At 36.6% G+C, this 72,089-nt stretch overlaps 3 protein-coding genes and 1 pseudogene across 3 annotated transcripts; all 4 read left to right on the forward strand.

The window, feature by feature from the left end:
- Positions 1-1,668: 1,668 nt before the first annotated feature.
- On the forward strand, positions 1,669-2,193 carry LOC112909499 (keratin-associated protein 13-3-like; annotated as a pseudogene).
- Positions 2,194-9,399: 7,206 nt separating this feature from the next.
- Positions 9,400-10,017, forward strand: KRTAP27-1 (keratin associated protein 27-1). Its single transcript, XM_025985434.2, has one exon. The coding sequence runs from the start codon at positions 9,400-9,402 to the stop codon at positions 10,015-10,017; it is 618 nt and encodes a 205-aa protein (XP_025841219.2).
- A 19,809-nt stretch (positions 10,018-29,826) lies between these two features.
- On the forward strand, positions 29,827-30,378 carry KRTAP26-1 (keratin associated protein 26-1). The gene has a single exon (XM_025985450.2). The coding sequence runs from the start codon at positions 29,827-29,829 to the stop codon at positions 30,376-30,378; it is 552 nt and encodes a 183-aa protein (XP_025841235.1).
- Positions 30,379-66,072: 35,694 nt separating this feature from the next.
- On the forward strand, positions 66,073-67,002 carry KRTAP25-1 (keratin associated protein 25-1). The gene has a single exon (XM_025985449.2). The coding sequence runs from the start codon at positions 66,119-66,121 to the stop codon at positions 66,749-66,751; it is 633 nt and encodes a 210-aa protein (XP_025841234.2). The 5' UTR covers positions 66,073-66,118; the 3' UTR covers positions 66,752-67,002.
- The last annotated feature ends 5,087 nt before the right edge of the window (positions 67,003-72,089 follow it).

Here is a 72,089-nt window from a genome sequence, read left to right on the forward strand (position 1 = left end):
AAAAAAAGGCTGAAGCCTTATCCATTCTGCATGACCCATATCAAAAGACATCCCTTGCAATTTCTCCTCTGTATGTGTGTGGGCACCAAACCAATAGCTTAAAACATACTAAAATTCCTGTGTCAGAAGAGTCAAAGCTTAGCTGAGCTGAACATCTGTCAAGATAGTAGGAATTTGATTGAGCTTTAAGGGATGAAAAGGACCTGGAGAAGTGAGCAAAACATTTGGTCAAAAGTTGTAAGCAAAACAATGGGCAGACTATTCTACTGGTGCCAGATAAGCAAATACTATAGGAGATTAGAAAAAAAGCAATCAGCTGGGAAACAAATAGGAAAGATCAAGTTACATAAATAGCTTTTTGTTTCCAAATTCTAAAAGCTGCTTTAAGGCAGAAGTTGGATATTATAATAAGTGAAAAAAAAAAAAGACATCTCTAATTCCAGGACTTTTCTTTATATCATTGATTTTTTTATATAGTGATAGGGATGATTTTAACTACTTATTATGAAGGTAAGTTTTATGCTTCTTTGTCTTCCTAGAATGCTGAGCAAAAAGAGAAGCTCAGCAGGGAGTGAAATGAATCACTCTCTGAGGTGTCTCATTTCTCACTCCCAACTGAGTTGGCAAAGGTTAGCATACTATTAAAATTCAAGTTTTTGCAAATATATTTCATTGGTAGTCAACTCACTCGAAAGGTATATCAGTTTTTAGCAATTATTCTCAGTGATAGTCTAAGTGTTTGCCAAAGAATTCTCTGCCTCACCTGGAAAAAGAATCCAATAACTCCATACTAGATAAAGCATGAGTTGCTTGTTGATGATAAGCTAAATGAGAGGACAAATCGAAGATAGTTTGAAACAACCATCTCCATGGTAACTTGGCATACTAAAAAATATTAACTAAAAGAATTAAGAAATTGTTTCTTCAATGACTACATTTCAGAATTTCATAAGAGGTAGAACTTCATAGGCGGGCACCTCAGATAAAATGCACATGTTATCACACCGAAATGTTGTTTTCCCACCTGGCCATTCACCGTTCATGTGAGTCTGGGAGTGGAAAGGATAAGCTTCTCAAGTTGTTGGCATACCTAGGTGGTTCCTATTGGCTTTGAGGACAGGCATGCATAGGTTACTAAATTAGTGATAATCCCTATCTCATAGGATTGTTGCAAGGATTAAATGATACCATAATTTTCAATGTTTCACACATTGTAAGTTCTCAATAAAACAGACACAAATATTTGGGAGGCAGGTGCTGATGACTGTTAGGAGTACATTGCTGGCTGGCCACAATTTATACGTTCATGCTCGAAAATCCCCAGAGTCAAGCTCGTGAAGAAGGGAGGGCATTATGTGCATCATGACAAATGTCTTTTGAAGACAAACCACATCTTATTTCCAGAAGAAAAAAAAAAAAAAATAGGTGAGGCGTGCCTTCTATAAACCAGAATAATTAAACAGCAGTTAAGAACACATGAATGTGTTCAGTTATAATTATAGCCTAGGTTAATTAGTCATTTTCATGACGAGACATGTATAAGAATGGGGAGGGTCTGAATCACATCTACTCCGGTTAGGGTACATATATAAACACGCCTGGGTAAAAAGAGAGGATATAAGAACATCTTCTCACTGTCACTCAGCTGAACTCACATCTCCTGCCAACATGTCTTATAGCTGCTGTTCTGAAAACTTCTCCATCCGCTCCCTTGGGGGCTACCTGCACCCCCTAAGTTCACCTTGTGGCTCAATCTACCCCAGCAATCCAGTCTAAGGCACTGACCTCTGCTCTCCCAGCACCTGCCAGCTGGGATCCTCCCTCTACAGTGGCTCTCAGGAGACCTGCTCTGAGCCCACCAGTTGCTAGACATTTTGTGTGGTGTTCAGCCCTTGCTAGACATCCCACTACTGGCCAAGGACCTCCATGCTCTGCGATCCTTGCCAGTCAACTTATACCCCCAGCTGTTGATCCAGCAGAAGTTACTGCCTGGGTTATGAACTAAGAAGCTCCTATACCCTAGACTGTGGACCAAGTGGCTTTAGACCCCTGGGTTATGGAGTCCACAGCTTCCCTTTTCTGGTCTATGAATCCAGATTCCACTGCCCAACCTACTTGGCTTCTAGGAGCTATCAAACTTCTTGATGCCAGCCAAACTGCAAATCTGGCTTCTCCCACAAACCAACTTGTTAAGGATTCTAGACCTGGACTTCACAGTTCCTCAAAGTCAATCTCGGTTATTGTCTGGCTAGAGACTATATTCTGCTACCTAGAAAAGTATGATTAAATAAAAATCCTATTAATATGAAATCATTTATCTCTTAGATACCTATTCTGTTTTCCTTCTATTTTCTTCTATTTTCCTTCTTACTTCTTTAGTTAAAAATAAACCAAGAGGTCTTTTTTTTTTTTTTTTGCCTTCAAATAAAATCATGTAATTTGATATTGCCACAGGTCAATATTAATTTAAAGAAAAAAGGTATCCATTGGGAATTTCAAACTCACTGTTCTCTGTCTAAAAAGAAACATTGCAGAAGTAGGTTCCCTGGTAGGCAAAATTCTCTGACAACACAGAATTAGTTCCCTGAAATTTTTGGCAAGTGGAATCACAGCTTGGGCAGGGAGTTATTCTAAGCACTTCTCTGTATAATCATTTCAACCTTATTAGGTACCTTGCTTTGGTTAAACTACTAATAAATCTAATCCAAGAAGAAAAGTTTCAGAGACAGCAGCGGTGCTTCAAGGGCACTATCCTGGCTACTTTAGATGAGGAAATGTCAAAATAGTTGTCATGAGTCCCTTTTGCAGACTTAAGCAAGTGGTAATGGAATATTAACTAACAGTAGTAACTGGTATGATGAAACAAACATCCAAAATAAGGATAAAATTAAACATTTGTGGACTTTATCATAATACAATTAATTCAATTTCTAAGACTTATTTCTCATCTCGGTGCTTAACTCTCTCCTTCCTCAGTTTAGTCACTCTTTACCTGAGAAGGAGGACTTCACCTCTTGATATCTTGGGCTTAGATCTGGATGTGATAACTAGATAGTCTACTAAATTCTTTTTTGGGAAATACAGTCATCAACATTTGAAAATACGTTAAGTGTGAAGAAAATATCTAAGTAGATACAGATACTCATTGTTCATTGCCCTCACAAAGTATTTCTCTCCCGTCTTCTCAAAAGAATTGGGTTTTGTTTCTGTACCTCCTCTAACCTACACATGGTCTTATAAAAGAATGTGACTATGCTCCAGGTTTCAGGATGGAATCTGCCTAGTTCTGGGGGACACCCCGAATCTTCCCTGAAAGTGATTGGTTCCGGATGGAGCATGTGATCTGACTTAAACCAATGTGAAACAAGGAGTGATGTAAACAGGTGCTTCTGGTAAAGTTCTTGTGCAGTTTTTTTGAGCAACCATCTCTTCCTCTGGATTTTGTCATATCATTTTTTTTCATTTTTTTTAAGATTTTATTTATTCACTTGAGAGAGAGAGAGAGCATGAGTGGGAGAGGAGAGGCATAGGAAGAGGAAAAAGCAGACTCCCCACTGAGCCAAGAGCCCTGCTTGGGGCTCGTTCCCAGGACCCTAGAGATCTTGACTTGAGCCGAAGGCAGATGCTTAACCATTTGAGCCACCTAGATGCCCCTGGACTTTGTTGTATCATGTGTGGAATGCTATATCCATCTTGTATAAGACCTAAAAATTAAACCATTACGTGAAAAACAGCAAAGCCAAGAGAAATGCAAGGAGCAGAGCCCAGACCGTCTCGTTTCTGGATTTTAGTAAATATGAGCCAATAAATTTTTCTTATTACTTAAACCATTTTGAAAAGCAATGCTTTCCTAAATGAGACACTCATTTAAAAGGTGAAACAACACTCTTTCCCAATAAAGGCCCTATGTAATGTTAAAGGTTGTTTGCAACCCACCTTTTCCCCTTCTTAATTCCTCTCCACACTACTCCCCACATGCATTCACTCCACCAATGTGCACTCCACTAATGCTATCTACTCCTGTTTCCTGAAACACATTGTGGAGAACTGAGCTCTTATACAGTCTTATACCTTTTAGAAGGAGTGTTATGTCTTTCTAACCCTTCAAAACCCACAGAAATATTATCTCTTCTCTCACTCCTTTTTGGTAGACTCCACAATCAATAGAGTTGATTATTTCCTACACAATGTTAGCACTAAATTGCTTATATTTTTGTTAATTACAAATTCACTATTTTATATTTTATTTAAAGATTATTTTGTTTGATCAGTACTGTTTATTTTTGTTATTACCTTGATGGAATCTTAGCTAATGGGTTCTAAATAGTAGTAAATACTCAATAAATATTAATAAAATAGATGAATGAATGAAATAGATCTAGAGTGATAGTCTCCAGGATGTATTATGTCAACAGAAACAAGCATTCATTCATTTTTGCTAGTTAAACTCAATTTGGATAAGCTAGTTGTCAGTAATGTAATTAATATCCTAATCAGCACATTATAAAAAATGATATAGTACCATCTAATGCTATTATCACAACAGTGGTAGCTATAGGATAAGTTGGAGAACTCAAAACAAACAAATTCCCATTTCTGGATCCCACAAAGGCAGAAAAACAAGTTCACCAAAAGCTAACCTCAAAAAAAAAAAAAAAAAAAAAAAGCTAACCTCAGAGACAGGCCAGAGTAAATGCATCTGGGGAAAGGAACAAAAGTAACTGCATAATTACTATAATAAACCATGACACTTTCACATCCAAGACATAATGGAACAAAGGATTCAAAAAGATGGGAGTTAATGTTCAAATGGCCAAGATAGTATGATCCATTCTTTCTTTCCAATGACTCTTTGTTAAGGGCTACATAGACAGTGAGTAGTACTCTAACTTTCTCTTTCCTTCCTCCCTTCCTCCCTCCCTCCCTTCCTTTCCTTTCTTGGCTATTTGAATCAAGTCTGATGTCATAGCTTTGTAAAATATCAAGAATTATCCCAAGAAGCAAAATTATATAGAGATAGTTTCATAGAAAATAAAATGATATTGCATGTGAATACTTTTATTACAGTGTTTTATAAGAATCTATTTATCATTAGAAACAGATAAGGCTGGCAAGAGAGCATTTCCATATTCCATATAGTATCATTATAATGGATATAATGGATATCTAATTCTGAGTATTTCGGAGGCTAAAATTTTTTTTCAGTATTCATTACAGTGTCTGAGAGGGGTTATATGGGACTTGACTTATTTTACAAAATTTTATATTTAAAGGAAGTTGGTCATTCCCCTTGGCACACTCTTTTGAGGTGGACCAACGAGAAACATACTTTTTCTTTATTCTCAGAGTTACCCTCAAATACAATCAGACTATTCATTTTAAGTGATGGATTTCTACCAGCATGCATGACAACTAATAGCTTACTGACTTCAGTCTTTGTTCTGTCCTGTTAAAATTTTTATAAGTAATCTTAATAAAAATTAAATGGCTTAAAGGAAAGCACAGATTTCATTCAGTAGGTAGATTTGACAAGATGCCATTTCATGTCCTTTTCAACTCTAGGATATTAAGATTCTGATAGAAAATCATAGAATGTGACACCTAGAAAGGACCTTTGAGATCTTCTCATCTAAAGTCATTATCTTAGGAGATATCCAAAGAGGCAGAGTGACTTGCCCAAATTCATGCAGTGAATTAATAGGAGCAGGGCTAAAAGCCAGATCTCTTCACTCTTGGTCTAGTATTCTTTCATCGCTATGCAATCTATCTATATGAGTGACTTTCTGGTTAGAGAAGAAGAATAGATTTAAATTAACTTCAGTCATTTGGTTTGTAAAATAAAACTAAGGCAAGGATAGAGGAAATAAATTGTGGGAGAACTGAATTGAATTCTAATTTTTTAATTTATTTATGTTTTACTTTAATACAGCTGAATAAGTGATTAGGAGTCCAACATAGTAACCTAATCAAATATAAAAGTAATATACACTGTTCAACCTTATCATCATCAAGTTCTAAGCCCTTGAGAGATAGAAACAGGATGACTAGACATTTAATGGGTACGATGAATACAATCCAACCCTTAGAAGAATGGAATGTACAACATTTACGGACACAAGAAACCATAATCTCAAACATACAGAAAAGATACTGTTTATTTTACCTTATAGTTTTATATCAATCCAAGATTGATGGTGCCATCAGAACATTTTTGTTTTCACAAAGATCCTTAACCTGATCTGAAATAATTGCTACTTTTATTCATTTACCATTCCAAATGTGGCAGGCAATCAGGTATCATATATATCATCTCATTTCATCTATAAAACCATTTTATGAGGCTGATGCTCTTACAACTTTCATTTTAAAGATGAAGGATCCAAGGCATAGACATTTAAGGGAAATGTTCAAGGTTTGTTATTATAGATCTTGGCTTAGAATCCTAACTGGAGAACTCTTTCTCGTATTTGATTTCTTTTTCATGCAATTTTTGATATTCCACCCTCTGGTGGCACTGAAGTACTACTGCAGCTACAATCATTTTTATATTGTTAAGACTTGGAATTGTTCAACCATTTAGCCCAAAGTATCCAGTCACCATAAGCAATCAGCTGACTATTTCTACCTATTTGGCAAGAAAACTAGAAGATAGTCTACATAATTATCATTGTTCAAGTGCCTATAGAGTGAACACTTAGTTTTTAGTAGGTTGCTTGAAAACAATCTGAAGGTGATGGGTTGTCCCAGCAGATGTCATTCCACAGTAATAAACCTAGTAACTCTTTCTATAAATCCAGCACCAGCTAAAAATCTGTGTTTACTCATTGAACCAAAATTGCATGCTGAAGCACCTATTAATTCAGCACTCACTTAAATAGCATGTGCAAGTTAATGCTTCAACCCAAAGAGAAAAGAATTCATGTGGTGGCCTTATTCACAAATGACAGACCTAGCATCACTATTTGACATTTGGAGATTGGAAACTGCACAGGTATTCATTAATTTGCTATACATTGTGAGATTAATAAGAAAGCAGTCTGTTGGAGACAATTATGTCAATGCTGGCCTGGACGATGTCCTGCCTCTGTTCCCCCACCCCTGAATCTGGCAACAGGGCTCTGTTGTGCTGACTGTGAAAAGTGGTACCCTTTTTTTCATGGGAAGGCTTTTTAATACATGCTTCCATATAATCAAACATTATTTTGAAATAATTGACTCAGTTTGTGCCATGCTAATAAGTGGTTCCTTAATGATTTTGCTCTTATTTCATAAAGGAGTAGCTGAAAGGTAGGTACAGGTTTTTTTTGTTTTTTTTTGGTTTTTTTCCTTTAAACTCTGTACCCTGGCCAATTCTTGAAAATCTTGGGTATGTCAAGTTTTCAGAACTCTATCCATTCAGACATTAACTATAATTTGAATACATTTAGCAACTTCCATTTATTTAGCAGCTTCTGTTCATTAATTTTTCAAACTACATTTTTGGAACTCTCATTATATGCCAGCCAGGCCCTGTGCTCAGTGCTGGAGATACAATAGCAAGGGAAATATACATACTTTTTGCCTTCATGAAACTCAGAGTGCAGTGGCAAAGGTATAGTGGAGAAACAAATAAAATCATTATAAACTGAGATAAGTTCTTTGAAGGATGAAAAACAGACTCTGAGATGGAATTTTCTTTCAAACAGGGTGATGAAGGAAAGCCACTATTCAAGGTTGCTCTTATGCTGAGACACAAAAGATGAAGAGAGGAGCTGCATGTGGAGGAGACGGCAGTGAAGGGATGAGACAGACAGGCAGCTGCACACACAAAGTAATGAGGCAAAGAGAGGCTTGACATGCTCAGGAGCACAGTAGAGGCCTGTATGAATGGAGGATGTGGAGCAGAGGGAAAACACAAGATTTGGAGTTAGAAAAATAGGCAGCACCCAGGTTTTGCAAGCACTGGGTAAGCCAGGCTAAGGACCAGGGATCTTATTTTCAGGGTAGTGAAAATCCATTTAATACTTCTAAGCAGGAGAGTTACAAGCGACAGTGGAAGCCTCTATGATGATAAATACAAATATGCATATGATTTAAATGGAGTGTTGTTAGGGTCATGTGGAGGGCATACTTGGTATTCCTTTTAAACACACAGGAGTGGTCATTCAACATTGTAAGTAACTTGCACGTGTGGTAAAGGCATCATAGACAGGTTGGGTGTGCAGCTTGTCAGGTTGAATATATTCTGATGTGTCCTTTGAAATATATGATATCCCCAGTCTATCACATGTTAAGGAGGAGTTTGTATCAGAGTTGTTCTGGGTTCCTGAATGTTCTTGATTTTCTTCAGATCTGAGAAAGGGGCCAGAGCATTTTGCTAAAAATGTGCTTCTGTTGTTTCACTGCCATGAGCTAAGCTAGGTGAATTATAGAATGTGCTATCGAAAATCGTGCTGCCAGGTCCTGTGTTATAAGGATGAACCTAAGCTGATACAGCTGCAAATGTGATAAATGCAGCTGCCTGTCATCATTCTGCAGTCAAAAAACAAAACACAATAAACAAAAATGAAAAGTGCATCTGAAACAGGTTTGTTACAAAAGCAAATCATCAAAGTTGAGAAGCACAAATAGAAATACATACACTAGTTGGTATAAATACAGACATAATAAAGAATATGTCAAAGTCCATTGGTAATTCAGAGGAAGAAGTAGTAACCTGTAAATAGGAAGATCAGGAAAAAGCTTCATAAAGAGGCAACATTTATATTTGACCTTCAATAAGACAGAGGAAACAAAATGTTAGACAAAGGGAAAGATGTTTATAAGGCAATGGCCACTTTCAGTACCTTGGGTGAGCAATAAAAAGAGATTTCATTGTTGAGTCCTTCACACATCCTGATCAATTGAACAGACCAAGATCTAAGTAGAATGAGCTTAATTGGATTGGCTTCTGACTGAAAATGTCTTGATCTTATTATTCTATTCTGCCAAAAGAGCATCTTTCCAAACTCTAGTGCTGAATATTGATCAGTTGTTTCCACATCCATTTGTTTTGTCCATTTACCAATATGGAGAGTCACGGCAACTAAGAAAAAAAAAAAATGTTAGCTTGGGTGGCATGTTGGGACTCATATTTGAGAAACTCTGCCCTGATGAGTCAGCTTTGGGCCTAACATGAAAGCCATTTTGAAGATTCAAAATGGACTGGCTTCTTTGTTAATAGGATGTCATCTTCATATGTTACTAAACAAAGTGCTAATGAGATGTTATCCTTCAAATTAGCTTAGGCAATGAGGTGGAAAGGAGTCTTGAGAAGAAGCCAACACCCAGTTTTCTGAGTATATAATCTAGCCAAAAAAGAATCTTCAAACCTGGCATGCTGAGTCCTTATGACCAACTTCAATCAAGGGTTTCAACAGTATGCCCCAGAGCCAAGGCCGCTCACTCAGGAGCTCCTACAATGTCCCACCACTCTCTGCCATCGTACATGAGTCTAAACTTATAAACTTTGAAGATGGATTTTTTTTACCCAGCAGCTGCCATGGCAGGACCTGGCTCCTGGACAACTTTCAAGAAACCTGCAGTGAGACTACCGGCTGCAAAGTGCCCAACTGTAAACAGGAACTGTGCACAGAGCCTAGCTGTATGCAAAGTGCCGGCCTCCCCAGAGTTGTCCAAACAACTAGTTCCAATTCCAGGCCCTGTGAAAAGACAATATGCCAATCAGGACGTTCCTCAGCAGTGTCGGAGTGTGTTTCTGAGCCTTGCCAGTCAGGAAGCAACCAGCAAGTGGGTGTTGTAGTCCAGAACTGCCAGCCTGGGAGCTACGTGGCAAAGAGTTGTCCACCAAAGGCGTATGTGTCTAAGAGTTGTCAGACTCTAGAACGTGAACCTGGCCAATGTCAATCTCAGAGCTCCAAATCCAGTTCCTGTAGGCTTCCAGTCTCTGTTGCACCAAGGTCACAACTCCTGGAAACTTCTAACACTTATGAGCCAACTTGCTGTGTTACTGGTGGTTTGCAACTACCTTGTAAGTGAAGAATGAATAGAGTACGTAGATAGGAGATAACATATTCTAATAGAGGTAAATTGATTTCTTAAGATATCTAGGAAATTCTGTTTCTCTAAATGCATATTATTGTGCATGGGTTTGTGAGTGAATAGACATGTCTTCCACTGTCTTCAAAGAGAAAAATTTTCTTTTTTGCTCTTTGGGGCATTTCTCGTAGTAAGCTGGGATTGGAAAGCATGTTAAATATTTTAGGTCACACTATTTGTTACAGAGCACTGAGAGTTGCATCCAAGAACTCATGTGAGTACTCAAGTCAACATGACATTTTGGCCACTGGTTATTATCAGTGGAAAGACTTAGCATTGAATCTGGCCTATTATACAAATATCATGTGCTACCAATATCAGAAATCCATATAATATTGAAGATTAAAGGGACCCTGAACCCTGTCTAGTCGCATGAATTCTGATGGATTCAACTCTAATTTATCTGCTGCATCACAGCACTCTTGTAATCAACTATGAAGTTGAATCTATTGCTGGAAAAGCACAAGTATATTTTTAATTTCACTTCCACAGACTTCATAACCACATAGTAGCCAGAGACCTTTGAATATAATGAGTTCAAGCTTACTATACCCACTATATTTCTCCTATTCTTCTTCCTCTTTTCACTATTTCTTAAGTGCTTTAGGAGTTGGGAAAATACTCTTTGTAGTAAATAAACTTACTTCATTTAAAATTACAAACTTAATTGTCACGCCATTATTTTTGATCAACACTTTTGTGGGTTTTGTGTTATTGATTTTTCACCAGATAAAAATTGAATAAATATTTGGAAGAAAAAAGGATACTATGTTTCCTTACAATTGTTTGTACAGTATGAACCAGAATAAGAGAGTACAGTTGTGCTAGTCAGCAGAATATGGGGAACATGCTCAATATGAAGATCATAAAACCATGGCACCAGAAGGTGTGAAGATACATGAATTTTATTTAGAATAGCTTGGCTATTGTGAAGCTGTGGGTGTGCTCTTAAATGGAGCTCTCATTGCACAAGACGACATAAGGTAATGGCAAAGAGCATGAACCCTAAAGTAAGATGTTCCGGGGTCTGAATCTTCACTGTTCTGGGTGAAGGCTGTTTGAATTGCAACTGTGTGGTTATGCACAAATTATTTAACCACTCTCACCTCAGTTTCCTTAACTCCAAAACCAAAATAATAATGATGGTTCCACTGTGAGACTTAATAAGTTAATTTGAAAGTGCTCAGCACGTGACCTTGTATATAGGAAACAGTAAGATATAGAAACATGATTAGCTAGCTCAGAGACTCAATATGAAGAGCAGAGGCAGTGATTTATAGATAAACCCTAGAATCTATGACAGATTAGGAAAGCTAGTCCTCTCAAAAATGAAAGACTAGCTGCTTTGTATCTTGAACAATGCAAGTAGCACTTTTTACCAAGAGAAATGCTTAGGAAACATTCCATGCCTTGCTGAGCTGGGCTGGCAAATAGCTGAGTTTATGACAAAGTTAATGTTGATTTACCTGTCAGTTACGAGGGTGCGTTAGACATAGGTCATCCTAAAAATAAAGATTTAAGTCTAAAATCTAGAAACTACAACTTGCACAGATGCTTCCATAGAGGGGTGGAGTTGAGATGTGGCTGATGCAGGTCTGAAAGAGACTGAATGAACACTGTTTGATCCCATCAATAGTAACAGAACATATGGCAGCCACAACAGCAGAGCCTTCCTACAGCAAGAGACATTGACATTAAGCTTCTGGGCACAGCAGTGACAGAGCATTGGCAATGACAAGGAGAGACTTCATCTGCGTGGCAGCTTCTCAGTATTCCTATCACAGCCAATCATGCAAACACAGTTGAAAATCATGCACAGTGAAAATGTTACTAATGCAACTCAAATAGGAGGGTCTGGGAAGAGTATAATGCATTTTGGCCACTGTTTCTGAAGACTAGAGGAAAACAGCCATTTCATTTGTCTCCCAAGAATACTTTCCGTTAAGAGGTGTGGCTTGCTGGGACACAGGGTGTTGGTGACAAGTGGCTAAGCATAGGGTGTATGTGTGGTGCTGGTGGGCAGGGAGAAGCAGGAAAGAGGAACAGCAGCATTAAATGAAGTTTTCATTTTTCCAGTTACTCTGTTTATCATCCTAGACCTTAATTCATTCTTTCCAGACCAAGTGTAATCATCCCCTGAGGAGGAGTTAGCTGAAGAAGATGTCAGTATCTATCTAATCTAACCCACCATGGAGCACATAGGAATTCTTTATAGAGAGAAGTTGTGTGGATTCAGGAACTGAAGATTCTTGGTATTGGAATAGGTAATGGTGTGGTGATGTGAAGAGATGTTTTGTAGGCTATTTATGTAAGGGGGAGAGAACTGGCTTTGAATTGTACTGGACCTTGTTCAAATCCAAATTCTGTCCCTTACTAGCTATGTGCCCTGCGACAAGCATTAGCATTTCTGAGGCTCAGTTTCTCTATTAGAAAATGGAGATAATGCCTAAATTCATTGGATGATTGTGGCAACAAAATGCCATCATGGCCATTAAATGCTTAATGAAGTGTTTGTGTCAATATATGTAAAATATTGTTTGACACTTTAGCTGATATTCCTTCTTGGGGCTCAGCCTCAGTTTATTCTCATGACTTCTCTATACTAGACTTAAAATTTCAAGACAGAGACCAAGAAAAGCCCTTCCATTATAGATGCAAAGGGCATAAGTAGTATGGAACGTAACCTAGATAGTGTATGCAGTACTCTCAAAAATTATAGAAATGACTCAATGGGTACATGCTACAGAATATGCTTCATAGATCAAGGAGTTTCTTCCTGTTTGAACAGAAAGGCTATAGTAGGATTTTTGCATTGGTATCACTTACCCGACTCTTAAAGACATGGATATTTTAATAGCATGCTATTCTCCTTAAACCAAACATAATGAATCTCAAGAACGTTTTCTTGTCTATGTAATACTGTGCCAAAGGCAATGATGGTTCTTAGTAACTTGGTCCTAATTATTTACCAGCCACTGTGTATATATACATTTTTAACTTGAAACCCAAACAATACAATCAGATGAGTACAATTTTTTAATCCTCACTTTTTTTCAATGAGAATGAAGACACAGATAAATTAAGTAGGTTGTCTAAGGCAGATAGTAAATGGTGGATCTAGGATTTTAATCCAGTGAGTTGGATTTGGGAGCTTGAGCTAAATCCTGACTACCTGATAACATTACATGCTTTGTCACTAGAGCAGCCAAAATATGTGGAAAATCTGTGTCCTATGAAGTGTCTGTACAATTTGAAAATTATTGGCCCAGCCAAATTGTATTGTTGTGAGAGTATAGAGGAAACAACTAGAAAAGTCTAGTTGATTGGATGGTTTAATCCCAAAACAGGAATAAGTGCTACAAAGTAATTAAGCATATTACACTGGAATTTGTGGAATATAGATTTCCAGTGCCTTAGAAAAGAACATGAACTTCACATCATGTGAAATGACATAATCTAAGTGCCAGAGAAGGTGTTTAGATAGCATGGAGTCAGATTTTTCTACACTAAGCTTGACTGTCTTGATGCTGTTAGTAATTGTTTTTCATACTGTTAGTCCCTACGTCCTTCTGGTTAAATATGTTCCTTTTGAAAACGTTGATTCTGGGCAGCCCTGGTGGCTCAGCGGTTTAGTGCCACCTGCAGCCCAGGGCGTGATCCTGGAGACCCGGGATCGAGTCCCACATCGGGCTCCCTGCATGGAGCCTGTTTCTCCCTCTGCCTGTGTCTCTGCCTCTCTCTCTCCTGCTCTGTATCTCTCATGGTTAAATAAAATCTTAAAAAAAAAAAAAAGAAAAAAAAGAAAACATTGATCCTGTTTTAGGCATTAATGGGATACGAGGACAGTATTTTGTTCCATGTAGCACCAGATTCTTTGACACCTTTCTTGAACCCAGAGTATCTTTCTCCAGTTCTGCTTCCCATTTCTCCCTTTGGAGAGTTCCTGTTCTTCCCTCAGTTCAAAATTCTTTCACTTCAGGAACTGTTACATATTCTCCCCTTGAAGCCCAAGTGGAAATAATGATAATCAATTCCAAAAACAGCTAAAAAAAAAAAGGAACGACGAACACAGAACAAGAATACTTTTTTTAGGCAATTGATAACTCGCTAATACTGGATCAGAGCTACGGCTTGGGTTAGCAATAACATACACCACAGGGAGAGAGGTACAAATAGAGTAAAGATCTAAAAGTTAAATGAAATTTTGAATTCAGAAACCCCACAATTTTTTAAAAGATTTTATTTATTCATGAGAGACAGACAGAGAGAGAGAGAGGCATAGGCAGAGGGAGAAGCAGACTCCATGCAGGAAGCCCAATGTGGGACTTGATCCTGGGTCTCTGGGATCACCCCTGAGCCAGGTTTCAGGTGTCCTGAAACCCCACATTTTTTATTAAGAATTTACCAACTTTTTGTATAACTTTCTCTGTATTTATGGAAACAAAGGTGCTAATGGGATTCAAAGAGAGTTATTCCTTGGAGCCCAGAGGCAAAACCAATGTGGCTATACCCAGACACAAGAACATAGAAATCTCAAAAGTCAATACAGGAAATGGTTAAGCCCATTGCTCTTCTCTTATTACTCAATATGGCGTTGCTTCAAGTGTAAGGCCAGTGCTCCTGCAGGAGTTCAATAACTACTGATTGACAAAGATAATGACAAATGGATACTGAAAACTGAAGACAAGGCTCAGTATAACACCTCCCTTATCAGGACACTGCCTTGTCATGAGTGCTTTGTGGACAGTGGCAGGCTGCTTATTTAAATTGAATGAGCAGAGTGGGACACCTCGATTAAAAAGCCCTCTCCACCATAAACCCTGTCAACCTTTACAGTAGGGTTATTAACTGTTGTTCGTGTTTCTCCTTGAAATGAGCTACATTCACTCTGACACTTTCTGTGTTGGGAAATGGATGTAATATTGCATGTTGAAAGTCTCAAGAACAAAGTACCTTCCTCTAGACTTCATATTTTATTAAGTTGCAAGAGAGTGAATCAAATAAAATGTAAATATTAGCCATATTGATATTCACAAGTGCTATAATGTATTTATCTAATGACCAGATTTACAGTAAATCAGTCAAGGTTTGTAATGATCACAGATGTACTTACCAGATTAAAGAACATCCATTACTACTGAGAGAAACGTTTTTCAAAAAATTTTCTCAGGAAACAAAAACAGCCATCAGTGCCATTCTATCATGTTTTAAGTCTAGATTTGTTCACCAGGTTGCTCAAAGTGGGTTTGCTCCCAGTTTCTTGTGTCCTGTCTCCCCAGGGCTGTGGCTGATTGTGGCTTGGTCCCCAGTAGTCTGGTTTAATTTCCTGTAGTAAATGAGTCTAGCAATCAAAGAATTGATCTTGAGGTGGTCCTGGAGGGGCTCCTAATGCAAGGCCAGTGGTTGGGGGGCCCTTGGGCTACAAATGGAACACTAGGCAATCAAAAAAAACATGTGCTACATTCTAGGCTGTTGAGCTTTCCTCTGGAGGACAAATATCATCCCAAACTATGTTTGTTCTGAAAGATGTCCAATCAGAGTTACGTGTTTCCCATATATCCATCAAGTAGCTTACTTAGCAAAATGCAGATGGCCTATGTATTTGTGGTAAAGACCAGCTGACCATTTTTACACGGATTTTCTTAGGCACTCTCATTTCTATCATAGTTACATCTTCATAGAATCATAATTATTTCTCAACGTGTAAGAGATCTTTGGTGAGCTTCACTCATTATACAGTTGAGCAAATATACTTGCCAAGGTTATATGATTTACTCAAGCAGAGTCAGGGCTAGAAATCAAGCCTAGTGATTACCATTTCAGTGCCCCACTGACCATACTCCGAAGTGTCCCTCATGAGAAGTTTATTAAAAATATTTAAATGTACTAAGCACAATAATTTTCATGGGCCCTGTATGTGCATTAAAGGCTACCCATAACACATAAAAACTTTTATTGGATCATAAACATGACCTATCTTAAATTAATATGCCAGCTATAATAAACATTAATCTATCTACAGAATTTCAAATATCTTTTCATGAAGATTAGAATATTATTTTTCTAAATGCATGGTTTGTTGAATGGTAAATAAGACAATAGGTCCCTTGTTTTGGAGATTCAGTTGTAAATAGCTATCTTCCCTGACATTTATGAAACCATGAGTCAGAATAAAGCCTGCAATGGATGCCAATACTCATTACTAAAAAGTTTTAGAAGCCACAACACAAAAGGGGGAATAGCACAAAGTGTGGGTACTTTGCCTAGAATCTGCACTTAGGTCATCCTGTCTTTTTTTAATAATTGCTCAGCTACAAACTACAACTGTGATTCCCTCAGGGGTTATTGCTATATTTCTGTCTTCTCCTCAAATAACTCTTTCCTCCACGTGAGCCTTGGAGGTGACCTCTGCTTAGCCAGTAGCAGTTGTGACAGAACCCAGCTCCTGAAGGACTGCCAGGAAACCAGAAGGGAACCATCAGCTGCCAACCAGCATGCCTGTGCCCAGCTTCCATGAACCATTCCCTACACTTCTCTGCTTTTGGTATGTCCAGAGCCTGTCACATAATCATCACCTACCTTTTTCTCCTGAAGTCTTTAGGTCCCTACGACCCAACAACCTGCACTCAAAACTTTGAGCTATATAGGCAATAATTACTGTCCTAGGGTTCACAGGTCTCATGCTTCAGCATGATTGGATATAGCAGCCACTGACCCCTAGTGGAGTGCTTTTCTTATTAACAAATAAGCTACAAATTCAATAGCTTTTGTCCCTGAGTTCCATATCTTATAACTTGAGGTATTTTGAGTAATCTCTCATAGTTGCTGATTCCTAAATAAAGTACCTACATGTTTCTACCTAGCCTAGTTGGAAGAGGTGGACAATCTCTTAGAAGACCATGTTATATGTCCGTATTATTGTTGTTGCTTAAGATTTATTTATTTATTTGAGAGGGAAAGAGAGAGAGAGTGAGCAAACAGGGAAGAGGGGCAGAGGGAGAGAGAGAGAATCTCCAGAAGACTCCCCAATAAGTGTAGAGCCTGATGTGAGGCTCGATCTCACAACACTGAATCATGACGTGAGCCAAAACCAAGAGTCAGATGCTTAATCCACTGGGCCATCCAGGCTCTCCTTGGCTGCATTGTCTTAAAGAAAAATCTAACCTACCCATCTATTGCTTTACTATTTGGATTTAAGATTATTTATTAACTAAGCCATGGCTCATATTTATTATTTTTGTCAATTTTCTTCTTCTTTTAATGCCCTTTAAGGATTTGAAATATGTTTTCAATGTGGCATCAAGTTGTTTTATCTTCTAATAAATTTGATTAATCTATGCTAGTGACTGCTGCATAAATGCCTAATTTTTCATCATCATTTCAATAGTACTATAATTACTGTACTTATACTAAAATTTCTGTCTTATTAAATGATTGTTAAAACAAATAGAGTTAGTTATGACATTGCAGAGCCACAATTTCAACTAGAAAACAGAAATTTTTGGAAGGGGACAATGAGAACCATGCACAGTCTGAGATTTTACTTGCAAACTGACAAGTTAGCCTAGCACAGATTCATGGATGCTGGCAGAAGACATGACACCTGTGGGTCAGAGACAAAGGCTTTATTATTCATGGCATTCATGGCAATAGCAGAAGCCAGAGTATTAGCATTTGCACCAATTCCCTGACTCTCAATTCCCTCAGCATAACAGGAAGCCACATGATACTTGCAGTTGCAGTGAGTTGTTTTATAGGAGAGAAGTCTTGAGATCAGGAAGCTGGATCATGGATACGATAATGGACATGAAGCATACACCTTTTTTGTCTCAGTGAGAAATGGTATTTATTTTCCAAAATTATTTACTATGCAAACATGACTGAAAAGATAATTTAGAGAAGAAGGAATCAGTGAGTCTATTCTCAAGACACATAGAAATGCTAAAGTCCTACAGGTACCATTCCCCCCACCCAATATCTAACTCTTTTTTCTACACTGCACTGCTTCTGATGAATTTTCCTGTGAGGGTGGCACTCCACTCCACTGGCTACTCAGATCAGTCTGAGTAGTCTGAAGTTGCAACAAAATCTAAGTCTTCAAGCAGCAATCAGTGGGTAGAGGCTGTCTCCCTTTGCCAAAGTCTACAGCCAGCAAAATCATCAATCATAGAGACTTGTAGCTCAAACTGGGTTCCAGTTATAGACAATTATATAAACATACCTCTTCACAATCAGGAGAATCCCCTTTGGAATTTATGGAATGGGGATGTATAGGTCCATGATACTTGTAACAACAAAAGTTCATTGAATTGGCCCCAAAGACCCCCACCCACAAGACCACCTTACCTATTCTTCTCTACTGTGATATCTTTCAAAATCTGATTGGCTGAATCCAAGCATTCCCCTCTTGTCCACTGAACTGGGTAGAAAGGTGACTTGGGCATCTGTCCCAAAAGGAGCTATAAAAGTGTGAATCCCTCTTTCCCAGAAGTTTCACAGCATATTGAAAGGAACTCACATGGGCCTCTGTCTTCCTTGGGGAAAGAGAGACATAATTCCTATGGGTCATACCCTGAATTGTCTCTCTCTTTAAAGTGACTGATGTCAGGATATGGGAGACAGAGAGAGAGGAGAAAGTCAGTCTTTCATTATATAGTAAGTCACCTTTTATCAGCATTATAAACCCAAATCAAGGCACTCAATACCTCATCTGTGGTGTCCCACAGGAGTCTATTTGGAAATTTCCTTGAGAAAACAAAAGCCTCCTTCCAGTGAACAGAACCCACTGAAAAAACTCTTTGACTTTTTACCATCACCTCCAAGTAGTCAGGCTGCAGGAGGGGCTGAGCTAGGAGATGGCCTAACTATTCACTCTTGCCTCACAGGAAGGAGCATATTATCCCTTAATCCCCCAAGAGAACCAGCTCAGGTTCTAACAATGTAGCTAGTTTCTGGTCATAGCATTAGTGAATTTTCTTCATTTTAAGCTCAGTGTCGGTGCATATCTCTATAACTGTCATCTGAAAGAGGATGGAAATTTTTGCCCACTCAGATGAATCTTTGTACTAGTGATTTTATTAGGGAGAACTTGGGATGGACTGTCAGAGTAGAGAAAACTTCATCCTGCTCAAGCCAGGCATTGTTGGTCAGCTCTTTGTGAATCTGTTTCCCAGGAGGTGGCCTGTAATTGCTTGCCCAATTCCTCCTTATTAACAAACAATAAAGTGTTAATTAATAGACAATTAACAGACAATAAAATATCACCCTATTAACCATACAAGTTGGTCTACATGTTCATTTGATTCGAATAGACGGCCTTCAAATTCATCAACCTATGAGGTCTTCTTCCCTCTTCCAGAAAGTGATGTCTCTCTTAACACCCCATCTTTATTGCCATGGGGAAAGTGAGGATGTAGGTAAATGTGGGGAAGGGAACAGATGAATTTGATGTGAAATGTTGGGGTCTGGGAGCAAATGGTCAAGAAATAATTCCCGAAACATCTTTGGTGCAAAAAGGGTGGTTTTATGAAAGCACAGGGACAGGACCTGTGGGCAGAGAGCTGCACTGGGGTTGTGAGGAGTTACTGATTATATACTTTCATGTTGGGAGGGGGTTAGGGATAGTGTAAGTTTCTAAGGAATTTGGAAGCAAGGTTTCCAGGACCTACCTTGAGGGGCTAGCTGTTGTTAGGAAAAGGTCAGTTACTACTATCTAGTGAAACCTTAGTCATGAGGCCCCTCAGATGTATATCAGTGGGCCATATGCTTGGAAAATGATTGCTAACATATATCTTAAGGAGGGTACAGATAACAGAACTTTCCAAAAGGATTTTTATAAGATCCTGGAAGTTGGGATAAGGTTTCCTTTTGCCTCTAGCAAAGTATTCACATTGAGATAGCTAAACGCCTTGAGGAAGGCACTCTGCCTGTTTCAAGTACTTGTCAATGGGGTGTGAGTTATAAAGAGGTTTATTTTTCTTCTATGTTTCTTTGCCTTTGTTCCCCAAGTCAAATGGGTAAGTGATCCAGAGTAGTCCCAACATTCTTCTGACTGCTTAACACATCCAACTCACTTCCACTTCTTGTTTTTGTTTTGCGATTGTTTGGCTGAAAAATCTTTAAACTTCTCATAGAATAACCCAACCCCTTGCTTCTGGTTTAGATATTACATTTGACAATACTTTATTTTCTCAATATTCTGATTTTGAAGTCCATACCTCCAAAGAAGGTCACCACTAGGCAAGCAAAGTAGTCAACAAATGCTCTGAAAGACCTGTGGTCACTCCAGCTTGAGCTCCTTCAGTTTCTGGATTATTTCAGTTTTATGATTGATCGTTAAAGTCTAAAGTCAGTTTACTCATTCTCATGCTAAAATGCTAAAATGCTAGGCAATGGATGATTATTACGAAAGGAATTTTTTCAATCATAAAATTAAGCATTCTGTAGTCTTTGTGATACTTCACATCACTTTCAAGATACCTGCTGGTTTAAGGGTTTAAGATTTTTTTAAACTAAAGGACCATTTGCTAAGTAATCCAATCTATATGCATTTCAGATAAGAGAGTGTTCTCCATTCTTTTCAGAATGGCCCTACATTCCGCCAGAAGATTCTTGGTGAGATAAGGTAGATCAGAATATAACAGTCCTCCTTTCTTTAATATGAAAAACAGATAGTTGTCATTTGTGGTAACCAACTCCTGTGTTTTCAGAGTATTTCGCCATTGATTAATTTGCCTAAATACAAAATAAGACCACCTCAAGAGATACTGGTCAAGAAAAGAGATGAAAGGTTTTCAAATATTATGAGAAAACTTTTAGAAAAAACAAAATCTCCCCCACTTGGAAAAAAACAAAACAAAACAATTCTATCAAAACCTAGGAGTAGCCTGTGCTAAAGATCAAGATAAAGACTTGAATCACTTAAATGTCTTTCAACTGAAGAAGAGTGTTTCTTGATCTTTTATGAAGTGTTCTAAAATAATACTTCAGAGGAAACAAATGTTTTAGGCAAGTCAGAGTCTTCATTTGGCCCTAAGTTCTGTTCTATGTGGCAGGATAAAGGTTTGTTAGTGCCAAACTCCCAAAAAGCACCTTCTGATTTCAGTGGGACTGTTTGAGTTGCTGACAAGTCATAATATTGACATTTTGATCTCATATTCTATTAAAAAAAAAAACACAAAAAAAAACTAGAAAATCTTTGTATTCTAAAATGATATTTCTTATCATAAAGTCTTTCCCCAGAGTTCTAGTGTGCCCACAGAGTCTAGAGTAAGAAGGAGCCAGGAGAGGTGCTTTTGCTATGCAAAGAAATAACTGAACAAGGATCCTCTGTGACCTAGAGGTGAACTGCAGTCTTCCCCTGGCTGTAAAGTGTGTTATGTGAAAAATCCAGGACAAGCACTATAATGACCTAGACCTTCCTTTTCTTTAGGAGGTTTATAGTAAATCTTTGCCTTGGCTGTGAAAAGCTCTCAAAGAACCAAAGACAAATTGTTTCTAGTTTCTAAAACTAAGGGCCAAAGGGATTGCAGATATACATGCACATCCAAGTGAATAAGTTAGGAACTATCAGACAGAATGACTGAAATTAAGGCAGACTCTGCCAATCTCTAATGAATTCTTTTTTTTTTTTTTTAAGGATTTTATTTATTTATTCATGAGAGACACAAAGAGAGAGGCAGAGACATAGGCAGAGGGAGAAGCAGGCCCCTCACAGGGAGCCTGATATAAGACTCGATCCCAGGACGCTGGGATCATGCTCTGAGCCGAAGGTAGATGGTCAACCACTGAGCCACCCAGACGTCCCTCTAATCAAATTCTTCTCAGCAGCCATTTACCATCACATACATTGATCTTCATTCTGGTATGAGAAATATTTGAGATAAAAGAAAACTAAATGCATGAACTAAATAGAGGAAAACAGTGAGTAAAACATTTTTATTTATTGTTTGAATAAATATTTACAAAAACAAAATATTGGGCATTTTTAGCAATACACACAGAAATAAGGCTATAATGTCTTTAATATAATTGTGATCAAGCAGCAAAAATAAGAGGTGAACTAAATAAATATAAAGTATGAAATGATCAGTACAATAGGAGATAGGTAAAGTAGAAACAAATTCCAAGGAAAAGAAGTGGCTTCTGGTTGGGCAGAAATGAAAGCTTCCTGGTAGGGATTATATTTGACTTGAGCTGTAAAGAGTAAGTAGGATATGGTTAATTAGAGAGGGTAGAAAAGCATTAAAGACAGCAAAGGAGAAATGAGCAATATAAGTAAGACACTCACAGAGAATGGCAAATAGGGTCATCTGTAGTTCCAGATAAACACCTGAAGGACTCAGGCCTGGCAATGTATGTGGGATCCATATTCTGAATAGCTTTGAGTGAGAATTTAAGGACCTTTGATTTTATTCTGTGGACAAAGGGGAGGTACTCAAGATAACTGCAACTGAGGGAAAGATATTACTTGAGCTATATTTTATTACTAATCTGTCCTTGGGAATATGATAAAGATAGAAGTTTTTATGAGAATAGTTTTATAATATTTTAAGCCCATGTGGCTGAGAGAATATGGTACCATAAGTACAAATCAAGTGTGTGGAAGGAGAAACCAACTTTAGAGAAAGCACTATTTATATATAAATATTTAATTTGAAAGGTAAGTTGTCCCAATGGGATGATCTAGCAGACAACTACAAATGCAGGAACACAGATCAAGAGAATAAGCCTGTAATTTAAAAAACTGTGTAATTTATGTAGAGCTGTTAATTGAATGCTTATGATTGATGAAATACAGAATAAGGAAAATGCAGAAGAGGATTGAGAAAAATCTATTTGGAGAATAGAAGGAAAAAAGGGATGTAGATATGAAGACAGAGCAGGTGGTCTGTGTTATAGAAACAGAACGATGGAATCAGAGCATTGCTGAATAAAAGTAGGACATGGTATCAAAAGACAGAGTCACCTGCCATGGATCTAAGACTGAGGGGAAATTTGCCATTGCATGCAGGGAATTCATCATGGGTGATCTTGAAGATCACAGCCAAAAATATTGGTAAGGATAAAATTTAGATTTCAAAAATATGGATGGAGAAACATAGGGAAAATATATTGAGATTAGGTAAAGGTTTTTTTAGCTATAAAACACAATCTGTAACAAAAATTAATAACTTGAACTTCATCACAATTAAAAATATCTACTCTTCAAAAAGTCACTATTATAAGGTAAAGACAAACCACAGACTGGTAGGAAATATTTATAAGTTTTATATCTAATTAAAAAGTTGTATCTAAAATATTTAAAGAATCCCTCAAATTGAACAATAAAAAGCAGACAACCCAATTAAAAAAAAAAAAAAAAAAGGAAAAAACATTGAGCAGTGTCCTTACTAAAGAAGATATACAGATGGAAAATAAGAAATGAATATGCTCAGCATCATCAACTACTAACACATTTTAAAGCCAGAATGAAATGCTACCATATACTTAGTAGAAGAGCAATCTGACTCTACCACGTGTCTGAATATACCAATGTTGAAAGGCATGAAGTAGCTTGTACTCTTGTACACTTCTGGTGGGAATATAAAATGTTGTAGTTAGTTTAAATAACAATTTGACAACTCCTTAAGAGTTAAACATTGACCTATCATGTGATCAAATAATTCCATTCATAGGTTTTTACCCAACAGAGATGAATTTATATATGCATTCAAAAACTTGTACGTGAAAACTGCCTGGATGGCACAGTCGGTTAAGTTATCTGACTCTTTGGTTTCAGCTCAGGTCGTGATCTCAGGACCCTGATCTCAGTGTCATATTTTCAGGGTCATGAGATTGACAACCCCCACCCCCAATGTGGGGCTTTGTGCTAAGTAAGGAGTCCGCTTGAGATTCTCTCTCACTCTTCTGCCCCTCCTACTCGTGCTCTCTTTCTCTATATATATAAAAATAAATAAAATGTCTAAAAAAACTTATACAAAAATGTTCATAGCATTTTTGTGTTTGTAATTCTCAAAACCTATACATAGCTCAATTGCTCATAAATATATGAATGGATAAACAAATTATGGTATATGCATACAATAGAACACTGTGCAGAAATACAAAGAATGAACAATTGATACATGCTACAACTTGGATGAATCTCAAAATAGATATACTTGAGTAAAAGAAGGGAGAAAAAATAGAATGTATGCTGTATCATTTCATTTAATTTAGCAAAATTTTAGAAAATGCAAACTAATCCAAAATGTCAGAAAGAAGATCAGAGGTATTTGGGGGATGAAAGGTAAGAGTGAGGTGAGGTGGAGAAAAGTAGGAAGGAAGGACTACGAACAGTCATGAGGAGATTTGGGGAGGTAATGAATGTTATTATTATCTTGATTTTTAATATGTACAAATGCCAAAACATAACAAATTGTACTCTTAAATTTGTCAGCTTATTGTATCAATTATACCTCACTAAAGTTATAAAATATATGGACAAAGGGAGCAAGTTGAAAAAGACCTTGTAGGGATCCCTGGGTGGCGCAGTGGTTTAGCACCTGCCTTTGGCCCAGGGCGCGATCCTGGAGACCCGGGATTGGATCCCACGTCAGGCTCCTGGTGCATGGAGCCTGCTTCTCCCTCTGCCTATGTCTCTCTCTCTCTCTCTCTCTCTCTCTCTATGTGACTATCATAAATAAATTTTTAAAAAATTAAAAAAAAAGACCTTGTAAAGGTGAACAGGACACAATTCAAGGGCTTAACTATGAATAGCAGAAGGGATACCTCCACCTACACTGTCTTTAATACAGATATGAAAGGATGCACTAATAAAAAAGAGTTTTCTGACATCATCTATGGCAAGTTCTTTTATATAAATGAAGTGAGAATGAGTGAAGCAAATTTTGTTCAAATGATGTGTAAACCATAGTTTCCACACTCAAGAATGTTATAATATATGAAAATTCAGTTGAAAGTAGACTACTGCCTTATTAGTTATCCAAAACTCTGCATTGCTGATCATTGAATTAGTACTTCCAATTGATTATGATTTAATGATTTTACACATGGCATCCAACAGGGGATGGTATATAATTAGGCCACTTCATTATGTTGTAGGTTGAAGTGGACTGACTCCAGATAATGGGTTGTCTTTTTCAAGCCAAGTTGAGTATTAACCAGGGATTGCAGAATGGTCAGGAGAGAAACTTGATGAAGTATTTCCCATCCCCCTGAACCTCTATGTTCATATTCTTTTATATATCTTGAAATTTGACTTTCCCTGGTGAAAATAGACAGATGGTAAGAAAAGTATATAAAAGAGATTATTGAGTGGACTAAGAAAAGGTCAACTTTTATTTTATTTTATTTTATTTTATTTCATTTCACTTATTTATTTATTTTTTTAGACAACTTTTATTTATTTTTTTTTAATTTTTTTTTTTTACAACTTTTATTTAATAAAGAAAACCTAAGTTATATTTTGTGAATGCTATGATATTAGTCAGCAAATATTTATTATGGATTGACTGTTTCCACACTTATATTAATAATAATGATCACACCTACTCGCATAGGAATGTTGTGAGGATTAAATCGGTAAATATGCAAAAAACACATGGAATCATGTCTGATATATAATAAGAACTCAATAAATAGTAGCTAATAAGGGTTCTCTAATGTAGTCAAAATATAAGACACTACAGCACATACAGAAAGAATGTTTTGCTTGCAATGCAAAGGAATGTGTGTGTGTGTGTGTCTGTGTGTGTATATGAGTACACACGTGTGCATTAAATAATGCTAGCCATACAGATTGAAGGCTGGAGAGATTTATGTTGATAGGAAGATATTTACGAAGAAGGAGCTAATTTAACTGTGGTGTGAATGATGGATAAAATCAAAGAATCAGCAAAGGAGAGGAAGGGTAGCATGGATGAGGAGGGGATGTGAAATGAGGAAGAATGTGCAGTAACATGAACAGACAATCCCAAAATACAGAGGAGAATCCCTACTGGGAAGCAGAGGAAGGCTCATTAAGGGTTGGGACAATTCTCTATGGACAAAAAGAAGTCATTGATGTTTTCGAGTAAGAGTCATATGATGAAATTAATTCAGGGGCTATTAATTTGAATACAATATTCAAGCTAAAGAGAAGATGATAGTGATTATGAGACAAGATGGCAGTAAGAAATGTTCATATTCACTGAAGGGGAACAAAACCCAACTTGAGGGATGGCAGTGATAACAGGAAGGGAAATGGATGAAAGGACATACTATTAGTGGAACAAGGGAGAAAACCATTACAGTAGGTTTTCCCTATTTCCAATATTTAATCATAGCACTCTCTTCTTGAAATCAGGTACTACAGCACCATTCCTGTAGAACAAAATCTTAACTGCTTCTTTGATGATTAAATTAGATTCAGCATGTGAATCTAAGTTTAGTTGCTACAATTTGTCTCTAAGAATCCTCCACTGAAAGCACTACGTGGTCATTTTTTTTCTGCGTTTATGCCATTTGCCACCATATAGCCTGAAGCATCTTCCCCTTGCCAAGCCCACTGACATCTCCTTCTATGCTCCAAAATTTTTTTTTTTTTTTATGCTCCAAAATTAATATCGAATCCAAACTCTATGTAAAGTCAGTGAGCAATGTTTACCCTTCTCTATCTAACATTTATAGAACTTCGTAAACACTGACATGGATTGAGGCCTGTCTTATCACATCTACAAGACTGGGTGTATTTGAAAGTAAAAATCAGTAGTATCTTGGTATTATTGGCAGCATCTATCATAATGTTTAGCTCAGACAAAATGCTCAATAACTATTTGTTGACTAAATGAACACAAAAATATATCATTTACTGTCTTAACTATATTGTTGCAATGGCTGAGGATCCTTTGTGTTAGAGAGAGAGAGGAAGAGAGAGAGGGAGAGATATTCAGAGATGTTCCTATAGAGTAAGAAGGGTAAGAACCTCTGGTTCATTGAAGAAAAAGCAGAAAAGTGGGTAAATCTGGGGGAGCACAAAGGATGCCTTGTTCCTCAGTCTACCCCTGAACTTCTGCGTCAGAAGAGTGTGAAACCTGCTTATAGCTTATAGGAGCCTGATAATAAGATATCTATTATGCCACTTGAACTCTACAGTCACTACCAAACAGCATTATTTCAACATTTGCTATATTAAGGTGCAACTTACATTTGGGGAATCCTATCTTCTAAGATATCATGAATATTTTTGCAATGTTACCTACACATAACAGGAAAAAAATGAGAGTCTTCAGTAGTGCTCTAAACTAATTAGACTCAAGGTGATACTTTTTGGAATGGGATAAGAAGGCTAAAGCAAGAAAATAAATTATTCTACTATACTGTCTTTCAGTTTACCATTTCAGTTTTTCTTATATCTCAATGAGTTCTAAAAATGAAACTGAAAAATAGATTATTATTAATATTCCAATAATGCCATGGAATGGTACCAATAGGGACTGGGAATCAGAGCAATTATGCTAATTGAAAATGATTAATAAATGATACTATAAAAATATTTCTAAATAATGCCATGTCAGATAATGATACCAAAAACACTTTGGGGGCCAAGGACCCCAAAACAAATGTTCAAATGTTTGAACCCCCTTTGTTCAAATATTTTTTTGTATCAGTGTAATTTTCTACGTTTCAAATTTTCTCATATGAATACTTAAAATAGTAAAATTGACTGTAAAGCATAGTGAAGATAAAGTGATGTGACGTGTGGATTTCCATACTATCAGGCTTGCACAACGTAGACACTAAAGGAATGCTAGTTTCCTCTTATTCCACACCCGTTTTCATGGAAAAACATTCATATATACATACAACACAAACGATACATATACATGCATAAACAGAAATATATCGATGTACTAATGATACTGATCTTGGGCTCTTGCTTACTTTAGAGAAGAACAGGCTTAAAGAACACCAACATATAAAGGAGATAAGTATTCAGTTAAATATAGTGGCTGCACCTATTACTAACGCCATTCAGTTGATGCATCCAGGATTTCACAAGAAGACTCTAGCAATGTGTACAGAGTATCAGGTGACTAAGACGGAGGGGTGGAGATTGAGTTTGGAGGAACTCCTCAAGCTCCTCAGGTACAAATCATCAAAGGGTAATGTTCTCTGACCTAAAATACTAAGATAATTTAAACGTATTAGTACAAGACCTCAGAGACTATATCATTTTCTTTTCATATTTCTATCCCTGGTAGCAAACATAGTCCTATATTGGCTCATAGAGAAACCAATCTTCTGTTTCAGAGATTTGGCTCCTCTTGGATGGAGGGAGACTTATTAAGTGTGGGTGTATCCGATGAACATTAAAATGAAAGAAATTGTTGTGATTTACATTGAATTTTTAGCTAAAGGGAATTGGAAAGTAGATCAAGCAAGGCAATTAAAATTCCTGTTAAAGTAGTCACTAGAGCCACTAGATATGTTGATATATAAAAATACAGTGGAATGGATGAAGCTAAACACAATAAAGCATTTTTAAACCAATTTTTACAGGAAAATATATTCCATTTTGGGAATAGCCTTGAAAGCACTAATGCTTAGAAAAGTGTATATATATATATATATCATATATATACATATATATATATATGATGATTTCATATATATAATGTTATTTCCCATGTAAAGCAGTTTAGAAGCTATTTTTTTTTTTTTTTTGGAAATTGACATCAGAACCAATGTAAGAAGCAAAACCAAACCCATTTCCAGGTCCTAATCATTATTTCTTTCTTCTTTTTTTATTCTACCAAGAACATTAGTTTTTGGTAGGAACATGAGTAAGCATGAAATAGATAAACCTATACTAACTATTAAAAAAAATGTCATGCTGCTCAACTTTCTTGGAGGGGTGTTGTTTATTTGCTGTTGTTCACAGTAGTATTTATATTTTCAACTGAAATCATCTTATTTTTCTATAGTAAGAATACTTTAAACATAAACCAAGCTTTTCAGCATGACTCTGTTTATTGAAATGCATAAAATGAGTATCGCTTTTTAAAATAAAAATATTTTGGTAGGAAGCCATTTCCACCAGGATTCTAAAAATAAAGCAAAGCATAAATTTAGGCACATTGACATTTTCTGTATTATACTGCTTTTAAACTTTTTCTGCCCCAAATCATTTAGGTTATAGATTTTCCACATCTTTAGGTTATAGATTTTCCACCTCCTTTTACAAAATACTTGTATTCAAGTTTCTTACTATTGGCAATTTCCAAAAAGAATAGAATTCCCCTCAAAGAGAGATAATTTGCCACTGTTTCAAAGAATTTTGCTACACTTTTTTTTTTTTTTTTTCTTTTCTTTTTCTCCCGGAGAGTTTTGCTACAACTTTTAAAGAGAATTCCAAGAGAGGAATTCTAAGAATGTTTACATAGTGGTGGTTATACTTGGATTACATGAATGACCTTTGGACATACCTGTTTTGATTGGATATTTTAAGGAGAGATCCTATTAAAATTCAGTCACACATCTTTATAGATATACTTAATCCATGGAAGGAACATCCAGGTTTATGGGAGGTGGGAGCTCCCCTTTCAGGGCTATAATAGAGAGTGCTGATGCAGCTTCCTACAGGAAGGAGGAAGAGAGCCGGCGTACCCAATCACCACCTTCCAGGGATATATAAGGGATCAAGTTAAATGAGGGGGGACACTCACTTCTTTCCATTCGACGAGAGCCTGCTTTTGAAACCTCACTATGTCTTGCCACAACTGCTCTGCCAACTACAGCTTGGGATCTCTCAGAAATCCCTGCCATATTCCTCTCACCCCCTCCATGGCCTTCTGCTCTACCGGTGTGAGCTGTGGTGATGTCGTCTGCTTGCCTACTAACTGTCAAGACCATCCCCAGCCTCTGGACAACTGCCAGGAGACCTGCAGTGAATCAACCAGCTGCCAGCCAGGCCACTGTGAGCCCAACAACTGTGAAACATCTTGCTACCCTTCTACTACTTACTACGTGTCCAGACCCTGCCAAGGAACCACTTTTCTTCCTGCTGCTTCCTATGTCTCTGGCTCCTGCCTCCCCGTATCCTTTAGACCTCTGACCTATGTGTCCAACAGTGGCCGACCCCTGAGCCTCTTCACTTATGGATGCCGCCCATTGGGGTCTTTGCCTTGTGGTCCTCAAACACTGAGCATTGTACCCAGCAGCCTCAGACCTCTGCGTCCTGTCTTCAGTGGATCCCAACCTCTGAACCATGTGTACAGCACTTGCCGTCCATCTTGCTCTGCTCTGGGAGGGCAGTAGCTTCCTTGTTCCAGTTAATAATCATGCTAAGGATCCAGGACAAAAATTCAAACTGTAGACTTTTGCTTCTTTCCTAGTAGTGCCTTTGTTGCTTTTTACTCTGCCTGACGTAATTTGTGCTCCTCCTTTCATATTTTTATCTTTTCTTTTTATCGCTCTTTGGCATAAAATTATTTGATTTACAATGCTGTTCATTGTCACTCAGGTGTGGGAAGAATTTATTTGATTCATGTTGCAATAAATGAGATTAAGTCAGAACTAAGAATCTGGTTCTTCAGTTTGTCTTTCATTATTTCATTTGAACACAGAAATGACCAACCTCAACTGTGCTCATGAATAGGACATGGGATATGCAACCATATGTTCTTGTCTGACAGTAGGGGAATGGCTTAGTGGTTTATTCCTCAAACTTCTTTCTAGATCTCTGATCCTGCATACTTAAGACACCCCAAAAGCCCTTGGTGGAAGTGACTTTAAGAAGGCAAGATTAGGAACATTTTCCTTTTCTCTCCCATCCAATAAACATACTTCCACCAAAATGTCCTTTCTCATTGCAAACTGAACTCTGTCCCCCTGCTACGAAAGCCTTTGATGGGTTCCTATGCTCTATTCCCACGTAATAAAATTGCAAACCCCTGACCATGACATCGTTTTCCCTCATTGTGTCCCTCCATGCCATCTCTCTGGCTTCATCCCTTTCTCAATGTTGCCAAACTAAACTCCTGCAATTCTGACTTATGCGTAGGTCCTCAAACATGCAGCATTTTACAATTATCTACCATTCTGCATATGTCATCATCAAGGCCAGGATGCACTTCTAATCAATCTACCTTGAAAACTTGTCCTCAGTTGTAAAAACAGAAACCAATGTCATTTAGTAATTGTTGGTTTATTCAGCACAATTTTATGGCCTACCTACTATATCTTAAACCATCCTGCACCAGAGAGAAAGAGCTGGGCAGGGGAACCCAGGTGGCTCAGCAGTTTAGCACCGCCTTTGGCCCAGGGCCTGATCCCGGAGACCTGGGATCAAGTCCCATGTCAGGCTCTCTGCATGGAGCCTGCTTCTCCCTCTGCTTCTGTCTCTGCCTCTCTCTCTCTCTCTCTCTCTCTCTCTCAATCTGTGTCTTTCATGAATAAATAAATAAAATCTTAAAAAAAAAAAAAAGAAAAAAAAGAAAGAGCTGGACAAGATCAACCTGAACTATCTCAGTTTTTGCCAGAAGTCTATATTCTGGGACATATCTATATTAAAGCTACATTTTTCCCTCACTCAATGTAAAATGTGTAGGGTATATATTTTCCAAATTAAAAAACACTAAATTGTAAAGGCATGATGTTAACATTTCTGGAGAACTAAAATATCTGGAAACTATCAGCATGCAAGAAAGACAATGATCTTCATGGGCTGATAAGTAGCTGTTTCCTTTAGAGAAGGCATATGCACCTGGTTCTCAGACTCCATCTTCCCCTGTAGACTTTCTGACACTGGAGTGGAATGCCAGTTCCTCACATATTCATGTTCATGCAACTGTTGTGAAATCCATTCTAGTTCATTCTTCTGCCTTACCAGCCTCTCTCCTAGATGTTTCAAGTTTGTGACAGCTGCACTCTTTAATTTTGAAGCCTTTCTCAACCTTTTCCTTGCCCTTTACCCTGAAGAGTAAATCGTGACTTAGCCTGTTTTTATCTCAGACGTACTTCTATTGTTGACATTGTTGGACTGCTTATCTTAAAAACAATTTTAAGTGATATTGTACTGGAAATTAAACACACTAATTTGTGCTTAAATCATTATTCCACAGAAGAAGCCATTCTGATTTCTGACCCAAGTGTTAGTTTTGCCTATCCTTGAACTTTAAAATGAAATTATACAGTATCTACCCATTTTTTTCTGACTTATTTTACTAAATACTGTGTTTGTGAGATTTGTCCATGTTTTGTAAATATCAGTAGTCTAGTTTCTTTTTTTTTTTGATACATATAATACCCAAGGTAGTAAAACACCAACATTTATTTAACCATTCTGCTGTTGACGATCATAACAAGTTGGTTCCAGTCTAGGTTAGGAATAATGTATAGAATACTCTTTTATTCATGTACCTATCTTTTGCTATACATATGGAGGTATTTCTATTGGGTAATATACTTAGGAGTGAATTAATAAATTGCATGGGATGTGCCTGTTCAGCTTTATTCTGTGTCACGACAAGGTAATGCCCGACAGTTATACCAATATTAATTTCTACTATCTGAGCATGAGCATTTCATGGCTCTGAATCCTCATCAATATTTGTAATTGTCAGTATTTTTACATTTGGCTATTCCAGTGAGTATGTTGTTATGAAAAAATGTTGGTTTTATTTTGATTCCCCTAATGACTCATTAGATCAGGAATATTTTTTAATGCTTCTTTGTCACTTGCCTTTTTTATTTTATTTTTTGTAAAGTGTCCATTCATGTCCTTTGTGGATGTTTTTAATTGATATGTCTGTGTTCAGAATGAAGAATTTCTTTACATAGTGTCTACAGTCTTTGTGGGGTAGATGTAGTTTGAATACCTTCCTCCACATCCTTGCTTATCTTTTTCTTACTGGTGTCTTTAGATTAATAGAAGTTCCTTATTTCAAGTTAATCCAATATATCGATATTTTATTTATGGTTAGTACTTCTTAGTTTCCTATTTAGGAAATCTCTGTTTGCCCCAAATTAGTGAAGATACTATACTATGTGGTTACTTTAGAAACTTTTGTTTTGCCTTCAGCACTTGTATATAACATCAATGTAAAGTTGATGTGTGTATGTTACACAGAGGAGGCCAAAAGTCCAGTTGAACCACCACCTTCTCCTAAAAGACTCTCCTTTTCCTACTGCCTTTTTTTTCATAAATCAAATATCTATATATGGATGTGTCTATATCTAGATTCTATTCTGTTCTATTCACTATTTGTTCTTACATCAAAATCATGCTTAATTTTTCCTTGTTTTATTTATATTTCTGAACTCTTCTCTAGACTTTGAGGTCTTCAAAGTCTGCCTTTGTATCAATAATGACTAAGCTCACTGAAAATGTTTGTTGATTTGAACTTAAATAAGTTATATTTTGGTTAGATAGTTGTGGAAGCTAGGGAAAGAGGTATTTAGATTTAAAAGAGTACTGACGAGAAATTGCACATGTTCAGTTTTGTTCCAGAGGAGTCTTATTCTGTGTTATTTTTGTGAAGTTTGGCTGGAACCAGGTATACACTTCTCATCTCTCCCTAGTTTAGAACTCAGACAGGAGGATTTTAAGGGAAATTCTATACCCAATATCTCATGACTACATAGAACCTGCTAATATTTATGCATTAGCTTGCAAGTGATGATTTTGTATTGCTAGCCCAGGATCATGTTTCTTATTTAATTAATTTAATTACTTTAACATGCAGTAGGTCATTATAATTGTTCCTAATTTAGACAAAATCATACAGATTGTAAATTACTGATCTGGGATTTATTTCCAAGTTTTCTCAAAATGCATGTTTCTCTAGTAAACTACATTATGATTATAATACAAAAATGTGTTTGTTTAAGCCAATTTCAGGTCAGTAAATAAGTTGATAGGAAGCTAGATGCTTTCTAGCTTCATGGATATATTTCCTATGGCTAATGTAAGGGGAGAATAGGTGCTTAAGATTTTTCTTCCACATAAAAATATATTCTTTATTAGTATCCAAGCACCAATGTGTTGATTGCAATTAACCCTCTGGGTATTGTCATCTTCAAACTGGCTGTCACAAGAACAAACTTACTTTTGCTAAACCATGAACTCAAATACTGCTTTGCCCTTCCTATATGAACTCTAACCAAGAATACATGTTAGGTCTCCAGCATAACTAACTACGAAACATTGTCCCTGAAGTTCAAAATCAGAGAGAATCATCTTGTTCTTTATCTTGCCTGAAGTAAATTGAGGAAAAATAAATATTTAAACTTGAGTAATGATGAGCTAAGTCTTTAAATCAGGCATCCAAAAAGAAAAAATGCAGTGTTAGTCTAACAGATTGTTCAGATATTTTGAGGATAGAATTTGGAATCTGAGTTTTTCCTCAAGGCTTAATTCTGTATAATCACTTCTCAATATAAACAGTAGTTTCTTCCTTCTCCACTGAGACATAATTTCTCACAGGGAAATTTTCTAGAAATTGAAAAAGGTGACGCCACTGGAGTAACTCTTAAGGAACATGTGGACTTCCAGTTTTAGCTCCAACATGTAAAGAATGTAGAGATCATCACTTCTGTCTTACAACAAGAAAAATTTGGACTACTTGAAAATCAATGACTTTTCTTGGACCCATCAGAGAGATGAATATACACAGTAAGTTGCCATCTCAAAATTTGGAGAATCAAGTGAATCCAGAGAATCACAGCTGAAGCTTGTTTACATGGAGCAGAAAGTCATGCTGAAACCATAACCCAGTTGGAATACTTAATAATTTTGAGTCACTAGGAGGCTGAGTATGAACCAGCATGAGGATAAGTATATCCTAGGGACCACAGTTTTAGGGATGTCTGATATTTCATGTGTTTTACCTCCAGGAACCCCATCAGTTTCTCATAATGAAGAATCCAGGAAGATGCTCTTACAGCCATATCCAAGGAAGGGGCAGAGTAATCTTAGTGCAGCATACCCAGAGCCACTTCCTCCATAACAATCCCCACTCTCCAAGAAGAAAAACTTTGCTAGAGCTTTTCCCAACCTGAGGAAAAGACATTTCTCTCTTTTTAGTTCCCCAGAGCTTTTCTCTTTCACCTAAGTGGCAGGGAGGAGGTGCAAAAACTAAGAAACATGTGTGAAGGTCAAACTCAGGAACAGGTCCTCTACAAGGTTGAGTTTTAATTATAATAGAAGATGCCCACTCTCCCCTACCTTATCACCATGCCAACAGCCCTGCAGCCTAATAATAGTGGATTGCAGTCAAAAGAGCTACATGATGCAGCTTCTGTCTGAGAAGCATATGTAGGAAAGCCCAAAGCCAAAAGGAGAGATTAAAAAAGAAAATGAAAAAAAGAATACTAGAGAAATCTGAAGCCTCAGGCACCTACAGCTACGGAAAATATCTAACACAGCCAAAATCTTAGGCAGATTAATTGGAAGCCTCACACTAAAGGCCTATTTACCTCAGTTTCTAACATCCTATGCATCTTGTCTGACTTTCAACAAACTTTTAAGGCACACCAAAAGACAATAAAATCCACTGTCTCCAGAGAAAAAATAAGCATCAAACTCAGTTCAGATGTAATGTAGTTGTTGGAATTATCGGACAAGGAATTAAAGTAATTCTCATTACTATGTTCAGAGCTCCTGTGGAAAAAGTAGGCAATATACAAGAACATATATATGGCTAATGTGAGTGGAGATAAAATATGAAGAAAAGATAAAAAAAATGCAAGAAATCAAAAATACCATACAAAAATGAAGAATGCCTTTGATCATCTCATTAGTAGACTGGACATGGCCAAGGAAAGAATCAGTGAGCTTGAAGATAGATCAATAGAAACTTCCCAAACTGAAATACACTGAGAAAAGAGAATAGAGAAAACATATAACAGAGCTTCTAAGAATTGTGGGACAATTTTGGAATGATGGTATACTTTTGGCATAATTGGCATAATTAGAATACCAAAAGGAGAAGAAAGAAAGGAAAAGAAAACATTAATTGAGGTAATAATGTCTGAGAACTTTCAAACTTTAATGAAAAGCCTCAACCCCTGATTTATAAAACTCAAAGAACATCAAGAAGCATCAAAACCAAACCAAAGCCAAAACCAAACAAAAAGAATGTTTATACCTCTCATGTCATAGTTAAGTCACAGAAAAACAAAGTGAAATCTTGAAAAACAAAACAAAACAAAAAAGCCAGAGATAAAATAACTTATTGAGAGGAAATAAGATAAGAACTATAGTGTACTTTTTGTCAGAAAGCATGGAGGCAAGAATGGAGTGAAATATTTAAAATATTGAAAGAAAAAAACAAACACTAATCTAGAATCCTATATCCAATAAAATTATCCTTTAAAAGTAAGAAAATATTAAGGTTTTTCTCAGACAAACAAATTTTGGGGAATTCATCAGCAGTAGACCTCCCCTGCAAAAATTTGTTAAAAGTTCTTTGGGGAGAAGAAAATTATGTTTGTAAGAAACTCTGCTTCACATAAAGAAAAGAAGAGTGGAGAAGAAATAAAGATATAAAATAAACTTTTTCATATTTCCATCCTTAGTTAATCTAAAAAGAATGTATACAGTGGTAGGGCTGCTTAGCTAAAATTCCTTTCATCATTTGAATCAAACCAGTCTTTTGCTAACTTTTTTTCTTTTTTCTTTTTTTTTTTTGGTGGAAGAGTGGTGGATATTACCCCTGAAATGGTTGAGAAAGTCTACTTAAATATAAGAATTACTTCAGATTTACAACTCTGTCAATATTTCATTGTATCAGTTGACTAATACATTTGCAGCATTTGGTGTACATTATTGTTCAGTACATAATAAAGAATTCTTATTATGTGCCAAGTTCTCTTCTGGGCACTGCGGCAACCGTGATAAACAAAACAGATGCAGGGATGACTGGGTGGCTCAGTGGTTGGCCATCTGCCTTTGACTCAGAGTATGATACCAGGGTTCTGGGATGGAGTCCCACATCAGGTTCCCTGTAGGGTGCCTGCTTCTCCCTCTGCCTGTGTCTCTGCCTCTTTCTTTATATCTCTTATGAATAAATAAATAAAATATTAAAAAAGAAAAACAAAAAAACCAAGACAGATGCTATCCCTTCTCTTCTGGAGCTTACACTCAATCTGGGGGAGAGACAGAAATAGATAGTAAATAGTGATCAAGAATATGAGAACATTAGAGTGGATAAAGTAGTATAAAAGGAATGAAAATAGTACTATAAACAGGAGGAGATAGCTACTTTCAACAAGGTCAGAAGCATTTTGTCTTTTAAAAAGTGACATATGCATTGTAACTAGTAGGATTAGAAGAAGAGCATCCTGTGATGAACTGAGGGAGATGTTTGGAGCATGGAGGACAAAATCCAAGACACATACTTGGGAAGGATCTAGAACAGAATGAGATTAGTGTGGCTTCTGGACAGCGAGTGAAATTGCCAATATATTTGCCAGTCTATTAGACACTCTTGCCAACAATACGATCATCAACTCTATCGGGTATACCTACACTGTGTTTAACAAGCATTGGTTATTTTCCAAAAGTATAGTAAACACAACTGGATGGGTGTCCAATTAGAGACAGGTATTTCACCTATACTTACAATGACTCATAGCATCTTACTGGGACAGTAAGACTCAGAGTGGTTCCTATTACATAAAAATGACTGATTATCTTACAAGAAGATCTTTTAAGAATAATCTTCAGCTATATTTTTTAGTATTTGTTAAACAGTGACTAATCTCATGTTTTACTAGAGTAACACTAGGTTCTGACCTAAGATTTCATAAGATAAAATACTCTTTTTTAAAAAAAAATTTTGGTAAAGGTTTTATTTATTTACTCATGACAGACACAAAGAGAGAGAGGCAGAGATACAGGCAGAGGGAGAAGCAGGCTCCATGCATGAAGCCCAATGTGGGACTCGATCCCAGGTCTCCAGGATCCCACCCTGGGCCGAAGGCAGGAGCTAAACTGCTGAGCCACCCAGGGATCCCAAGGTAGAAGCTTCAGCGGAAGAGGAGCTGGAGGAGCAAAACACAGAATTTTGCTGTGTGGAATGTGTCAGTGGCCATTCAGGAATAAACAATTATATTCTCCTCCAGATGTTTTAACATCATCTCTGCCTGTTATTTATACATTTATTGAATAAGCTGAATAAAAATAGCAATAACAGGGCTTGAACTTTCAGATAGATCCTTTGGAGTTATTATGTGATAGAACAATACATCATGTGGGTAACTCTCAAACCAACAGATATGAGAAACATAGCTTGAAATCACAGGGACATGGTATGGAAGTGCCTTTTTTAGCTGGTAAGAATATGTAATTATCTCTCCCTTACAATGTCCAATACCTTCTGATACCTTTGGCTATTGTGGTTCAAGCCAAATGTACTCGAGCAATGCTTATGAATGTCTTGCTCACTTTTGAAGGTTAACATTCACAGAAAAAAAAAGAAAAGAAGAGAAAAATATATATATAGAGAGAGAGATGTCAGAGTAACCCTGATTGTCAACTTCAAAAAATATTTAAAGGAAAACATTCTTAATTCTGCACTTTTTCTGACATATTTACCGTGACAGTACTTAAATATTTTCATAAGCTTGTTTAAAGTCCAACTTTTTTCCCTCTCCATTATTTTGATATTTCTGCTCCTTTTTACTGATTGCATTACTTTTTCTGTATGGGAAATTGCTCAGCATATGTTAATGTACTTTCTTGGTCAAACAAACATATGTCGTTAATAGATATTCATTACTTCTAATATGTTTGCCATAATAATTTTTCTATTTTTTTAAAAAAGATTTATGTGTTTATTTTAGAGAGAGAGAGTGCATAGGAGAGAGAGGCATAGGAAGAATCTCAAGCAGACTCCACACTGAGCACAGAGCCTGAAGCAAGGATTGTTCTCACCACCTTTAGATCACAACCTAAGCTGAAACCAAGTTTGATGTTTAACCACCTACATGACCTAGGTGCCCCATTTTTCTATTTTTTTGGGGGGCATACAGATGTTAAAAGTTTGGGTTGTACATTGAAATGAAAGCAGGTGGGCAGCCTGGGTGGCTCAGTGGTTTAGCGCCTGCCTTCAGCCCAGGGAGTGATCCTGGAGTCCTGGGATCGAGTTCCACATCTGGGTCCCTGCATGGAGCCTGCTTCTCCCTCTGCCTGTGTCTCTGCCTCTCTCTCTCTCTCTCTGTCTCTCATGAATAAATAAAATAAATAAAATTAAAAAAAAAAAAAGAAAAAGAAATGAAAGCAGGTTTTATCTCTAGTTAATTTGTGCTGGAAAATATATAAAAATTAAAACTAAAGATTTATTTAAAAAATAAAATATGTGGAGCACCTGAGTGGCTCGGTTGTTAAGCCTTTGACTCTTGGTTTCAGCTCAGGTCATGATCCCAGGGTCATGAGATTGAGCCCTATGTTGGGCTCTGTGCTCAGAGGAGAGTCTGTTTGAGATTCTTTTCCTCTTTCCCTTCCCCATTTGTGCTTGCTCTCTCTTTCTATCTCTCTCATATCAATCAATCAATCATCAATCAATCAATCAATCAATCTTTTAAATAAGAAAAGAGGTGTCTGGGTAGCTTATTTGATTGAGCCTCCAACTCTTTGTTTCAACTTGGGTCATGATCTCAGGGTAGTGAGAATGTGCCCTGAATCAGGCTTTGCACTCAGCGGGCAGTCTGCTTGAGATTCTCTCCCTCTTCCTCTGCCCCTCTCCCTAGTCACACACACACACATACACTCTCTCTCAAACAAATAAATAATAAATAAATAAAACACGATGTTGTTTATACTCTAAGGTATCTAGCAATTGCCTTCATAAATACAATTAATTAAGGAAAACCCTGTGGGTTAATGAAAGCATCCATGTGTTATGCATACTCTGATATTTTTACATTGTGTAAAGCAGTGACCTTTTCCCAGTGGATGAATGCCCTTTATGTGACATCTGGGCTTCCAGGATGTTATAAGAAGGCAGTTTACTTAATCACACAAGGAACCTACATATTGTGTCATGCATGAAAAATGCTGCCATTGAGAAGTTGTAGGATGAACTAACAGAAAATCTTCCCAGTTTGTATTCTAGCAAAGTGAACTGAGGAACAGCACTTCTGTGGACACTAATGTCAGGCATACCGCTCTGATAAAGGTCCCTCACTTGAATCTGGAGAAACAATGCAGCAAATCAGACATCTGATATATAGATCTTTCAATCAGGTACTAGAATTTCTTAGTTTTAGAAAACTCATCCAAACATACTTTTTAATAATAATTTAATCACAAGATCATTGAACTCTATATACCTCCAAAAAGCATATTTAATCCCACTTAGTAAATCCCTTAATGTCTCACACTGTTAATCTAAATGTGAAGTTAATGATAAACACCATATCAGTATTTAATGCCTATTACATTATTTTATATTGTGTTGCATTATATTGCATAATAGTGTCAAGCCTTTTAAATTATACCTGTGAACCAATGCAGTGTTGAATATACTATGTTTTGTTTTCTTAATCACAGGTCTGCTGACCAGCTCTGACACAATGTATATGTCAAATCATTTAGCAAAATGTTAACATGTCCTTTTTTAAACAGAAAGTTTTACATTCAAAGGATTCTAGGAAATAAGCCCATGTGAAAATTTAAAGCAATGGAAAATTCAATTATGGGAGCTCACAGGTTCTGATGCACAAGTCTCTTTAATCATCTGACTCTAGACATAAATTTGTAAAATATCCTCATTCATAGTGAGTACAGGATCACAGGGGTCTTAGTTTTGTATTTCTTCTACTTTTGTCTTATTTTCTGATCCAAATGAAAGACACTATGATTCCTTGGGAAAAAAAAACAACAAATCTTAAAATAATAAATGTTATTCTTTGATTATTTGCCTCTTTGACAATTATTTAGAGGTGAAAGAAAAGATTGTCAGGACCATGGCGTAGGACATACTTAGATGAGCAGACTAGGTTTTCTTCTGATTTCAAATCAGAACTTCACTGAAAATGTGAAAATATTTTTATTTCTGTGATCCAAGGAAATGGAGTTTACTCATTAAGGAAGGGATTGTGTACTGAACCTTCAGAGGAGCAACTGAGACACTTAAAGCCAATGGTTTCAGAGGCACATTGAAAGGACACGCAAAAATATTTTGCTGCTTATCCACTTTTCTTTTTTTTTTTTTTAAATTCCATCTGCAAGTGCAAACTACCTCTGTTTCCCAATGTAAATAGACCATTGTCAGATCTAACAACTCAAAGGAAAAGAGAGAACACTCAAGGAAATATTAGGTGGCCCACACATAACACATTGCCAGCTCCTGTTTACTCCATCAGCAGTTGTATTGATGAGCCTTCATTTTCATTAATAGAAGAGCCTTTTCCATTTTCTTTATGAAATTCGTATTGGTTGATAAATATCCAGGATTGTCAAGTCAGCATAAGCTGTGTCTCTGGAGGTGATGATGGCCTGCAAGATATATCTGTAATACACATTTATGAATTGATTATAGAACTTTCTCAGCTGCAGGGTGAAAAGACTGCTATATTTTAAAACATATTTGGCATCTTGTTTCTTGTAGAGAAACCTATTCTCCATTATTCCATTTATTATTAGGAAGAAAGTGCAGTAACATCCAACACTTCTTATTCCTTTACAGTCGGGTGCAGAGAGGTTGGAAAAGAAGAAAAAGAAATAAAAAGAGGGAGAGGTTGAAAGGGATAAAGGAAGATGGCCCAGGGGTGAATCTCAGACTATGTTGGTGGGCTACCACATATATCTTTAACATTGTATCTCCAAATGCAATTTATTCAACATCATATATTCAACAGATATTTTTGAGTTGTTATTATACACTGGACATGATTTATTTGCATGGATAGACAAACTTCTGAATCATGTATGTCTCTAAACAAGCAGTATTGTCACCATGTTGATGCTTTGGCATCTGGAAGCAGATCTCCATAAAGCTTCGATCCAATGTATTGCTGTACAATCTACCCAGCAAACAGCAAAGCAATTTGACTGGGGGGTGAGGGGGACATTTTATGGAAAAGTTTGGAAAAGTTAAAAGTTGCAGAAAGTTCTATGAGAACTTTTACCAGCAATAAACTTTTTAAAATGGAAAAGAGTTCCTTAAAATCTGGAATGCAATGGGTTTGTTTTTATTTTATTTAGGCTTGGCTGATTAGAGACTTTGAGAATTGGTGAATGCCTAAGGAATTTTCCTGTCCAGTAGGTCCCTAACCAGGTTTGTAGAGGCATCTGCAAAAGTAAATCAGGTTCGTGGGGCCAATTATGACTAAGAATACAAGCCTCTAAGTCATAGGTCCAGGAATCTGCTTTAGTTTTCCCCCTAAAAACTCACCATATTTTTCAAAGCAAAGTTGGATTTGTCAATAAATAATCTAAACTACCTTTTGTAGATGTTCATGTTCTTCTGGGTTCTTAAGAGAATAAGAGAATCTCATATTATGAAATATGTTTAACAAATGATCTTAAAACTGACAATCAAGATCCAAAAACTAGAGGGTGAAGTTATTAATACAAATATACCAAAACAGGAAATCTCATCAGTTACCCCAAAATTTTATTAGATCAATAATAACACCATTTTTCTTATCAAATTGGCAAAAAACAAATAATAGTAACAATACTCCATAGTATTGAGCATTCGGTAAGTCTAATAATCTACTGTGTTAGAAATGCGGCTTTGGGGGGTATCTGGGTGAGTCAGTCAGTTAAGGACCAACTTTTGGTTTCAGCTCAGGTCATGATCTCATGGGTCATGAGTCTGAGCCCTGTGTCAGGCTTCAAGATCATGGAAGAGTCTTCTTGAAAATTCTCTCCCTTGGCCCCTTCCCCCATTTGCATTCTCTCTCTCTCTTTCTCTCTCTCTAAAATGACTAAATAAATCTTTAAAAAAAAATTGGATTTAGAAACACATATCAAGGCTTTTAAAATATATCATGATTTGGTTATGTTAGATTTTTTTTTTTTAAGAAATAATAAACTAAACAGAAATAAAGCAGAAATATGGGCAAACCTCCAAACAAATCCTAATGGATTCACTGGTTGTTATGGGGATCTATGGAAACATTTGCAAAGTCTGTCAGGCCTTTCAAAGCCACTTCACCTCAGGTAGTGAGTGTTCTAATTATTTGGACTGTTATATGCCAGTATTTTTTAATGGAGAATTTACATGTAGATATAACCTGGTTTTAGTTTTAGAATAAATGCAATATTTCATTTTGAAGAGTTTTGTTTATAAAATTCCACCACATCATGCATATTTTTCTCATTTTGCTGATAACCAGAATTGTGAAAACATCAAAGATGACTAGTCATTCTTGCTTTGTGAGCCCTTGCCTCGTCTTTGAAATGTGGTTTTACCACTTAGGGATACAAATACTTATGTTCTTCCTCCCTTCTTAGACTAGACTCTGGAGAAGGAATTCCCTTTCTGCTAGTTCTGACCCTGCACTTTGCTGCAAGTCATAGGAAGAATGAGAGTAAATATCTGGGACAGAAATATTGAAAAAAACAAGTAAGACTTTATGACAAGGTTGGAGGGTATTTTCACTGGCATCTGGACAACCATTAACGTAATGCTGTCAGGTAAAAGCATCTCAGCAAGACAGAAGGGAGTGTGTGTATGGAACTGCCAGGAAGCAGAGAGGATATATAGAAAATTTGCCTAACAGGAAACAATCACATTTGAGAGAGTCTCTATAATTCTTCTGAAACTCCCTCTGATAACTTCACATCTTTCAACAATTGCTGCTTTGGAAATGGTAGCCCCATCTCTTTTGAGAGTCATCACTATATTACTTTTTTTTTTTTTTTTTTTAAAGATCTCTTGTCCTCTCCTCTAGAAGAATAGTCTGTGGAAGTAGCCTCTGTTTAATCAATAGTTGCCAACCTGGCTTCTGGACTACAGTCAAGAGAACTGTGGTGAGCCCACCAACTGCCAACCAGGTAACTAGGACCCAGCAACTTGATGTCCTTTTATTAATTGCCGTATGTCCCTGCAGAAACTGACAGTGTTTCTATTACTTTCTGTGTCTTCAGTTCAGGCCATCTGCCCTGTTGGGTGATGTCATTGAGAGGATATGACTGCCAATTGACCATAAGCTGGAGGGCATTGGAGGCTCCCATCCCCTCTCCTGTCTGTGGACTGTCCATTCCACTTGCCTTCCCCACTCTCTGAAACTGTCCTAAGGATACAGCCTTGAGATAGAAATATGATGTTGAGGCCTCTGAGGTGAGTATCTAACTGAACTCAGTTAAGGCCTCTAGATAAAATTTTAAGATTTCATGGGCAGGGTCAGAGAGTCTATACATCTTGCAGCAGCCAAGATAAGCCTTATACGAAAGTCACCCCTGCTATCTGTCAATCTGGAGTGGCCTCCCTTTCTTTGATGTCTCCCTGCCTTTTGCTTAGGGGGTCTCAGTTAGAGATTTCACCCAGGAAGCTCCCAGGAAGGTTGGGAACTGGCAACTGGTGAGCCAGCCAGGAGACAGAATAAATAGGCCTTGTGAAAGAGGCATCGGTGAGGAATTTCTGAGAGGGGTGACCCATTTGCTGGATGTTTGTGGATCACTGCGTGAGTATGGGGACACCCTGAAAATGCTGTCTAGCCTAATGCACTTCTTTGAGGAACTGTGCAGAGCACACCTTAGGAAAGAAGGGGAGAGCATGGCTGCACAGCCGCCGGCCTCTACTGTTGGCTGCACACTGATGCCAGACCAAAGGCCAAAACTTATGTTAGAAAGTAGGAAGAGCAATTGAAGAAAGACTTGTGGGTGTCTCCCACTCAACTGGCTTCAGGGCTGGCAGATAAGAATCAGATGGAGAGCTTAGTGGGTCATTTTACAAAGCTAGGAGGGCTCAAGCAAGTTAAGGTCTGAGAATTTGGGACAAAGCCTGATTGGGACCCTAAGAAGCAGAATCCCAGGGAAAATAATGGGAATGAAGAACAGGATGTTGTGGAGATTAATGGAGAAATAAAGCAAAATGCCCCAGGTCATTAACAGCTGCTCCAAAGGAAAGTTTTAAATGGCATTTACCCCCAAAACACCTGGGAGAAAACTTACATTCTTTTTCTATCCTTTAGAGTTGTAGATCTTATCATGTCTTTGAGATGTAAAAACTCCAGGTAACCATATATTGACCAAAAAGACTCAAGAAAATGGGGTGGGGCGTGAACTTTATAAATAGATTTTGTTTTATAAATAGATTTTGTAGAAGCTCATTTGACCAAAAAAATCAGGTCCACAACCTCCATCAGACCAGAAATATCAGTAAATAGCTTTAGCCCTGTGACTGGGCACCTGATTCATGCTGTTTCTGTTTGTGTTAGGTGCGTCTAGACACGCCTATCATGTATATATGATGTTTTTCTACTTCTGAATGTATTGCCAAAATTGATTGATAAAAGAGCTTGGGTTTTTTCAAAACTACTAAAATGATAAGGGTAAAAGAAAATGATAGTATATAGAAAGTAGGTAAGAAAAATAGCAGCTGATTTTTGGGTAAAGAAAGAGTTAGGACATAAGGATTTTTTGGCAAAGAAAGTAATTTTTCCTAAAGTAAGTGGTTTGTTCCAGGATGGATAAAGAGGACAGGGCAAAAACTGAATGGATATATAAAGTCGCAGAAGGTTTATGGAAAAGGAATATTGAGAAAGGAATTTTATGCATAGTCAGGCTAAGATTGGAACAGATTTATTCAAGTTAAAAAGAAAAAAGTAGGGGGTTAATATCAAAAGTAGACTGGTACAAAATGAGAATTTGGTTTTCTCTGATAAAAGGGCAAAGTTTTTTAGATTACTCTTCTGCTTTAAATTGGAAACTGTAATCAAAAGTTTTCTTTACCTTTAATGTAATCTGCCTAGAAAACAAAGATTCTGTGTTTTGTCTTTATCTGGTCTTTGATTACTTAAGAAAATGGAGTCTTCTCTATTAAAAAGAGTTATTTTATTTTATTTTTTTTACAACTGTGTAACTTTTGTATACATTAATTTTCATGGGAAACGTAAGAAGTGATGCTAAACTTTTTTAGGGCATATTTACATAAAATTTCTAAAAATCTGATATGTCCTGGTATAATACTATCAATCATAATTTTAAAATGTATGCCACAGAAATAACTAAATTCTCTTATCAATTGCCTTATAATGAACTCTCTCCAAATCTTTAACCATGGTCATTTTTAAATCTTTTGTCCTTTGTAGACACTTATTGTTTTACTCTGATGCTTTGGCAAAGGTGTTCCCACAAAAACACTTCTTCTTCAAGGAGGTTCATGGAAAAGACTTTTGACAAGTTTCTGATAACTAAGATTGATTTGCCTTCATGTAGGAGGGACAATAATGAATCTTTCAAGCGCTTCCCCAAGACTACCTGCACACCTTACCATCTTGTGGGATTGTAGCCTGAGACTTATCCCCCCACAAGTAAAATACGATGGTAACATGTGAAAACTTCCTTCTGCTGCAAGGCACTATGAAGGTTTTGCTGGAACATTAGCAAGGAGGTGGATGGGTAGTGAGCCCACAGAAAATTCAAGCCCCAGGTACTACCATTAGGTTATGGGAGTTATTTGAGCAGATAAGATGTATGTTGCTCCAGAAGCTATATTTGATAAGACACAAACCTATCCAACCCCTAAGAATGTAAAGGAGATGCAAGTTTTTGTAGGGACTTGGGATTTTTAAATAACTCTGTTCCCTCCCTGCAATGGTGCCTTTGTCCCTTATGCCTCTGGGTAAAGAAAGGGACATGTGGGACTGGGGATCACAGCAGCAGGCCACCATTGAGAAAGCAAAACTAGGGATCCCTGGGTGGCGCAGCGGTTAGGCACCTGCCTTTGGCCCAGGGCGCGATCCTGGAGACCCGGGATCGAATCCCACATCGGGCTCCCGGTGCATGGAGCCTGCTTCTCCCTCCGCCTGTGTCTCTGCCTCTCTCTCTCTCTCTGTGACTATCATAAATAAATAAAAAAAAATTTAAAAAAAAAAAATTTAAAAAAAAAAAATAAAAAAAAAAAAAAAGAGAAAGCAAAACTACTAATGAAGCATATTAAAGCTTTGGGCATCGCCCAAACAGGGCTACCATTTAAATTAGATGTTTCTATAGCTCTTAAAGTTTATGGATCGGGCACTGTGACAGAGACAAAACAAGAGGAGTGAGTGTGTCCCTAGGATTTTGTCCCAGTCTAGAAGGGGACAAAACCCCCATATGACCCCATAGAGCAAGTGCACACAGTGTTCCTCCAGGTGGAGCTTCTCATGGAGAAACTACCATAGCAGCCAATGGGTTGAACTCAGAGTGGTTTGGTTGGTGACCATTCCTGTGCCCTGGCCATGAACCCTTCACATGGACACGTGACACGCGGTTATAAAGAGATTAATCCTGTGGCTTGGATATGAGAAGGGGTGGATGATTCTTGAATGGGCCCTTGTGGGATTGAAATATGTGGAGGGACATTTGGGTTCACCTGCAGAAGCCTGAGGTAATCCTCACTTTCTTCCTCTTCCTAGCTCATAAGGCATTGACACTCCCTGGTAATCAGGAAGCTGATCTCTTAACTAGAGCATAAGCCCTAACAACTGACTCTTTAGCAGATATAGCAGATCGGACGCATAGAAAGAGTGGCAACTGCAATACCTGGGTGGGGTGGCGTATTGTCAAAGATGATGGATGGCCTTGAAATACAATCACTTGGTTAATTTAGTAACAGAATTTCATGTGTATTCTAAACAATGCCCAAGGCAATTGCCAAAATAATCTGAAGCCACCTACCAGAGTTTCCAACTAAAGAGGATTTGGCAATTGGTTATATTGACCCCTTCCTCTAAGTGAGGGTTCTAAATATGCTCTAGTTTGTGTGGTCGCTGCATCTAGCCTAAACCAAGCTTTCCTTTGTTGCTGTTAGGGGGTTAGAAACACTGGCTACTGCATGCAAATAAGTCACATTGGGGGTCACATTTCAAAGGTCATAATATGCAAGACTGGACAAAGAACATGACACTGAATGGAGGTTCTGTCTCCCTTATAACTTGTAAGAAGCAAAGTTAGTGGGGGGAAAATGGAATATTTAAACAGCAGTGTAACTCTTGATCTCGGGGTGTAAATTCAAGGCCCCTGTTGAGTGTAGAGATTACTGAAAAACAAACAGTGGATTAAATTGCTAACAGGTAAATCCACCTCAGCTGGGTGGACTAAAGTACTATCCCAGGCTTTGATATATTTGAATGATCAACCAGTAGGCCTGCCCCCCAGATAGGGGACTCCTGCCAAAGCACCCAGGACCATAAAGATATAGAAATGGCAGGAAATAACCATTGGCCTGACTCTTAACATGGATCAATATGCTATGCTGCTGAAAACACTCCGAAAAGAAAGGAAATCATTTAGTAGAAAAGAAAGGAAATCATTTAGTAGAATTCTGAAGAAAGGAATCATTTAGTAGAATTCACAACGGGACATCCTACTGGAATGGGTGAGTTACTTTTGTGCCCCTAGAAGAGAGGGTACTACTGAATCTCCACTGGGATCTGATTGAAATACAAACTAGATATGTTGTAATGCATTATACCTGAAATGGAACAAGCACCATTAAAAGAGAGAAAAGGTAGGAATTCTAGTCTGGCATACCCCATCCCCATCTCCTCATCCCTGACAATGCTACCTCCCCTGGTCAGGATGTACAATATATACAACCAAGTCAAGTTTCTAGAGCTGTCAACCTCCTTCTCCTCAAGGCCATATGGACATATTCTATTTCTCATTGGTATAATCATTTTGCTGCCACCTCTGTTTCCTCCATTGGCCTGGAGAATGTTATAGCCCTTACTAAATTTACCCAACAACACTTGAACAACTAAATGTGTCCTTATCAAACACTGAAATGTCTGTAAGAGAAGCTGTCTTCCAAAATAGAATGGCCTTAGGCATTTTCACTGCCTCCTTGCGTCTCTGCCACTAACCACACCGAGTGTGGTGTTTATACCTGATGAGTTTGTTAATGTGTTGTCTTTATGAAATCATATAAAACACAAATGAAAGCCCTGAGTAATCTGATCCCCAGACTAGGGAACTTAATAAATCAATGGTTTGGATCATGAGGCTTATGGCAGAAGAGTTGTCACTGAGTTTGGGAAATATTGTCTTAACCTATATTTTGTCTTGTCTGCGCCTATATTGTTCTGTGATCTCTGTCTCCAGTGCAGTCAGATAACCATCAAATGAACCATCCCCATGCTAGTGAAACTTCTTGCTAACAGCTCAGGGCACATTGCAGAAGAGAAGAGCATGAGATATTGTAGAGGAGTAGAGTGTTGGGAGAGGTCATCAAAAAGACATGACTGCCAGTTGACCTGTGAGCAGTTGGAGGCTCCTCACTTCCTTCTCTGTTCTTGGAATGTGCATTTTGCTTGCCTTCCCTGATCCTAGAAGCTGCCCCAAGGACAGTCTTGAGATAGATATGCAGTGTTGAGACTATCTAGATGGTATATGTGACTAAACTCAATTAAGGCCTCTACATAAACTTAAAATTTTGTGGGAGGGCGCAGAGAATCTACTCATCTTGTGATGCCCAAGACAAGCCTAGTAAGTAGGTTCTCTTGCTCATTAAACCTGATACCTACCAATCTGGAGTGTTGTACCTCTTTCTTCAGTCTGTTCCTGTTCTCTGAGTATGAGACCCAGGTTTAGATTACACCAGGGAAGCTCCTGAGGGGATTGTGAACCAACATACCAACATACACCAGACACTCAAGGTCCCAATTAATAGTGGCCACCCCCTGATCTCTCTCTCCTATTTCTTCTAGGTCTCTAGAACTATATATCTGGTAAGTGGCTTCCCTTTAATCTATGACTCTTTTGTTGGAATCATTGATTTAGTGCCTAGCAGTGGCCAACCACTTACTTTAATGTCCAGGAACTTTATACCTCTGACCAGTGTATCTGGCAATTTCTAAAGCTTCATGTCCCATCTGAAGCACTGGCATCACTTATCTTCCAGTAAGTTTGGTTGGGTGGAATCAGTATTTGGATTGGGATTTCTTGCTAAAAATGGCTTTCCATCTATCAGTTATAAAACTCTTCTGAAGATGAGGAGATAGATAATAGATCAATAGTTTTTTGGGGGAGTTTTTTGGTACCAGTTGTTTCAAAATGTTCCTGGACATGACAGTTTCTTTCTTTCTTTCTTTCTTTCTTTCTTTCTTTCTTTCTTTCTTTCTTTCTTTCTAAGATTTTTTTGTTTACTTATTCATGAGAGACACAGAGAGGCAGAGACAGGAGAAACGGGCTGCATGCAAGGAGCCCAGGACTCCATGATCATACCCAGAGTAGATGGCAGATGCTCAACTGCTGAGCTACCCAGGCATCCCTGGACATGACAATTTCTAACTCAGTTTTTGTTTGCATGTCTTCCAGAATGTGAAAAAACACATGCTTTAACTCTTACTAAATGTGCTTTCTCGAGTACTATAACTATGGCTTTCTCAAGTACTATAACTATGGCTTTTGCTAAAATTCATTTGTTGATCATATTGAATTTTTAATGCTTTTAATTAATGAAAGGACTCTGTCCACTCAATAAAGAATGGCAAATGTAACCTGAGTGATTTTTTTTACTTATTCATGGTTGTATTCGGTTTTATTCAAAGTTGTGTCAGATACTATGCTCTACCATTTTCTTTGGATACTTTTGGATGTTGGTAATCCTAAACATCAATATTTTTAACATTTATGCACTACTCTGATTAAAGTCATTCTCAAAAAAAAAAAAGTCATTCTCTAATTCTGAGGCTCTCATGGGCATAGGAGCAGAAAGGATTAAACATCATTCAGTGGTAGTTCACAGGCTTCGCTGAGGAGGACAGTACTTGGGGTTTATTCTATTTAATTATGGCTCTCAAAGATGGCAGGTAATTAAAGTTGTGTAATCTTGTTGATGGGTCTCCAAGTGGCCACTGTGGTTAAAAATATAAAAACTGTTAACTAAATATTGTGGGGTGTACGTGTGAAAGAGCATTCAGCGATTATTGAATTAAATGTATGTGTAAATCCCTCAGAATAAATTAGTATGTGTTGAAGTTCCATCAACTCTTCTGCATCTGGAAAAATATTTACAAAGTGGTATTGTAGAATTAATTAATTGTACCAGTTACTGAAGAGTATGTATCCTGGGAGTTTAAATAGAAATAGAATTTGACAGAGAAGTATATATTATATACAGAAGGTTATATTTTTCTCAGTGTTTTATTCACTAGTGTGTGTAAATTAGTCACATGTGTACATATTGGTACAGAGTGATGTTACAAGTTGCCCCATTTCAACTTTCTGACAATGCATTGGTTTTCGATAATTTTTCTATTAAAAAGTAGGAAATCGTGTGGTTTTTGAAGTAATAGCTCCCAAAACTCATGAAGAGATACCCTACACCAGTGTGTTTAATCTACTGTCCACTCATCACAAATAGAACCATGGATTGTCTTGTCACAAATGTTAAATTCTTCTTTGCTTGGATACATCTGGGTGGTATGTTGGAAGCTTAACAACAAGATTTCTCACCATGAAGCCCACTGTATTCCTGAGAAATGAAATATAAGTGAAGCTACAATCAGTTGCTCCATTCTTATTCCTAGAGTGTAAGTAGAGAAATATGAGGGGGTGGCTACCTAGCAAAGTATATAGGCATCATTGTTTCTCAGGCTACAGCTGTGCTATTAACATTCAAAAACAGTATGGTAACATATTATTTTGCTCTCTGACCATATTCAAAGGGAAAAAAATCACCTTTAACAATGGCTTATGCTTGAGGGAAATAGTAAAAAATACTGAGTAAGAGTCTGTAAGAGCTGGCTTAGAGACTCAGCTTTGCTTCTTAATAACTCTGTGACTTGGACAAATTGAATACATTTTTAAATTTATCTTCTCATCAGGGAAACAAACCTGCCATCCTGCCTCTGAAAGCTGCTACAAAAATTAAATGATGCAAATATGAGAAAGGGCTTTATTTTGGTATCTGAATGATATCACAATGTAAGTTATTAAATGGTAGCTTATTTGACAAAAGAAATCCCCAAAGCCTATGGCATAAACTGATAAAGAGATGAAATAAACAAATCTCTTTGATTTTTCAGTGGTAAAGAATTTAGCCTGAGGTTTGCATTTTAAATAAATATTTTATTTTAGAATTGCTTTGGATCTACAGAAAAGTGATAAAGTAATACAGAAAGTTCCATATACTCCACACAGAGTCTCTCCATTACTAACAGCTAACATTGGTACTTACATTTGTCCCAATTAGTGAACTGATGTTGACTTATTGTTACGAAGTTAAATGCATACTCGTTCAGACTTCCTTATTTTTACCTAATGTCCTTTTTACATTCTAGGATCTCATTCAGGGTATCACACCTTATTTAATTGTCAAGTCTCCTTCGGATGTTCTTGGTCGTGACAGTTTCTCAAATTTTTCTTGTTTTGATGCCCTTGAGAGTATTGAGAGGTACTGATCAGGAATTATGTAGAGGGTTCTCAATCTGGATTTGCCTGACATTTTCCCTCAAGATTAGACGTGGATTATGGGTTTTAAGGAGAAACACCATAGAGGTAAAGTTCCATATCAAGAACACATACAATCAATATGACTTATCATTATTGATACTAACCTTGATCACTTGGCTGAAATAGTGTTTGTCAGGATTCTCTTCAGTAAAGTACTTGTTTTTCCCCCTATCTAAACTGTGCTCTTTGAAAGGAAGTTACTATGTGTAGTCCCTGCTTAAGAGGAAGTTGTGCTCCACTACTTTAAAGGAGAAACTTGTACATATATTATTTGGAATCCTTCTACATAGGAGAATTGTCTCTTCTCTACTTATTATTTATACTATTATTGATTTATTTCTGGATGGATACACACCTATGTATTTTATACTTTGGGATATAATCTAATGTTATTTTTTTTATTTGAATTATTTCAGTGTTGATCATGAAGAGCTCTTTCATTTGACTTTGTGTGTCTTTGACATACCTTTGTAATTGTTTAGTTTACTTTTGTGGTTTTTTTTTATTACATTACACTTATTGTTATTATTACATTTTGTTATTCAGTTAGTACACAAGTCCTTATTTAGTGGATTAAATAATGCTGATTTAGGGACGCTGGGTGGCACAGGAAGTTAAGCTTCAGACTCTTGATTTCAGCTCAGGTAGTGATCTCAGGGTCCTGAGATTGAGCCCAGCATAGAGCTTCGAGTCTTCTTGAGATTCTCTCCCTCTCCCCCTCAGCCCTTCACTCTTTTCTTCTTTCTCAAAAATAAGTAAGTAAATAAAATCTTTTAAAAAATTACTAGAGAGGCAAAGAAGCAGGAAAATAATACCTATAATAAAGGAGAAAAATAAATCAAAACTATCCAGAAATAGCACAGATGATAGAATTATTAGACAAGAATGTTAAAGCAGCTAGTATACCTGTAATCCATATGTTGAAGAAGTTAGAGAAAATATTGTTTGTGTTAAATAGACAAGTAAGAGGTATAAATGGAACTCAAATGAAACTTACATAAAAACTATAATGACTGAGGCAGAAAATACAGTGAAATGATATTCACAGATGATTAGACACTGTAGAAAAAAACAGTAATAAATTTTAAGACATAGCAATAGAAACTATCCAGAATGAAACAAGGCAAAAAAACCCCACTAAATAAAATGAACAAACAAGATGATGTATTGAGATCTTTCCTAGCATTACAAATTCACAAATGAAATACAGACAGAGCTCCAGTAGGAGACAAAATTTTGTCCTCCCATGTTTGGCTATAATTGACTCTAATTCTTGCCATTTCTATAATTTATGAAAATCCTGCACCATCCTGCTATTTCTATGAATTCCCTGGGGATTATTGCCCTATCTGTTTACTGTTTCTGCTGCCACTCTTTTGCTCATCATCTACCCAGAAGCTATACACAGCCCTTCACTACTTTCCAAAATGAGTTAATGATATTCCTGTGAAGATTGGTCACATCGTGGGTCATTTAATAATACATACATCACATCTCTTCTCAAGTCAGCTCCTCTGCACTCATTTCCTTATTCTGTTCTTATTTGGATTGATGGGGAACTCCAAAATCTTCTTGTTTTCCCTTTAAAAGAAATTTAACCCTCTCCAAGTCTTAAGTAAACTCATGTTAGAGGGCAGTGAATGGATGATAAATAGCAGAGATTTTTTCCTGTTATATTTGTGTGGCCTCAGGGGAGCCATAACAATATTTCTATTCTTTTGTTATCTGTGACATTTTATCTATACAGAAACAGGTCAATATATTAAAGTCAGCAATATTTTTAAAAAGATTTATTGATTGGGGCACCTGGGTGGCTCAGTGGTTGAGCATCTTCATTCTGCTCAGATCATGATCCCAGGATCCTGGGATCAAATCCCACATTAGGTTCTCCACGGGGAACCTGCTTCTCCCTCTGCCTTTGTCTCTGCCTCTCTATATGTTTCTCTCATGAATAAATAAATGAAATCTTAAAAACATATGTTGATTAATTTTAGAGGACTAGAGAGTGCATATGTACAAGCTCAAGAAGAGCTGAGTGGGAGGGAGAAAGAGAATCCCAAGCAGACTACCTGCTGAACCCAGAGCCTGAATGGTGTTAGGGGGAATTTCTTGACTCTGAGTTCACAATCCAAGCTGAAATCAAGAATCTGATGCATAACCTACTGTGCCACCCCGGTGTCCCTAAGTCAACATTATTTAATCCACTAAATAAAGATTTGTGTACTAACTGAATAACAAAATGTAATAATAACAATAAATGTACTGATGTAAATTAGAATATTTACAATTAAGCCAAATTCATTATGTTACAGGTATCTAATAGCAGGGATCTAACTATAGAAAATAATAATCCAGAATATTCTTTATCCAGTAACAGAACAACACAATTCCATTGTTGGCTATTAATGAATTTAAAGGATAAATCTACCCTGTGGCATTAATCATGAAGATACTTAGAACTTTTTTTAACATTTTATTTATTCATGGACACACACACACACACACACACAGAGAGAGAGAGAGAGAGAGAGAGAGAGAGAGAGGCAGAGACACAGGCAGAGGGAGAAGCAGACCCCATGCAGGGCACCTATGCAGGACTCGATCCCAGGACTCCAGGATCACGCCTTGGGCTGAAGGCAGGAGCTAAACCATTGAGCCACCCAGGGATCCCCAATACTTAGAGCTATTGCAAGTATTTTGGAGCTTAATTGTTTTGAGGATCATGTATCATTAGAGAACATCACTTTCCTGACTTAGAAAAAATGTTTCCTGTGGTACCCATTTGTTAGATTAAATGGTTAGTTGTCTCACCTTAAAAAAGTTCTCTAAGCATTAATGTAAAGAGGATAGAGTATGTTGTTAGTTACAACAGACACTTCTTTACTCAATAAAGACAATTAAACCTAACCCATTCCATTTTCAGTTTATCTAAAGATCATAAGATGTGGTTATAACTACCAATATCATAGGGATTCCATATAAATCTGACTTCTGAATATGTATACATGGAAGGAGATTTGTACTAGATGCCACTGTGGAAGTTTCCTGATGCTACAAGTGAAGAGGAGACTCATCTAGTTACTAAATTCACATAAATAAGTCACTTTTTAGAGCATCAGGTAAGTTCAGCTGTTTTGGGTACTCTTAATAAGGAATGCCCCCTCTCTCAGGAAGGTTTGCCTCTTCCACAAGCTGTATTTTAAAAAGTCAGTGTGTGTCAGCAGCCTAAGAGCTGGCTCAGTCAAATTCACCTTGACCATGATTGCTATGTCTCATGTCTCAGACAGAGTGATCACAAACCCACTTCACTCAGATTGTGCTAGGTGGACAATGGTCAGGGTCCTTCATATATGTTTTCTTTTCATTAAATCCTGAAATATACTAGTAAGAGAGCATATAATGTGCCCACTTTGCATGTGAGAAAAGTGAGACCAACTATGTTAGCTCTTGCTGCTTCACCATTCAGGATGATTCCAATAGTTTTGAGAATTAATAGAAAGAATTCTACTCTCCAGATGTATTATTTTCTGACCTCAGTACATATCACCAAAAGCATTTTTCCAGAGACACAATAATACAAGTAGTCTTCCTGAATGAAACTCCTCAAGGAACTTAAAAAGTCCATTTATCCAAATAATGTAGTTGAGGTTGAGTTATGTACTTCAGTAACATTACTAAGCTAAGACATTTTTCTTTTTGGCAGACCAGTCTAAGAATTTCCACTTCCTTTCCATGTGTAAATACATTCTAAGTCCAAATAGTTAACAGACAAATAAACTGAAAATTTGGAAATCAATCATAAATTAGATTGTCATTTTTAAATAATCATAAAATATAAATTATCTCAAAAGTGTTTATGTGTGGAAGATACTCACTGAAAATGCTAAGATGGAAACAGGTTTTAAATGTAAATCCTCTCTTTATTTGTGGAATAATATGCTGAAATCCACTTAGGTAAGCATCCAAAGAGATATGACCTCTCTTTTTAAATAGCATCTATCAAAATAGATGTGCTAACACCTTCAGTTTCATAATAATAAAAGATAAAAAATGATATACCGTATTGTTGGGTATGGATCTCAGCAAAGATTGTCAAAACTTTCCAGGTCACTATTCTTCATTGGGAGAGATAGACTTGAATTATGATATCCATGTCAAGATTCCCAGAAGATGAATTAGACTTTAAATTTGGGTTGTGTCTCTAAAGAAGACAAAATAAATTTCAATTCCCAAATTAAGAGTTTTCAACATTTATCACTTCTAAAAATAAAGTATTTACATATTTTTTTTGTTTTATGAAAAACATGGCCATAAATGAACTTTCCCCATTTATGTGGATCCATTTGAAGGTTTTTAACAGCAACTTCAAGGAATTGTCAAGACCTGTAAACAAATCTGATTCCTAAAGAAGCAGTTAACTCATACTGGGAGAGAGATTTAGCAAGGGAGGTAAGATTGACTTCAGAATGATAGTTATCTGAAGGATGTGATTCAGATAATATGTATTTTATAGGTTGATGGGAGGACTGGTTGGTAGACAACTAAAAAATATTCTAATGAGATGCCATAGAAATGGGTTTGAAATATGAGCAGGAGGATAGGCATAGAGGGAGCCAACTCTTAACAGCCATGATATATAAATTGTATGTCCAGCTAGTAAGAGTCACACTTCAGCAACCTGCTCTTTGCAATTTAAGTAAGGACTGATCTTCCAACTCCATCATGTCTCACAATTGGTGCTCTAGAAACTATACTCTCATTCTCTTGGGAAGTCCTCCCAAGTTCCTGTCACCTCACCCAGAGCTCTCTGCTCCACTGAGGTGAGCTGTGGGGATGGCCTCTGTTCTTCTAGTAGCAGCTGAGGCAGCAGCGTATTCCATGACAACTGCCACAAGCTTTGTGGCCAAACCATGAGTGGACAACTGACCAGCTGTGAGAACAGTGTCTTTGCCCTTATGGCCACTCTTTGATTGTCTCGAACATGTTCAGATCTGATCAAGGAACTAACTGTCTCCCATTCACATCCTGTGGTTCCAGTTCTTGCCATCTAGCATCTTGTAGACAACCTTTGAGCTTCCATCTTCCAAGTTACCAGTCCTATGATCATCAACCCCTGAGCTTACCTGACTTATGACTGTTAAGCCTTGAGCTAACTGACCCAGGACATCAGCCACTGAGCTTTCTTATGATCCTCAGCCCTTGAACTACCTTTCTTATCAATGCCATTCTCTAAAATACATGTCCAACTGTTAGAAACCCATAAGCTATGCATACAGCAATTTTCAATCATACTTCTCTTCCTTGAGGACTGGCAGTAAGTATCCTTATTAAAAATGATCATAAATTGCTGGAAACAGCCTCTTATTCATAGTCTTCAAGAGATCACTCAGCTTCACATCAATAAATTATGTGATCTCTTTTAATTCTATACTAAATCTCTTCAATAAGGATTTTCTTTGCTTTAGGAGTTATCACTTATTTTTATAAAAAAGTTTGATCTTTTCTACCTAGATGAAATTCCTTTTCTCTATTTTCTTTCTAATTAAAGTAGAGCTTGGCATACATATCATGATTTACATGTGTTATCATTTATGTGTACCTTATTTTATGTCTAGTTATTTTCTTGGTTACATCAACTGCCTTATGCTATGTATTCTAGGTTATTCATGGAGAGTATTGAAATTGTCCAGAATTTAAGAAAATGATTCATTAAGATGACTTTGAAAAAAAATATTAAAGTATATGGACCAATGTGACTTGGTGACACAGAAGTATTCATGTAGTACATGACTTAATTTGGGGTTTGGCTTTAGGGTTCTTCAGATAATAGTAAATTTAGCCTCATGGGATGCTACTGGTCAGAATAGCTTAAGCATTATAACAAATAAATCCCCAAATATATAATGATTTAAAAACATCCTTGTTTTTCTAACAATACTGTGCAAAGAAAGAGGTCAGAAGAGAAGTCCTTTTCTATGCAGTCTTTAGAGTTTACTGATAGGGAATTGACTCCAGAAACTTGACAGAAACTCGACTTGTAACTACCAACATGGCCCTAAGAGTTGCATTCCATTTTAGTCAAGTATGGAACTCAGTCCCTTAGCCTTATATAACCATAGAAGAGGCTGTTACATATGATACAATCATGTATTCATGAAGACGAGGGTTACATATAATTAGTAGAGCATCTAGTAATTTCCTAGAACAGGGACTAATTTGAGATAGGTTTGGGAAGAAAAAGAAAATCCCCACTTCCTGCCATATTATACCTAAAATTCTAAATGTGAAAAAAAAGTGATTATATTTATTTTACAGAATTCAGATATTTGATGCTTTTGATGCTCCTGTTTCAGTTTACCAAATCCTGTTGTATTCCATATTATTTTTCAACTTGCAGCTATAGGAATACAGTCCTGTTTCCTAAAATTACTATCTTTCAAATTCATTTCTTGTTTGCTCGTCTCAACGTAAAACTGTCATATCTAACTAATATGACCCTTTGCCAAATCAGTTTGATGTCCATAACCAGGTATTATGGCTTGATTTTAATCAGTGCTGACATTGTGTTTACTATTAGACATAGGGCACAGAGAACAACTACCACATGCCAGTCACTTCTTTATATTACCACATTAATCCTCATCACTACTCTCTTATACCAAAACTATCACTGTTTTTATAATCCAGAAGACTTAGGTTCAGAAAAATCAAGCAAGTTGCCTGTGTGTGTGTGTGTGTGTGTGTGTGTGTATGTGTAAAATATAAAGTTTCAAAGAACAGTTGAAATTCAAATCCACATCTGTCTGTTCTGGTACTTATGTCCTGTTTGCAATCATTTACTTGATTCTCAAATGTTCCTGTTCTGCTGTACCTTACTTCATGTCTAGTTACTCCATTGGGTTATGTCAACTGCCTTATGCAATGTTGATAATTTATAGAAAAATTGTAAAAAGAAGGAAAATCATGGAAAAAATATATGCCATTTATTCCACATTGCTAGTGCCAGGCATTTTATATATATTAACCCTAATCTTTGTCACAAATTGAGAAGTCTTACCTCTGCCTTACTGATGAAGAAACAGGCTCAGTAAGATTAAACTTCTAGCCTAAGATCTCATTACTAACAAGTGAGAAAGTCCAAATTTGAATTCAAAACAGTATTATTACTCTTTTTATATGTAGCTGAATGCTAACATTAGTCTGTTGACAGTTTGATTATGAATTTTGATTTTGTTGCTGGTACCCAAAGAGGAAAAAAAAAGAAAAAATCAAATATCAACCATACTGAGAATTGAAATTCAACATAATTGAATGGCTGAGTCTATATGAATGATAAGTATGCTTTGTAAACATCAGAATTGCGTCACTAATTCTATCATCCATTCATTTTGAAATGATTCTTTCCATTCCCATTTACAAAATATAAGCCAATATGGGAAAATGTGACTATATAATAAATATAAAAGGCACATTTCAACTGTGAAATACTTTTCAATTTACTGGAAGTCTCTGTCTTAGAATGCTACAGTCATCCCGTAGAACATTCAGATTGCTTCACCATGTCCATGCTTATGGTATCTGAGTCAATTACTCATATAATTATTTTTCCAGATCTGTAGATATATAAAGTAAATTACAGAGAATTTTTTGTAAAAAGAGATGACTTTCTCCATTCATTGCTGTACTCAAAACATATCTTTTGGCTAACAACTATGTGACATGCACTATTGTATTTATTGTAATACAGCAGTGAGCAAACAGGAATAATTCCTGCTCTCATGGACCATGACATCTAGTAAAGATGATGATCAATGAACTTAAAAATAAATAACTGAATGTATAACTAGGACTCATAATAAGTATTATGAAAGAAATTAAATTCATTTATAGAGAATGTGAAATTTGGATAGAGGGGCTGCCAATGAGATTGGAAGGGCTGTGGGATCCTCTCTGAGTAGAGAAGTCCTGACACCTGGAAGGTGAAAAGGAAGTAGCTGTACGAAGAGCAGAGGGAAGCATAGTGCAAGATTAGGAAACAACATGTTCCAGGACCAGTGGTTGAAAGAGTTTGGTAAGTTCGAGAAGGTCAGAAGAGATTGAAGTGGCTAAATTGGTGAAGAAAGAGGAGAGTAGAATCTGAGGAGAGTAGACAAGGTATAGACTATTCAAGGTCTTCGGATGTACGTTTTTCATTGTATTCCCAGGAAATAAAAATGTTGTTTATGTTTTAAATAAGAGAATGATACTGGTTCTAAAATGTTATTCTGTTTCCAGTCTGGCATATAACAAGCTTGGAAGTTGTTGCTGTGGAACAATTATAAAAAGTGTAACATACATGCATGTAATGAAAATGCCATAAGAAAAAGAGAAAGGAATAGAAGAATTATGTGAAGCAATAATGACTGTGAAGTGCCCCAGGTTAATGATAAGACATTAAGCCACAGATCAAGGAAGCTCAGAGAACATATTCCAGATAAATGCCAGAATAAGCTATAACTTAGACATACCATACTCAACCTGCAAAAAACAAAGCAAAACAAACAAAACAAACAAACAAACAAACTTAAAAACCTTAAAAGAGGCCAGAGGGGAGAAAAACATCTTACCTATAGAGCAGCAAGAATATGAATTACATCAGATTTCTGTTCAGATGCTTTGTAAGCAAAAAAAGAATAGAGTGAAATATTTAAAGTATTAAAAGGAAAAATGCATCAACCTAGAATTCTGGATACAGCAAAATTATCATTCAAAATGAAAGAGAAATGGAGATTTGGTCAGATACAAAACAGAAAATTTAACATCAGTAAACCTCCCTTGCAAGAAATAAATTAAATCCTTTAGAATGAAGGAAAGTTATATAGGCCAGATACTTACATCTACATAGAAAAAGGGAGTATAGTAGACAATAAATAAATAAATACCACTCTGACCGTAGTGAAAAGAACAAATTAGAAGGATAAGAAGTGGAAGCAGGTAAGTTCTGGAGATGTGGAAATGATGACAACTTGAGGACTAAAATGAGGAAATATTTATGGATAGAAACAGACACAGTTGAGATCTACTGAGAAGAAAGAAACTCGGCACTTGCTTATTGTTTGTAAAGTGGTAAGGGAAAGGAAAGGACCAAGGTTGATGTGCAGATCTTTGGCTTAAGAAACCAGTAGATAATTTTTCACTTACTAAGATGGGAAAGTATATGAGAGAACGTTTGGAGGAATGAAATCAAGAATTCCACTGTGGATGCTAAATTTAACTAAAAGAGAAAGAAAAGTCATCAAAAGCAAGATGTCTAATAAGCATCTGGACTAAAAATAAATCTTATCTCAGTATAAAGAATATGTGATTTGTTCAACATTCTAAAATGTTTATTGAGCATCTACTGTGTTCAAGAAACTGGCAACTGGTAATGTTGATATGAATAAGACATAGTCTTTGACCTCAAGGAAGTCAATGTTTTGGTGATACCAGGATAGAGAGGCATTAAGCATATAGATTCAATAGCATAAGTGCATTAGTTAATTTGCAAATAAAGTTCTGTAGAGGAAGGAAAAAAGAAGGAAAGCAAAATGAAGTAAAGTGTCTTGGGGAGCATTAATCATCCAGATATGACTCATAGTTTATATTTTCCTACTGTATACATTAGAATTATTAGGCTATTTTATTAAAATGTGGCAATGTCTTGGATAGAGCTACTAAATCCTTGAGTGAACACTATTTGTGCTCAGCCAGGTTGATAGACATATAACAAGAACAAAGAAATTCAAATTTCGATGTTGGGGTCATATGAAGAAAGTCACAGTATTTCCTAGAAAGGACAGGTGAGGAATTGAGAAAGTGGAGTCTTTCCTAATCTCTGCAAACAATCAAGACAAATAGGCCAATATGAAAATGATTTGCAGCTTTTATACTAACGTGGGGAAAATCAAATGGAACGTTTAAAACATCATGCATGGGGCAGCCCGGGTGGCTCAGCGATTTAGCGCCGCCTTCAGCCCAGGTTGTGATCCTGGAGACCAAGGATCCAGTCCCACATCAGGCTCCCTGCATGGAGTCTGCTTCTCCCTTCTCTGCCTGTGTCTCTGCCTCTCTCTCTCTCTCTCTCTCTCTCTCTCTCATTCTAATGAATAAATAAAATCATAAAATCATAAAATCATAATAAATAAATAAATAAATAAATAAATAAATAAATAAATAAAACATCATGCATGGAAGTGAGTAAAAAGATGAAGAAATATCTTTGAGATAGTGATTCTGGATCTGCTGTAAAGAATGCACAATCATTCCCAGAAGACATAATAGAGAAGGATGTTCCAGAAAGGAGAAACTTGTACAGCCTCTGAGATTTAAAAAAGAGGGTTTAGGACATATTGTATATTTAAATAAAACTGAAATATGGGTGTCGTGGAGCAGAATAATGGGCTCTAATGAAACTCTAATGCAAATAGTTCCCTCTAATGAACTCTAATGAAAAAATGGAGAATGTATTAGACTTATGGGCTCTAAATAATATTTTGTTAATTAATTGAAAATGTTAATTGACTATTATGTGAGAATGAAAATATCACATACTCTCGATGTGATTTTCATTATTTTGTGTTATTTCATCATATCTTGGACCAATCCTCTCTAACACAAGATAGAATTCCTCAGTACTTTTTTTTTTTTTTTTTTTTTCCATTTCAGGCTCTTGAGACTATATAGAGTTGCAACAAATGTGAAGAAAGTCTTGGTAGACATCAAGAGGAATTACAGATAATAAATTAGGACACATGTCAGCTAGGTATGTGTATTATACTCTCCTGCATCTGTCATGAAAATGTGATAAAGATTTGATGATACCAGGCTTCTCTCAGTTCCATGTCCTTCATCTAACTTACATTTTAATTACTTATAATTAATGATGGGATCACATTCAACTTGATAACTATAGCCTCTGCTGTGTCCTAGTTATCAAATACATTTCAATAGCAGTTATATGAAGACTAAATCTATTTTTACTATGGACTAAAATGAAAGATTTCAGTTATCTTTTTGAAACTCATATGCAGCATGCCTACATGCTGAGGAAGACATTTCATAGACTAGTGGGTTATCACTTCTTTTTGAACTTAGCAAGGAACAAAAGAAGTAAAGAGAATCTTGAACTAAATCATGAGGAATTTAGATGTGACACAAAAAAAACTATTTTGGTTGAAAGTTATCAAGGTGAGAGGAGAAATCTTTTTTGGAAGCAAATAAGAGTTTAAGAGATTTCATTTATCTATAAAGGCTTAAAGCTCTTAGAGGAGATAAGCAATTTATCAAATAGACTTCTCAAACTCTCAACTCTTGATGACTCAATATCCTGTTATTTTTACCAGTAACAGGCTTTGGACAATGGGAAATTATCTGAGACTTTCTTTGAGAAAGAATGTGGTATACTGACTTGGAAAACACCCCACATGAGACATCAAATATTTCTTCCTCCACTACTCGAAACAGAAAAAAAGTTGAAATTCAGGAGAAAGACTAATATTTCATTTGCACCAAGGTCGTGCTTTCTGTGACATTTAAAAAATAAAATAAAACATTTAAAAAATATATATCACAAGTGTGTTCATATCACCCCCTTCCCCTTTGAATGCTTGCATGGGTACATTAAATCTAACATTTTTTACATAGCTTTACATAAAGGTTACATAGCTTTATGAAAGCTATAAACATTTTAAAATATCTTTTCTCAGGGGAAAATCACAGCAGTCTTCTGGACTCTTTGATGTGATAATATAGGGACGATGGACATTGGTGGGAAAAGAGAATTGTGCAGAGGGGAAGTGATTTCATGGTTACTGATGTCACCATGCCTCCCTATGGCCATATTCCCCAAAGGAACTGGGATGTTAGTGTGATAGGAAAACAGCCACCAAAAGGATCAGGTTACTGTTGGAATATTTACCTTTCTCCAGTTATTCCCAACTACATCGTCTTTGACCTCCTGAGTAGTAGTTTGAAAAGAGATATTTCTGGTTCTGGATGACTACTGACCCAAGGGAATAGATAGATAGATAGATAGATAGATAGATAGATAGATAGATAAGATAGATAGATAGATAAATGATAGATAGATAGATTTAGATAGATGATAGATAAATGATAGATAGATTTAGATAGATGATAGATGACAGATAGATTTAGATAGATGATAGATAGATGATAGATAGATAGATAGATAGATAGATAGATAGATAGACAATCCAAAATAAGGCCCAGAGACTGTTCCTTACAGGTTTCCAAGTAAGAACCATTCACATATCTTTCTTCATGTGACACTAAAATATTTCCTAATCCTTGTTCACTTTAATTGTATGAAGACAGGTGTCTTAGTAAATTATTTCAGGTACAGCCATTAATTCTGGAATGCAAGTACACAAGCTGATGACATTTGATATCATTTATCTTCTTGGTTGAATGTCACCAACAGACATGGATGATATTTTTACTAGTAAAACCAAGTATGTCATCAGTGTTACCATGTAGGAAAAATCACATACATTCCTCAAGTCTTTGGAAATAAAACCCAATTTTTATTTTTATTTATTTATTTTTAATTTTTTTTTAATTTATTTATGATAGTCACAGAGAGAGAGAGAGAGGCAGAGACACAGGCAGAGGGAGAAGCAGGCTCCATGCACTGGGAGCCCGACGTGGGATTCGATCCCGGGTCTCCAGGATCGCGCCCTGGGCCAAAGGCAGGCGCCAAACCGCTGTGCCACCCAGGGATCCCAAAACCCAATTTTTAAATATGAAGAATATCAAGTTGTCAGGGTGTAGTAGCTCTTTAAAATGTACTCTAAGATGCTAAACTGAAATTGACTGTCAAGACAAATACACAGAGAACAACACCACATAATTAGATTGTCAGCTGAGTATTAAAAATATGGAATAGTATGAGGTTTTTCATCTGGAAAATCCCATAAGTGTTGGTAAGTAGGATCTATCTCAGTACATTAAATACTTCCTCCAAGTATCACAACATTATGTCAATTCTTCAAAGATGAAGACTGTCTTCCTAACCATGTTTTTTCTTGTGGATAATGACTGGGGTAAACATCCATTCAAATGGACTCCTTTTACAAGCATTATTTAGGGGTGGGAACAGAAGGAAAACAGGTACACAGGTGATTGCATCATAAATTCTCAAGCCTGATAACAGGGGAAAGATTAGGATGGTGGATATATAGGACATGTAAACTGGGCTTATTTTATGGAAGAGTGGGAGGTCATCTTCTCAGGCAGCACAATAAGGAACTAATGAGATGTTATGATGCTAACCGATCTAAACTATGGGTAGGAGAAGAGTCTGGGCATGTACCACCAAGGTATATAAGCAATCTGGTCTACTTCCATGCAGATTCAGACAAGGTGCTCTTCATTGCTTACCTGAAGTGTGTTCATATCACCATGCCATCCAACATTTGCTCTTCTGGAAACTATGGTTCTCCTCTTGGGAGTTACTGCCATGTTCCTGTTACCTCATCCACTACTTTCTACACTGCTGGTATGAACTGTGGTAATAGCCTCCGCTTGCCCAGCCAACACAGAACATGGCTTCTGGACAACATGAAGACCTGTGGTAAACTTTCCAGCTATCGACCATCCAGCCATGTGCCCACAACCTATGAAATTTCTTGCTACCCTTCCACTATGTACTGTGCCTCCAGGCCCTGCAGAGGAACCAGTTTTTTTCCCATCAGTTCTTATCTCTCCAGTTTCTGTCAACCATCAATGCATCATAGACCTCAGAACTGTCTGTCCAGTCGTTCTCGCCCACAGATCCACCTCCCTTATGGCTGTCAGCTACAGAACTTCATCTCCTGTGGGTATCGACCACTGAATTTTGTGTCCAGTGCCTGCCATCCTTTGAGATATCTATCCTGTGACCGTCAACCTCTTGGTTATGCCTTAAGCAGCTTCAGACCCCTGGACTATGTGTCTAACAGGTTTCAACCTGTTCGCTACATTTACAACAGTTTCCAACCAGCGTGCTCCTCTTTTGGGACTTGGCAATCTCCATTTATTAGAAGATCTTGCTGAACTGTCATTCTTGCATCTTGCTAGTAAAGAAGTATTTTCTTTAGATTGATGGATTGTTCTTAGGCTAATGGGTCATCATGCTTTTAGTTCAGTTACTATTTTAAAATGTACTCTTATTTGATCAGATTCTAAGTGATTTTAATAGTTTGCTTATTCACTAGAATATTCTTGATATCTGGTTTCTTGATTTCTATGCCATTAATGTGTTCTTCTGAAAAAAAACTGTGGTTATCTCTAAATAAACTTACTTCAAATAATTCAGAAAACAATACTTTTTGAATTCTTTATTATCCTTCATGAAGATAAAGCCTTTAGCTATACTAAACCAAATATATTTAAAGAAAAAAAAAAAGGAGTGTCTGAATAAAGTGAACAAGATAGATACTTTTGCGGTCCTGATTGAATATGTGATACCACTTGAGCATTAAATGTGCATCTGCATTTTCTAAAACTTAAACAGGGAATTATGAAGGTTCTTGAGTCAGAACAGACTTTGTTTTATCACAGTAACTTATATATAACTTCAAAATTCCAAAATCTTGAAATTACAATGGTTTATTTATCATTCATAATACACATTCATTGCTTCATCTTCAAAATCATTCTCATTCTCGGATTCAGGAGTAGAGAGCCTTCACTATAGGAAATGTTGCCAGTAGAGACAGAGGGAAGATAGCAAGAGAGTCACCTGTCAACTCTCTATATATGTCTTTCAACATATTGTGGAACAGAGCAAGTTATAATGTTCACCTTACCTTATGGGATAATCCACAAAGGGTTTACATATTTTAATTCTGAACAATGGAAAGCACATAATATTTTCCTCTTGAATTAAACTTATCAAGTGCTTCCTCCTACCTCCTCATGGATTCTTACCTAGAGAACACTGTTACTTATAATTTATTTCTCTCTTTTATATGTATGTAGCTAATTAATTCAATTCTTCCATGTACTTAGTGAGACTTCTCTTCCTACAAACAACTTCTCATATCTACCATACTGATACTTTCAATATGTCATGGTACCACTACATAATCAGAAATCTGCTATGACCACAACTAGGAAAAAATGTTATTTCCCCCATCTTTACAGATAAGAAAAAGTCCAATAGGGCAAGCAACTTGCCAAAAGACCCAGTTAGGTTGAATTCCACAGTCATTCATTTATTCTCCATATTACCTATAGTCTTTTCCATTTAGTTAATGAGCAATCTGGAAGCCTCTCAGAAGTTGTCAATACCTTGGGAACCATGACCTTCAAGTGTAAAACTGCCAAGTCTAAACTGAAAACAAAACTATTTCTTCTCTGCCTCAGCCACAGCCCACCCATCTCTCTAGGATGCTGACTAATTTTAATGGTACATACATTTATGTCCTCTCTGCAGTCTTACTTCCTATGTAGATGATAGGAAATATCCTCATCATATTAAATTTCTCTAAATCATATTTTTATATATATGTATACACACATTTATTAGAAGGATTATTAGGTTATTATTTATTAGAAGGTTATATATATATAAATATGTGTGTGTGTTTGATATAGAACTTATATAGACTATACGTTTTCTAGCCTAAAACTTAGCCTTCTTTAGTGCATTTTCTTCTCTTTCTCTTTTTCTTTTTCTCTCTTTATGATGTACTCTTATAAAATGCAGTAGGTCTTTTTATTTATTATTTATTTATTTTAAAAGATTTTATTTTATTTATTCATGAGAGACACAGGGAGAGAGGAAGAGATCTAGGCAGAGGGAGAAGCAGGTTCCCTACAGAGAGCCTGATGTGGTACTTGATCCAGGGATTCTGGGATCACATCCTGAGCAGAAGGCAGATGCTTAACTGCTGAGCCACCCAGGCATCCCTAAAATGCAGGAGGTTTTAGATGAGATCCAGTAATAATAATGATGATGAAAGTAATAATATTTAATAATAATAATAATACCACTAAAAAAGATTGTAGGCTAGTGATAATGATAAAAGTTAACATCAACTATACTAAGTATATTGCATAACCTCTTCCTGATTAATGAATTTAATCCTTAGAGTGATCTGTGCAGAAAATATAATGTTATTAATTCCATTTTGAAGATGTAAACATTGAGTCATGAAAACATGTGGTAGTTAATTGATATTCTAAATGAGCATCAGAGATAAGATTCCAGATCTATGAAATCTGAGTATTGAGCCCTTATTCTTAATAACTATATATGCAGCCTTCCAGAAATTAGCTCATGACCATGACACAGAAGAATACGCCTTAAAAAAGAGAAGTCATTAGCGATCTAATGTCAAGCAAAGCATTTTTCTTAACTACATGGGGTAGAAATGTCCATTATGGCATTAATTTTTAGAAGAGACAAGATTGTTGAAGAACATGTCTTTGCAACATCAAAGTAAATTAACAATGAGAATTTTTTTTTTTAGTCCAATGTTTGGCTAGAATTTTCTTTTTAAATTATAGCTTTAGAGAATTAGAAAGAAAAGTAATATTTGATTTGCATCTACTATGTGCCAAGCACTCTGTTAAATATTTTCACATTTTTTATCTCATTCTGTCCTCACAACAGTCCTGCAAAGTAGGTGCTATTAGCTCGGGTTTTATGTCAGAAGGTAGTGAGGTACTGAGAGATAACAATTTTCCAAGGTCACACACAAATAAATATGTTTCAGTAGTACTTAGTAAGAGAGTGATTCATAATTTGTGAAGGCATAGTCTTGACAGCTCCATCTCAAAATATTTAACTCTTACTTGCAATATCTCTTGATATTCTTACAATATTTTCCTGAAAAGATAAGCACAAATCAGACTTGTATTTCTATCTGGTCACACTCTTGTGTTATAATTTTCATAATACTTCATCTTCATTTACTCCTGTTTCCTAAATTTTTAATTTTGCTCATCTGCCCTTCAGTTGTTGAACCAATTAATGATCTATAAAGCCAATAGGGTAAATGTAGCTACAGTATCCACCATCTTAGGTTACCACTAAAATTTAAGAATCATTTGAACTCAGTAGTTACAATTTAATTGCTATGTAAGTATGGGTTTGCATACATTTTGTTTTATTAAATCATGGGATCACTGTTGCAATATTTAATAGCACTTGGGCAAATGGAATTAGAATACAAATATATACGTGGTGGCAAAAAAGAAAGATAAAAATTCTATCATGACTTAAAAGGCTGGAAGGTGACCTCCATTACTTTTTTTTTAAGGGCCATTTACTGGAAAATTTAGCTTTCTTTGATCTTCTGTGTTTACCCTAAAGGATTTTTAACCTTTGGAAAAAGTTGGGAAAGAGTTCCATAATTCTTTTTTAATGAGTTACAAGGAATCTGCTGCCTCATTAGATAAAGGGATTTTGTTTCTTATTCTTCAGAGGCGTGGGAATTTCTCTGAATTATCTGATATTAGGGAGCTTATTCCTTGCGTCTTCAACTTGCCCTGGATACAGAGCCCAAACTCTACATAAAGACTAACTAATTGAGTGACCTAGATTCTTTAACATAATGTATTAGCTTCCTGTGGCTGCTATAACATATTACTACAAACCTGATGGCTTAACATAATAGAAATGAATTCTCTTGCAATTTTGGAGACCAGAAGTCCAAAATCAGTTTTACTGCACTAAAGTCATGATGTCAAAAGGGCTGGTTTTTTCTGAAATCTCGAGTGGAAAATCCATTCCTTGCCTCTTCCAGCTTCTCAAGGTTGCCAGCATTGTCATCATTCCTTCACTTTTGTCAGCATCACTCCATTCTCTGCCTCTGTCATCAGACTGCCTGGTCTCTGATTGCCTCCTTCTTAGGAGAACTACCATGACTACATCAGGCTCCCCCAGAAACCTATCTCAAAACTTTTAACTTAATCATGCCTGCAAAGTCCCTTTTGCCACATAGGATAACATTCACAGTATCCAAGAATTAGGAAGTGGGCATTTTGGGTGAGTGGGCAGGTTTCTATTTAGCGTTTCATGCAGAAAAAAAAATACAAGTAGAGGAATTAATGGAAGGAAAGATCTTTTTAGTAATTCAGTGAAAATAGAGGAATTCATATGCTTCTCCAAATCTTTCAGAAGACAATGACACCCAAATGGTTTTTACTTTCTGCTAAAACTTATTATTGTGATGAGCTTATTTGCTCTATCACTGATGCTATCATCTCTGTGTCTTGCCAAGATGCAGACTAAAATAGATGACAATTCTGTAGAGGTATCAATTACAGAACATGGTGTGTGAATGGTTATAATGGTTACCCGTGACTGTGATGGGTAGGTAAGATGGCAAAACAAAAGCAAATGACAGGAGTTGATCCAACATGGATGGACTTACAGGGTATTTTGCTAAGTGAAATAAGTGAAACAGAGAAAGACAAATACCATGTGATTTTACTTATATGTGGAATCTGAAAAACAAAACAAAAGAATGAATAAACAAACAAAAACAGTCTCATAAATACAGAAAACAAACTGGTGGTTGCCAGAGGAGAAGGGCTTGGGGGCGGGGGGATGAGTGAAGTAGGTAAAGGGAATTAAGAGGTACAAAGTTTCACTTACAAAATAAATAAGTCATGGGACTAAAAGAAAAGCCTAGGGAATATAGTCAATAATATTGTTATAACCTTGTATGATGACAGATAATAGCTACACTTATCCTGTTGAGTATAGGGTAATGTATAGCATTGTGGAATCACCATATTGCACACCTGGAACTAACATAACATTGTATTTTAACTATAATTCAATTTAAAAAATAGAGGAGTTGAGCTAACACTACTTTTGCAAATCTCAACATTTGATTGTCTAGAATATTATTGTACCAAATAAATTTAAATATGTTGTAAAGTCTCATGTTGTGAATATTGGTTATGCTGTGTGATGTTCTACATACTTTTTGTTGGATTCACACCAGTGTGAATGGTATTAATTTAAAATACTATTTAACACTAAATTCAAAAGAAAGTATGTGGGTTTAACAGCTGACTGACTTATTCTGTTCTCCCTTACCCTTGCCTCAAATCTACTTTGAGGAAAAATAACATGAGATACCATATAGAAATACAGAAATAAAGTTCCACCAACCTCTGGGCTCTTCTATATATCACTAGGATTCGGAAACTCAGTGGAAAGTTGGCCATCAACTGCCTTATTTATTTGATTTCTTCTCTTGCCTGCCTCAGGACTGAACATTTCTGCACAAAATCCCAGGACACTCTGTAGCCAAACAATTTGCTGAAAATATAGTTCCCTGATCCTGACCCTTTTCACTTGAGAGACACTTCACAAGACAGCAAAACATGTTTAATAAAGAGTTGCTTACAGAATAAATATTGAGAGAAG

The sequence above is a fragment of the Vulpes vulpes genome, chromosome 15 (assembly GCF_048418805.1).
Source record: "Vulpes vulpes isolate BD-2025 chromosome 15, VulVul3, whole genome shotgun sequence".
NCBI lineage: Eukaryota > Metazoa > Chordata > Mammalia > Carnivora > Canidae > Vulpes > Vulpes vulpes.

Excerpts from the sequence above, each read along its gene's own strand:
- KRTAP26-1 (XM_025985450.2), top strand. The coding sequence starts at position 29,827 with ATGTCTTGCCACAACTGCTCTGCCAACTACAGCTTGGGATCTCTCAGA.
- KRTAP25-1 (XM_025985449.2), top strand. The coding sequence starts at position 66,119 with ATGCCATCCAACATTTGCTCTTCTGGAAACTATGGTTCTCCTCTTGGG.
- KRTAP27-1 (XM_025985434.2), top strand. The coding sequence starts at position 9,400 with ATGCCCCAGAGCCAAGGCCGCTCACTCAGGAGCTCCTACAATGTCCCA.